Raw genomic sequence first — 70,998 nt, forward strand, 5'->3', positions numbered from 1 at the left:
ATTAAGAGGATGCACAACCCTCAAATCCTGAAATCCCCACCCAGCTCCCTGAATTCCCAAAGGAGCAACAGAGGAGGAGTTTTACAGCTCTCATTTTTCGAAATTGTTGGAAAGCTAAAGGGCATTCCTGGGGAAAAAAAAAACCATTAGGATTTAATTGCTACATGGATTATTTGGGAAGAGTTTTCCCAACTTTTCCAGGACCTCAAGACATGCGGAGAGACAAGAGGGATGGGCTGAGCTGTTTTTCCTGCTCAGGGTTTGGAAGATCCTTGTCCATGGGCATTCCAGAGTTTCCTGAGAAGGGTGAGCAGGGAAAGGGAGGCTCCAGCTCTCCCTCCGTGGGCTCCCAGATCCCTTCCCCCAGAGCTGAGTCACTCGGATCATAAATTCCAACCTCACTTCCCAGTTACTATAACAACTTCATGGATTTCTTCTCGTTATTAATTACACTCAGCCCTAATCTGCTGCTCCAGGATCAGGCACTCCAGGAGAGCTTCCCCTCTCCCCTCTCCCTTCTCCCTTCTTCCTTCCAAAGGTTTTTCATTCCCAGCTCGCTCCCACATTCAGGTGCTCTCCTCATGAATCTGCTTCCACTGAGATAAGGAAATGCTGATATTCCTCCCTTTGAAAACTCAGAATAGAAGGAAATGGGTTTTTTCCTCAAAACAAACAAGATGCCCAAAATAAAACCGCAAAATCTGGGCCCTCAGCTGTTTTCGTGCAGCAAATGTGGAGCAGGGAACAGCTTGGAATATAATCCACTCCAGCATGGAGGGAATGAGCCCTCTGGAAGCAAAGCTGGGAGCCAGAGCACGGGAGCAGCTGCAATCTGATTTATTGGGGCTGAATCCTCGGGGTCTGAACGGGAAACCTCTGCTGCTGGAAAAGGCAGGAAAAGGCAACAAACTCCGGGCCAATCCCAGGGTCCTGACGTGTTGGAGTGAGCACAATGAGCCCCTTTTATTTTCCTCTGGATCAGCTTTGGGCTGGAGAGCTGAAGGGACAACTCTACCCTAGAGAACAGAGGGATTCCCTTTCCCTTTCCCTTTCCCTTTCCCTTTCCCTTTCCCTTTCCCCTTTTTCCTTCACTTTCCTTTTTCCTTCCCTTCCTCTTTTCCTTTCTTTCCCTTTTTCCTTCCCTTCCCTTTTTCCTTCCCTTCCCTCATGGGATGGGGAAAATGGAAACATTTCCTCAGCCTGAAGAGCAGGAAGTGGAGCAAGGAAGAGGAGCAGAGAGCAGGGAAAGAGGGCATTTCCTGCTCCATTCCCACAGGGATCCACCCTTTTTCCTTTCTTTCCCTTTTTCCTTCCCTTCCCTTTTTCCTTCCCTTCCCTCATGGGATGGGGAAAATGGAAACATTTCCTCAGCCTGAAGAGCAGGAAGTGGAGCAAGGAAGAGGAGCAGAAAGCAGGGAAAGAGGGCATTTCCTGCTCCATTCCCACAGGGATCCAACAGCACCGACCCCACGGAATCACAGAATTCCAGACTGGTTTGGGTTGGGAAGGACCTTAAATCCCATCCCACCCCTGCCATGGCAGGGACACCTTCCACTGTCCCAGGCAGCTCCAAGCCCTGTCCAACCTGGCCTTGGGCACTTCCAGGGATCCAGGGGCAGCCAAAGATTCTCTGGAAAACCTCATCTTTACCTTCAGTAAGGAATTTCTTCCCCCTCACCACATCCCTCCCTCCCACCTGAATTCCCTCGGCTTGGGAACAGCCTGTGCTTCCTCCCAAATGACTGCAGGTCTCTGATGGAAGTTTTGGCAGATCCCCAGAGAATGTATATATGAAAATTCCAATATCACTTGATCCGTTTATTTTTAGGAATGTGTCTCCTTCTCGCTGAAAGAAAAAAGTCCCACTTCAACTACCAGCCCAGAAATATGGAAACCACTGGGTGCAGTGGAGAACCTGCACTTCCTGCAGCTGGAATGGCTCAGGAATGAGGCATTCCTGCTCTTTTCCGCACTGAATCCCCCAGGCTCAGGCGTGGAATGCAGAACTGAACTCCTCTGCAGAGCCATCAAAACACAGGATCATTTTAAGCCCCCAGGCAGATGGAGAACACTCCTTTCCCCTCCTCTGCAGGAAAAGGGAAGAAGATCCGAGCCCACAGAATCCCAAGTGGGAAAGAAGCCCTCTCCAGATATTTTCTACTTTAAAAAATCATGGAAATGATGGTTTGATTCTATTTCCAGTGTGAAAACCCGTGCTGCTTTAGTCACCAAGTCACAGATAAACACAGGGGGAACATTTTTGTGCTGCCTTCAGTTTTTTCCATCTCAAATGACAAATTTCCATGAATTCCATCCCTCTGATTAAAGGGCAGTTGTTACACACCTACAGATACCCTTTAAAAACCCATCAGTGCAACCACAATTCCTAAAAAAACTGGTGGAAGGGTGGATCTGAAATCCAAACCAAAGCAGCTGCAGGGTTCCCAGCATCAATCCAGCCTTGCTCCCAAGGGCACAATATCAATAATAAAACCCAAAATAGCTTTGTTTTCCTGCAAAGTTAAAGAAAATCTGGTTTATCCAACTAAAATTGGAGGAATTGCTATACTGGGAAGCTGATCCATGAGACAGCACAGGATGGACCAAAAAAAGAAATAATTCAACAACTCTGATGAGTAAAATGGGAAAAGGAATAGTCAGGAATAGCCAAGAATATTCCAACTTGATCATACAGTGAATTATGGGAAGGAAAAAGGGAATTCTGGGGGATTGGCTGCCATTCCATGACAGGATTTTTCCTGCTTGCTCCTGTTTTATGAACAAACATCCCCAAAAATGCTGCCTCAATTTCTCCAGCAAAATCCACACCAGGAACACCTCAGGTCATGGAAAAAATCCAGTATTTCATCCAGGAAAACTCACCAAAGCTTCTTAAAAGTCAGGAAGAGTCTGCTCAGAACTAAATCATTATTTTTAAATCATAAAGCTTCTCTAGTTTTCCACGAGTCTAAATAAATCCCTTATCCTGCACTCAGAAAATTCTTCCTGAATTTTCCTACACAGTCCTGACTTGAGGAATTCATTACAATTATTTTACATTACAAGAGTCTTGCACTAAATATTTTTATCTTGAGAGTGGGTGATTAAAAAACAAGGAAAGATGACAAAAACATATTTTTCTACTTCTTTTCAGTGCCTGTGACTGGATTATTTTTCCCTTTTTTAAAACTAACTGGATTTCTGGGAATACAGCTCCAGAAGGAATTGAAGAATGAGGTGAAAGAAATGTTTATTTTTATAGTTCTTCTGCCTGACTTCACTTGAACACTGCCTTGTTCTTGCTTTTCTGGGAAAAAGGCATGGAAATCTTTCCATTTTTTAATGGAAATTGATTCATCAGTGACCCACAAGCTGGGAAAAACCCCACAATGTTCTCATGGTTCCTGCAGGAATAAGGAAAATGGGAAAACCATGGCCCCAGTTCTCCCCCAGAACTGGACACACACAAACAACACCTCAAACAATGGAAGTAGAGGCAGAGATTTCATGGACTCCTCAGGAAAGTGCAGGGAAAGGGCCTTGGAATAGCAATTATGGGATGAATTCCAGAAAGGAAATGCAGAATTGAGAATTGAATGCAGAGGAAAGAAAGAAGGCAAAGAAAAAGCCACACAAAACCAACTGAGGAATATTCCCTTCTCCCAGCCTGGGAGGAACCAGTGGGAAAGGGCATCCCAACAATTCTTCTGGATGAACAATAACAGTTATGGCAGGGGGAGACACTTCTCCTGGAATTCCAATTGGGAAAGAAGCCCTCTCCAGATATTTTATCCTTTAAAAAATCATGGAAATGATGATTTGATTGTGTTTGTGTGAAAACCCTGCTGCTTTAGTCACCAAGTCACAGGCGGAACATTTTTTGCCATGGGAAGCCTCTTTTGGAATCGTTTCAGACCAGAGCCTGCCATGGAATCCTTGGGATCAGTGGGATGCAGGAACCCCAGAGCTGCTGCTCCTGCCCTGAACCCCCTCCTGGAGAGGCCTCTCTCCAAGGATCATCTGGGACAGGCTCCCTGCTTTCCTCTGAGGATCCCAAAAGCTCCACACAGAGTTCTCCAGCAGGAAGAGCAGCACCTCTGAAAGGAGCAGTGCTGGGAATCCAAGCTCTCCAAAGAATATCCCACATCCTGCTCTGCTCCTGCCCAAGCTCACTTCTCCTGCAGCCCACAGGACAATGGGAATGCTGTGATGTTCCTTGGCTAACCAACAGGAAACCACAGCAGGTTTTAATGGAAAACTGGGTGTGAACTCCAGCTCGTCTCCAATCCAAAGGGCTTTTGCCCACTTGGCTCCAGCCCCCACAACCCCCAGCAGCCATTCCGAGCTGGAACATGGGGAATGCTGTGCTGTCCCGGTGACACTTTTCCAACGTTAAATGGGATATTTTTCCTTCCAGACAGGAGTGGGTTTAGCCCCGGCACCACGGGCCCCGGGAGGTTCCTGAGCAGTATTCCTGAGCACGCTGGGCACGCCGAGGATCTGCTGCTCCTTGGGCAGAATCCCATCAGACAGAGCAGGCTGGCCCTGAAGATTTCCATGTGTCTCCCACTGATTTTCTCCTCAAGAGCTCTTGTGCTGCTGGATCATTTTCTGCTTCTCGTTTGAGCTGCTGCTTTCAGAAACGGTGACTCCCGAGGATTCCTCCTTTTGGATTCCTCTCTTCCCCAAGTTCCTGCTCCCACTATTTATAAGCACCCTTGCAAGTGTCCCTGCTGCAAGGAGCTCCTCTCCAGATTTATCTCCCACATTTCCCAGGAGCTCTGGCAATCCCAGATTTTCTGTGCTGTTTATTCCAGTGGGATCCTGTCTGTGCCCTCCTCGAGCAATTGCTGAATTACAAAAGCGTGAACGGGACAAAAATCAATGGCAAGAATTTATTTTTCCATCTGAGCACAGTCCTAATCCTTCCCCAAAGCTCAGGAGGGATTTATCCCTCGGTGCCCATCCTGCAGGCAGCAAATATTCAACCCAGATCCATGGGGGTGACTCAGAAGCTGAGCTTTGTTTAGCAACAACAAGGTTAGAGAAGGTTCTCCTCCATCAGGGGAAATTTCTCTCTTTTTTTCTTTAAATTTCAGATTTCAGACACCAAAGCCAATTCCTGCACATCAGTGAGAAAACTCCAAGTCTGATTCCTTCTAAGCTCCAGGCAGTGCCTTTATTTGCCTTAGCTCCCAGAAGAAACACAATTCCTTAGATGTGCCAGAGGCACCTGAGCTCACAGAGGAACCCAGGCAGAAACAAAACTAAAAACCTGGTGCTTATTTACCCAAGCAAAGGGTCAACTTCTTGTTTCCAGGTTCAGAACCACTGACATAAAAGCACAGCATCCAAAAGAATCCTGAGGAGCAAATCCTCTGGCAGCCCCACTGAGCTTCCCTGTGCCAAAAACACCCAGGGATTGTTGTCCCTACAGCAGGCAGAGATTCCCTCTGCATTTAGGAGAGCTCAGGGAAATTCTCTGGCTTATAAACCCCCCGGAATCAGTTTATTCGCTGTTCCCTCTCCGCTGTGCTTCCCTGGCTCTCTGGAGTCACCAAGGCTGGATTGTTTCCTTGGATTTATTTTAGCTGACCTCTCTTTCCCCTCGTCTCTCTTCCCACACCTTCGCTTGCAGCACAGCGAGCTCTGCCCGTTGTTCCACAAGATCTGCCCTGAACAGTGAAAAAAAAATAAATCCTTTTATTGCCAACACTCCGTGTCCTACTTCCTCCAGGCCAGGAGGGCTTGGATGAGGAAGGGAGCAGCACCTGCAGCAGAGTTTTGTGTGTTCACCGTGTCCCCTGGTCCTGAGCTGCTCCCCAACACCTCCTGCACGGAGGCAAAGCCTGCGCCAGGATCAGCAGCTGCTCCCACCAAATCTGCTGCCAAAATCAGGTCAGACGTGGGGTATTATCCCCCAGCAAATTAATTAGAGAGCAAACGAGGCTGAGTTAACTCTTTAACAGCTCAGTGGAACGTTCTCAACAGCTGTCTGCAAAGGAATATTCCAAATGTTCCTCAGAAATGCCACCTCATCCATCACAGAGCCGCTGGGGAGGTTTTTCACCCTGAGACATGGGGGCAGAAGAATCTATAGAGGCTTTTTCCACACATCAATTCCCTTTCAGGACACTCCAAAAAATGAGGGGACATCAGTGCCCTCAACTGCTCTGACACGGAGATCTTGGGACTTCTGCTGCTTTTCTGTCACCAGAAATCAACCTCATTTATCTCCTGAAATACTGGCATTTCCCCACTTCCCCTGCAGCCCACAGGACAACGGGAATGCTGTGATGTTCCTTGGGTAACCAACAGGGAAAGCTGAGGGGAAAATCCCCACGGGGAATCCCAGAAGCACGGCAGGCTTTAATGGAAAACTGGGTCTGACCTCCAGCCCAAAGGGGTTTTGCCCACTTGGCTCCAGCCCCCACAGTTTAAAGACCTTAATTCAGCATTTTTCCTGTGTTCAGGCCTGAACACTTTTTATAATTTTGCTCTATAAAACATCTCACTCTGTGCAATATCTTTGCTCCACGCTGTCCCAATTCCCAGCCTGTATTTTCAGCACCACCGAGATTGTCCTTAACTTCTCCCAGGCCCTGGATCTGCCTTGGTTCCACTTCATTCCCATGGGTAAAAATATCCACAACCCTCTTGGCTTCCAGAGAGGAGAGAAATTCAGGAAAGAAAATGGATGGAGGAAAGGAAAAAATCCCACGATCCACGCACAAAACCCCACATGGACAGACAGAAAAGGGAGAAACAAAGACCAGAAAAAAAGGGAATTTTCTGGATTTTCCTCCCCTGAGTTCTTTATAAACAAAGTGTATCCTTAAGTGGCCAAACACGAGGAAAAGCCGAACTCAGAGTGCACAAAATGACATTTTTTAAGCACCTGAATAAGCACGGATTTAACCCAGCCTCATCCTCTAATCTATTTTCTCATCACTGCCAGCAGTGCCAGATGCTGCAGCAGAAAGTGCAGGAATTCCACTGGAGGCAGACAGGGAATAATCTGCTCTCCCAGGAAGTTCCCTCTTATCTCTCAGCCTGGTTTAAAATACAAAGGATAAACCATTTTCCCTTTTCTTTATTGTTCTCATAAATTGTCTTTTTTTCCATTTGCAAAGTTTCTCAGACTTCTGGAGGCTTCTGTGATTGGCAGGAATTACTTTGCCATGTTTTGTGCTCCAAGGACACTCTGGCAAATGGACCCTTGGTCCAATTAGACATCTAATGAAAGATTAAGTTAAAAATTAAATTAAAAGGCTTGGATTTTTCGATTTTGCTGCATAACCAAGAGGAAAGTTCTTAATTTACTTTCTCTGTACCATTCATCAAACTCTTTCTAAGATTTTAACCTGAATAATGGATAGATCCTTGAATTATTTGGGATACGAAGGGCTCACAGATGAGTGGAACAGTCAGAGATGTACCAGGAAGCACAGCCAGGTTTTCCCTGCGTGTTTTAGCACAAGAGGATGGTATCAGTTTGTTCATTTTTTGTAAAAACAAGCTTGAAGCTGAGAGCTGTTTTCATAATTAAAGAAATTCAGCTGAAATTCACCTACCCCAGCTCAAGCATCCCCCTGCATCGCCTGAAACCAAAACACTGCAGCAGCAAGGAGCCCAAAGTGAAACTGTCAAATTATTTTCATTCTCTAAACTGAGGGAAAATGGAAAAAAAAAAACCCACAGCGTGAGTTATAACAGGTTAAAATTCTTTTCCTTCAAAGCAATATTTCATATAAATATGCACTCATCTGTTTGCAACAGGCATCAAGTTTAAGGGGCTTTTTTCACCTCATTATTTGTCCTACACCTTCCCAGTGTTTTCTTTTTGGGTTTTTTTTTCCCATCTGCCAAGGCTGTATTTATCCCACTGCCATAATTATCCCATTTTATTTGCTGAGGGAACCATATAAAGACTGAAAATTGGAAAGACAGGCACTTAATTTAAAGGAATAAAGGTGTTTCCAAGCACTGTTTTGTCACTATTGTTCCCAAATGTTTAAAATCTCCCCCATTGCTCCAGGGACAGCTCCACGTGGATCATTCCAAGGAAAGGATTTTTGAACAAAACAAACCATTCCAATTAAAAGCTGCCATTTTAGGCAGGATTTTCCAGCTCTATCCGTGGCTATCCATTTCAAAGATGGAAATTCCAGGGATTTGGTTGGAATGACTCTCTAAAGGAGCCCTGTGTTCCCAGAGACGATTACTCAGCTAATCTGGGTTAAGCTTCCTGATGGATAAATCAGGATTTGAATGCTGAATAAGGAGAGGTTTCCATGTGACGTGGGAAGAGCTGGGAAGTAAATACAGAAGTGGTGGAGAAAAAACCTGAATATGTTTTTGGAAAAACAGCCAAAAAGGCTCAATATCGTCCTTTACTTCAGCTTCACATTAAGCACTGAAAATTATTTCCTGGAATCTAAAATGCCCAAAAACGAGAATAAAGTAGGATACAGCTGTACCTGGAGCACCTCAGCAGGCACTAGAAAACATTAAAATAGATGAGATGACAAGAGAAACAGAGAATTCCAATGAATAATCTGCCAGGAAAAGCACTTGTTGTGCTAACAAGCGTTTATTCCAGATGATTTATAGATCACAGATTTGTTCAGAACCTTTTCAACCATCAGCTCCCTCTCTGGAGCTGATAATGAGGGACACTACAAACAAGCATCTCTCTCACAGTGGCCTAAAAAAGTTCCCTGTTCCACTGGATTTATGACCTGCAAATGCAATTATTCAGCTTATTCGCTGCTGCTTCTTATGGACACCTGGATTCCAGAGGAAAAAAACAAAAGGCGTTGTATGGATTCTGCTGGAAAGAGTCTCACACAAGAGAGATCTACCGGGAATTCTCTCTTCAGTGGAGGATCTCTTGGGATGTTTCCTGTGGCAGCGGATGCTGAGCATCACACAAAACAACTCGGTGCCCTTGTGGCTCCATCCGAGCCCCGGAGATCACAGCAAACACCTCGCTCCTCAGCAGAACTGATCTATAACTCACCGACCTCCACCTGAGGAGGGCAAAGAGCTCACCACACCAAGGGAACAACTCCCAGACCCTCTCTGAACTCTCAACCCCCACCAGGCTCCGAACTGGGAAAAGGAGGCTCAGGAAAAACAAACCGGCTGAAAGCACATGGCAGGGAAATGATGCAGAGGAAATGTCTCCGGCAGAGGAGCACCGGGAGGGCTCATCCCGCTCGGAGTGCCGAGGATCCGGGCTGCAGACCGCCGCCGAGGCTTCGGCACGGGGCTGGGCTGGGCGGCAAGGGCAGCCCCATGCCACGGGGCCGGGAAGGCGCAAATCCCGGGAATGCGGTTCTAGGGAACACCATGGCCAGCATAAAATGAGCGACTCCAACAGCAATTCGAGGCGGAATGAATATAGGGAGAAATAGAAGGGAAATAAACATACGCATGGAATACCTACAAGGTGCAGAGGGAGCAGAAATAAAGTAATTAAAAAAAAAACAATTAAAGTGTACATCTGCTCTCTGGCAAACCGCAACCCTTGTTTGTTGGGGTTTTTCTTCTCTTAAAGCCATGTGATTCCCCACGACAAAACTTAACAGGGGCCACGCAAACACCCCACAAGCGACTCGGTCCTTGGGCTCCATCGGGCACGGAGCGGGACCCCCGGGGTCCCCTCACGGCAGGGCCGGGCCGGGCCGGGCAGGGTCCCCTCACAGCCCCGGCCCCGGGCGGCGGCCGCGGCCCCACGGGCGGGCAGCGCTTACCTTCGGCAGCGGCGGCGGCTCCGGTTCTCCTCCGGTTCTCCTCCGGTTCTCCTCAGGCTCCCCTCAGGTTTCCGCCCTCAGCGCTCCATGGCCCCGGCGCTGGCGGCGGAGCGGCGGCCGCGCTTCCCCAGCGCTGCGGAGCGAGCGGGGCCGGCCCCGCGGGGAGCGCCGGCGGCTCGGCTCGGCTCGGCTCGGCTCGGCTCCTCGCCTGCCTTCCCTTCGCTCCCCGCTCCTCTCCTTCCCTTCCTTTCCCTCTCCTTCCCTGCCTTTGCCTTTCCTTCCCTTCCTTTGCCTTTCCGCCCCTTCCTTTCCCTCTGCTTCCCCGCCTGCTCCTCTCCGCTCTGCTCCTTCCTTCCCGTTCCCTCAGCGCTCGGCTCCGCTCTCCCCTCCCGGTTCCGTCCGTCCCGCCCCGCTCCGTCCGTCCCTCCCCCGCCGCAGCCCCGGCCCCGGGTCCTCCCCGGCCGGGTCTGGGCCAAGGCGAGCCCCGGGAGCGGCTCTGCAGCAAATCCAGCCGAATTCCAGCCTGGATGGGGCTGGGAGCAGCCTGGGCTGGTGCGTGGCATCGCTCGCCCGTGGCGGGGTGGGATGAGGGGAGCGCTGAGGTCCCTCCCAACCCAAACCAGCCCGGGATTCCGAGGAATCAAACACAAATTCATCGATATCATTGCATCCATAGGGGCAGAGCGGGAGAGAGGAAGCAGGTGCTGGTGGTGGTGGTTCGAGGAGTGTCCCTAGGGAATGTCGCCTGGAGCAGAGGACGCTCCACAGCCGGGGGAAGCAGCAGGTACAAACCCCGGGCACGGCTGGGCTGGGATTCTGGGCAGGAATTCTTCCCTGCGAGGCCCTGGCAAACAGGAGCTGCTCACCTCGAGGATTTCATGTCACATGTCACACCTGTGGGAGCTGCTGCCTGGCCACACCACCCCAAACACCCAGCACATAAAGGGTAATTCTCTCTGCATGGTTCTTCACTTCTGTTTCGTCCTAAACATGAGATCTTGGGGTGTTTGATGCCCTCATCAAAGGCCAAGTTTCTGGAGCAATAACATGAAGACTTGGCTCACGTGGTAAAAGAGGAATTTTCTGGCCTTCAGGGCCGAGGAGCAGCATTTAAAAGGCTTACAGAACCCACCCCAATTCCCCAAAATCTCAGAGTCCAGCAGGGAAAAATAAAATCTATTCATTATAGATTTTAACCTTTTAAATGAAGAGTTAAACTGGTTATTTGTGGATAACACACGGCCCCTTGATTTTTTCCAGGGATTCATGACTGCAGCCTCTGAAAAGTGAACAGAAGGCGGCTGTGTTGGGATTCCTGCTCAAGTCCCATCCCATGGCCCAAAATCCCACAGGCCCACAGGGCAGACCACAGCAGATCTTGATAAACCACTCTTTATGCAATAAAAGAACAATATTGAATGAGAGTTTTGTGCCACGTAATCCTACAGAGGAGAAAAGATTGTCTGTTCAGCTCAGTAAAATTAAGAGTTAAAAATTAATGGAGAGATTTCTATAACACACAGGAGTTTATTTTAAAATACAAAAGCAATTATCAATCGAATTTCAACATGCCAATACCTTTTACAAAACTTGGGCTGCAGCAAGGAGAACCAAGGTGAATTTTTGTCCTTCTCTGCTGCCTTGGACACAGATCAGGGAATCTGGTCCAGAGTTTGGTGTGCAAAGGTGTTAAACTTGTTAAACTCTGTGAAACTCCACAGAGAAGCCACCTCTGCAATCCTCCCCTGGATTCTAGGTGTAAACCCTGTGGTTTAGGCTCAGGCAAATCTTTGGAATATTTAGGAGTTGTCCCTTATCTGTAAGCACCGGACAACAAAAATTAGGGCAAGATACAGAATTCCCAAATGGCTGAAAGAAACTCTGCTCCTCCAGACTACAAGGCCAGGGAAATTCAAATCCTGCTCTTGGTCATTCCCAGCCTCCAGGCAGCACATCCAAGCTTTTCAGCTCCCTGGCAACAGGAGAGAGCAGCAATCCTGATCCAGACAGCAATTCAGAGCCATGGATGCAATTCCAGAGGCTGGGAACAGCAGCAGTGCTTCACCCTGCTGGGAAGGACGGGGCTGTTCCTGTCTGCAGCTGCCAGGGTTCCTCCTCTCCTCCCTGCCATCCTCCTGGCAGGCTGGATGCTGGGAGGGATGCTGAGAGCAGGAGGATGACATGAAGGCACTCCTCAGAGCTCCTGCTGCGACCGCATCCTGGGCTCGTGTTACTCGCAGCTGCCTCTGCTGAGCCTGCCAAGCCAGCTCCAAGAAGTCATTCCTGAGACATTCCAGAGGCCCTGAGCACTCCTGATCCACGCCGAAGTGGATCCTGAGAGCTGCAGCACTCCCTGCCCTGCTGCAGTTACCAAGTGCCACTCACAGGCACCAATTTTTCACTGCTGAGAAGCTCTGACCATGCCAAAGGACTCCATATCCATAAATCCAGCTGAGATCCTGGCAGCCTTGGGAAAAGGTCACTTCCCAGTGAGCAGCCCTGTCCCCTCCCTGCCCCTGTCCTTCCCACAGCCTGAGCTCTCACACACAGCAGCTCTGAGATCAGGTTTGAGGTCATCTGTAAGGTCCTTTCCAACCCAAACCCTTCCGTCATTCTGTGAAATCCTGGAGATTTTTGGTTATCCAGCTTCTCTTGCTGGCCAGACCTCCCCATTCCTGGCAGAGTCCTCGGGGAAGCTGCCCAAAGGCACCTCCGGGAGCGCCTGTGTGACAGCACACGGGGCATGAAGGAATTCTCCGGGCAGTCAGGAATGGACAGCTCCCTCAGCAGGAGCAGCCGGGAGGGAGGCACCTCCTCTCTCTTCCCCGTTTTTAGCTGGGATCCCGCTGCCTTCCACACAGCAATTCCCAGGATAGTGCACAACCAGGCTGAGGCTGCTCCTGAGGGGGGACATCCCTTTCTCCGTGTTCCTCCCCTGGCAAGGTCCCAAGACCCAGGCAGGGGATGAACATTTGTGGGTGAACACCCGTGTTCCAGAGTTCTGCCATGCCAGGACACAGAGAATGGCTTCCAGAGGGCAGGAATGGATGGGATATTGGGCAGGAATTGTTCCCTGGCAGGGTGGGCAGGCCCTGGCACAGGGTGCCCAGAGCAGCTGTGGCTGCCCCTGGATCCCTGGAATGTCCAAGGCCAGGCTGGACACTGGGGCTGGAGCAGCTGGGACAGTGTAAGGTGTTCCTGCCATGGCACAGTTTGGAATTAAATGGGTTTAAGGTCCCTCCCAATCCAAACCATTCCATGGGTTTTTTTAAATGCCAACACCATAGAGATGATGCACAGGGATCACTTTGGGCAGTAGCTCAGGAGGATTTTTGGGATTCATTGTTGACACAAAGCTCTCACCAGTCCAGGTGATGCTTTTCCTCATTTTCCTGTGACTTGTGGCCGTTTCTGTCCCATTGTGGTGCAAGATTCCCAGATTCCCAATCCTCCAGCCAAAAAGCTGCCTGGTGAGAAGAAGAGTATTCCTGATATTCCTGACCCCTTCCCTTGAGCTGGGCAGTGAAGGGATGGTCCAGCTTTGTTTCTGGAAACTAAAACTGTCTCAGGATCAAACCTGAGGATGTGGACCCTGTGGGGATTTGTTTTCTCTACTAGAAAAACTAAAACTAAAGCAATGTTTGTGGGAGAGAGGCTGGGGCAAAAGTCCAACTTCCTAAAATAGGAAAACTGTTGCACTCATTTCATTTTTTCTCCTGAGGAGACTGACAACAATGAGCTCTCAGCAGTCCAGGTGATGCTTTTCCTCATTTTCCTGACACTTGTGGCCATTTCTGTTCCATTGTGGTGCAAGATTCCCAGATTCCCAGTCCTCCAGCCAAAAAGCTGCCTGGTGAGAAGAAGAGTATTCCTGATATTCCTGACCCCTTCCCTTGAGCTGGGCAGTGAAGGGATGGTCCAGCTTTGTTTCTGGAAACTAAAACTGTCTCAGGATCAAACCTGAGGATGTGGACCCTGTGGGGATTTGTTTTTTCTACTAGAAAAACTAAAACTAAAGCAATGTTTGTGGGAGAGAGGCTGGGGCAAAAGTCCAACTTCCTAAAATAGGAAAACTGTTGCACTCATTTCATTTTTTCTCCTGAGGAGACTGAGAGGGGGAAAAAAAAATAAGCTGGCAGATGTCTGTGGTTGTGTTGAATGCACTCAGATCCTTGGGTGATAAATGTGGCAGGAGAGCTGGAACAGAGCAGGATAAATGGATTCGGTGAGGTCCTGTCAAAGGAAACATTTCCCATTAAAACAGGAAGGGAGCCACAGGAAATGAGTTTGGAATGAGAATGGTTGATATAAACAGAAGTGGGTCCTGGTTCCTGTGCCCTCCAGCACCCCCAAGGCAGCCTCAGAACCTCCACTGAGACCATTCTGGGGTATTTTCCACGATTTTCTGGTTTATTCTGGACTTGGTGCCCTCCCCCCTCCAAAATCTCTTTTCAGGGAGGATCAGGAGATCCTTGGCACTGCCCACACCAAGCAAAGCCAGCCAAGGACTCCCCACAGGATTTTTTCCCCTCTGTGCCCTCAGCTCATCAAACCCAAATATCTTTGTCATCTTCCCTCCTCTTCCATAAAGATCTTGGTGCCAGGAAAAGGGATTCAGTTGAAAACTGAGGGAGGCTGTGGATTTTTGGGAGATGAGCAGGACAGGATGGAAACAGGGAAAGGAAACAAACACCCCGGATACTGTAAGAGATCCATGAATTCATTAATTAGCTGGGCAGAATTAATGAATGTTTGTGCTCTCTTCTCTGTCCTCCCAGCTGAAGAAGCTCATGGACATCAAATAAATGGGAATTAAACAGGATGTAACAGATGCTGGGATCAGGCAATGGAATTTCCCCTCTCCATTTCACACCAGGAGTAGAAGAGTTGTTGGTTTTGTTATCAAGAGGGAGAGAGAAGCTGAGCAAGGAGGGAAGAGGTGCAGGGCAGACATTCCATCCCTCCTGCAGCTTTATTAGGGATTTATTTGGGAGAAGTGCATGGAGCAGCAGCTGTGCAGTGAAGGATGTGCTTCCTATTCCTCCAAAAATCCCTTTGTGAGGCAAAGGGATTTTTGATGAGGTTTTTCATTCTCAGGAGTGGCTGAGGAGGCTGCTGTGGATTCCCAAATCCTGCATGGAAATGGATAAACCAGCAATCCAGGCAGCTCCCCTCCAGCTGGGTGGCTTCCCTAAAAAAGACCAACCAGCTTTCCTAGGAAAAGGGCAGGAGCTTATGGAGCCACTGAAGCTTTTTATTACTTTGAAAATGCTGGGCAGTTTTTAAAGGCAAACACTTCCCTGGAGCAATGCCAAGGCTGGAATGGAACCACTGGAATTTCTCATCCATAAAGCAGCAGGCAGGTGCAGAAGATGGGAAGTGGGAAGGATTTGTCATAGTCCTAAAACAACGAGGGTAATTCCATGGATGTTTTCTCCTGAAACAAACCTAGAAATCCAAATATTTTGGTTAAAGACAGCAGCAAGGAACATTGCAGCACTTCCTGGGATGTGAGGCTGAGATCTCAGATTCCAAATTTTTTCTGTAGCCTGGGCTTTAGGAGGGAGGATGGGCTTGAGTCCTTAGCCATGGGCATTATCCCTGACAGAGCTGGGAAGTGTTGGATGCTCTGGAAAAAAAACATGGAATGGAGCAGAAAATATACCAGCAGGAAGGTGGATTAGGATTATGTTGTGCCTGCTTTGGAAAAGATGGATGTTCCCACTGCCTCAGCTTTCCTGGCAGCCCCAAAGGTGCCACCAAGGGATCAGGTGTTGGTTTAGCAGGAAGGACAGGAAAAGGTGGATTTTCCAGGCAAGGAACTGAGAAAGGAAGAAGATTCTGTCACTTTTCTCCAGTGCTGCAGCTTCCCTGGATCATCACAAGCTCCTCACTCCTCTTCCTCCCCCTCAGCACCAGCCTGGCAGACACGGAGCTGACTCATCCCACCAAGTTCTTTGGGAGCATCCCAATCCCTGAGAGGGTCCAGGAGGAGCTGTGGGTTAGGGCTGAGAGGTGCTGGGGAATGTTCTCCTCTCTGCTGCCAGCCCTGAACCCACAGCTTGTCCCCAGCCCAGTTTATCCAGCTGGAGGAGGATTTGTGTCTGGGTGTTGATGTATTCTGGGAAAAAATAGCCACTGACAAGATTATTCATCCTGCAAAACAGCCAAGGCTGGAAGGTCCTTGGATTTGATGAAGGAAGGAGCTAAAATTTTGTCTAAATAAACACAAGTTTATATGAACAGAGACAAGAAGTCCTGACATTGAAGCTTGAATTCCTCATGGAATGGGATGCTGGAATGGTTTGGGTTGGGAGGGAGCTCAGGGATTATCCAGTTCCCCCTCCATGGGCAGGGACACTTCCACTATCCCAGGGTGCTCCAGCCTGGCCTGGGAAACTGCCAGGGACAGGAAATCTGTGCCAGGGCCTGCCCACCCTCCCAGGGACAGTCTGGGAAGTGCCCAGGGAAGGGATTTTCCTCACTGTAAAGAGCTCAGCTAATTCACATCAGCTCCTTAAAACCACACCAAAGCAGTGGCCATAAAGATTTTAGCCCCTAATCCTAGGACTGGGGTTTTTGTGGAGTGGGAAAAAGAATCTCAAATTGGCAGGAAAGGTTCCACTGTCTTTTTGCCTACAAAAAACCAAAACCAAAACCACCAAAATCAAAAACACAAAAAAACCCCCAAACAAACAAAAACAAACAGAGCAGATTTTTAAACTAACAAGAAACCTTTCTGTGTTTCAGCCTGGCAGCCCTGGCTTGTATTTCTGGGTGCTGTCACCACTGAAAGGGTCTGGGCAGGTGACACAAAGCAGGACTTGCAGGGAAATAATCTTCAGATCTCCTGGATTCCCATCTGTGCAGTTTTAACCTCCCTATTTCAGTCAGAGAGGCCACAGAGCTCCGAGGGGTTCAGAGCAATCTCCCCCAGCTCCAGACAGGGAATTGGATTGGAGTCCTCACAGGGCCCCTGCTTCAACATCTATTTCCACATCCAGCTGATGGGAAAAAGAGAAAAAGGCTCCCACAGTTATAAAATCGTAGAATCCTGGAATCATTAATCTTGGAAAAGTCCTCTGAGACCATCAAGTCCAATTGTTTCCCAGCACTGCCAAGGCCAGCACTGCCCCATGTCCCCAAGGGCCACATCCACAGGGATGTTAAACCCCCAGGCATGGGGACTCAGCCCTGCCCTGGGCAGCTGTGCCAGGGCTGGAGAACCTTTCCATGAAAAAAATTTTCCATCATCTCCAAGCTGAACCTTCCCTGGGGTAACTTGAAGCCCTTTCATCCTCCTGTCCCTGTTCCTGGAGCACAGCCCGACCCCCCGGCTGTCCCCTCCTGGCAGGAGCTGTGCAGAGCCACAAGGGCCCCTGAGCCTCCTGTGCTCCAGGCTGAGCCCCTTCCCAGCTCCCTCAGGGATTCTCCAGCCCCTTCCCACTGCATTATTCCAGGAGCCACCGGGGCATGCTTCCCAGATCCATCCACTATTCCAGATCCTTCCCAGCTCCAATACAAGCAGCAACCTAAAACAATCTTTTCAAAATGCTGTAGACTGAAAACAAAAAGGAACACAAAATCCTTCACTTCAGCTGGAGCTGTTGGAAGAAATCTCTCTGGAAGCATCCCTGCTCCAGCCAGAAGTTGTCTCCAGGGAGTGTGGGATGGTTCAGGGGGCAGAAATGGGGAGCAGGGCTGAATCCATCACTGTCCCTGCTGCTCCCTGTGCTGAGGAGGGACGTGGTCCTCTCCCAGCTGGAGTTTTCCTGATGATCCTGCAAGACTTCTTCTGACCATCCAGCTGGAGTTCTCCTGATAATCCAGCTGGAGTTTTCCCTGATGATCCTGCTGGAGTTTTCCTGAAGATCCAGCTGGAGTTTTCCTGACCACCCAGCTGGAGCAGAGGGATTCCAAGCTGTTCCTGCAAACAGCAGCTGGTCTCTGACGAGCTCCTGACATTAGGCAGGCACAAGATTAAATAATTCTTTCCCTGCCAGATCTTTAATCATCGTTGGAGGCTCGAGATGGGGCTCTGAGTGCTCCTTTGCAGCCTGAGCTGAGTCTCCTGCCCACCTGTGTGTCCTGGATAGATTTGGGGGATGTAACAGAGCTGTTCCTTGGCTTTCCCATCCCATCCATTCACGGAATTATAAAATCCCATTCACAGAACTCACAGAATTCTAGAATCCCACAATGGTTTGGATTTGGATGGAGATTAAAGCCTATCTCATCCCACCCAAGGCTCGGGACACCTTCCAGCAGCCCAGGTTTCTCCTTCTTTGCCAAGTGCAGGATCCATATGGAAATTGCTTTCTTTGCTGGGAAAGCAGCAGTCCCATCCATTCACGGAATTATAAAATCCCATTCACAGAACTCACAGAATTCTAGAATCCCACAATGGTTTGGATTTGGATGGAGATTAAAGCCTATCTCATCCCACCCAAGGCTCGGGACACCTTCCAGCAGCCCAGGTTGCTCCTTCTCCTTTGCCAAGTGCAGGATCCATATGGAAATTGCTTTCTTTGCTGGGAAAGCAGCAGCAGGCAGGTTTGTGTTTGTCACCTGTCCCTAAGTCTCCTCTTGGATCTGAAGGTACAAATGGCCGCTTTTGAACGAATTTTCAGGGATAGGAAATGAGCTTCATTTGCATCCCAAAAGGGCCCACCCAGGACGATGGGAAAAGGGAGGCTGTGTGAAAGAAAGGTGATTAAAAAGGCCAGAGGAGACCCTTTAATTAGCTCTGAACTGCAGAGGTGGCACTGCCGTGACCTTTATCTCTCACGGAGCCCAGAGCTGCCCACGGCTTTCCACCAGCATCCAACCCCCCCGGGCTGTCCCTTCCTCCATCCCTCTGCATCCCTTGGTTTTCCCTTCATCCCCTCCCAGCAGGACTCTGCATTATTCCAGGAGCCACCGGGGCTGCTCTGCAGCTTCCCGGGGAGAGCTCTCAGAGCCCGGCCCTGCCCTGCTGCTGACAGCCCTGGCACAAGCAGCTCCTGATGAGGAGTCATTAATTAACGAGAGGCCCTACAAACAATTCCCGGTTTTTGTTTGGGATCATTAGCGAGCACAATGGCACCTGCCAAACCTCCCGCTTTTCCAACCACAAGGATGCTGGGGCTTCAGTTTGGCTCTTCCTGAAAGGAATTTGGGGTTTTTTTGGGTCCTTTTGGTGTGGGTGGGGCTGTGTGCCAGTGCTGCAGTGTCCTTGCCAACAGCAGGATCTGGGCACTGGGGCAGGTGCTGAAATCCCGGTGTTTTACTGGGAAAAACCTGGATGCACACCCCAAATAGATTTAATCCAAACCTCGAGACAAGCTGCTTTCCCAGCAGAGGGAAGATTGCAGGAATGGGATCCTTCCTCTTGCAGAAATCCCCACCAGGAACCTGCATTTTAATTCCCTTTTCTTCAACAGGGACCACAAAATCTGGAATGTCCATGACAAAATCACGGCCTGGGTGAGGATTTGAAGGATGTATTGGTCCTTTCTGTGTTTTCAAATCAGGGAATCATGGAATGGCCTGGGTTGGAAGGGACCTTAAGGATCATGGAGTTCCAAATCCCTGGCACTGGAAGTTTTTGCTGCTTCAAACATCAATCCCAGATTAAAAAAAAAAAAAAGAAAAAAAAAAAAAAAGGGAATTTAACTGTAGCTCCAAGTGACATGGAAAAGGGAAAATGACACATTTGATTCATTTTCTTACATAAAAGAGCTGCAGTCCTGAACGCTCTTCAAAATGAATCTGCAGGATCTTAATTTGTACTTCAGAAGCTGCACATGGTTCCTGTAATTGCTTGGTTCAAACTGAAAAAGCCTTTCCTGGTGAGTGTGAGGCCACGGCCAAAAAATCCCATTTCTCTGCAAAATGCCCACATTCCCTGGGAATTGGCTCAGGATTGTTTGTGGCACAGGAACATTTCTGGAGAAGCAGCAACATTTTCCCTGGGAAGGAAACAGGAACTGTGCTGGGTCACTCCTGTGGCTGCTCTTGGGATGCTCCCAAATGCAATTCCATAGATTTTTCCTCCCTCCCCATGCCCAGGGGCAGGTGAATCCCTTTGGGTCTGCCAGGCACCGAGCCAGGAGTGGAGGAGACCCCTCGGAGCAGAGCTGGAGGTGAAGATCATCACTTGAAACCCATTTTTGCCCTAGCACAGGTCCTGGCATGACCCTGTTCCCTACTTTCTCCCTGCTCCTGGTTCCTTTCCCAGCTCTCCTGCCAAGGAACCGGAGCCTGGGAGAGGCAGCGAGCACAGATTCCCTGCTCCAGACATTTCCAAGGACAGCTCCTGGAACAAAGCCCCTTCCAGCCCTCCCCCGGGTGACACCTGTGTCCCTTGCAGGGACAGTTCTTCTGGAACGAGTGGCAGCTTCTTGTGGCTCCAACAAAAACTTCCTTACCTTCCAAAATCCCCGGGCAGCGCACATTGCCATCCCCAGCTCAGCCAGGAATGAGCCAAGGAGATTTTGCTCCTGTGGCTGCAAGCACAGCAATCCCTCGGATCGGGAAAGGCTCATCCGTGGGAAACAAGCCGAGCTGAAGCTGAGGGGGAAAATAATGATGGAAAACAACCCAGCTCCCAGTTCTCCCCAGCTCCCAGTTCTCCCTCCCGAGGCAGCTGCTGCCCGAGGGAGCGGCCGGAGCCGTAACCCGAGCCAGAGGCAGCAGATGGAGCATTCAGGATATGCAGATTTTGGCTTTCCGTGGGAGCACGGAGAAGTGAGGAGCAGGATCGAATGTCCCTCCCATCAGGATGGAAATGCCACTTTCAGGAATTATTTATGGAGCCGCGGCCTGCCCCGTGCTGTGGGGCAGGAGCTGGATTTGCAGCATCCTCAGGAGCACTGGGATTGCGGATGTGGACAGCAACAGCCCGGGAAGGGATCCAATCCCTTGGTTCTACACTCATCACACCCCAAATCTTCCCTTTTTGCTGAAGCAGCTCAGATTTGCTGCATTTCCTGCAGGATTTTTGCGGAGGAGATCCATTGGTTTTCCTGAGGAGCACCACCTGCTCTGGCCATTAGGAAAATCATGGGATGGCAGTGGGAGGATGGGCTGGGCTCCCAAAGGAGGTGAAACCTGGGAATCTGCCAGGGTCCACTGAGGAGAGACCTCCTGCACATCTCCTAGTTCCTGAATTTGCCATGTTCCCAGGAAAGCCTTCCCTGGTCCCTCAGCTGATCATTGCCATGGTTAAGCTCCCTCTGTCTATATGGAATTACTGGGAAAGGACTGGGCAGGTCAAAATCAACATCAGCTTTTTATTTCTGGAGAAAAATGACCTTCAAACACAACCAAATAATTTTTCTGGACACTTCCATGAAAGGATCATCCCATTCTCCAGAGAACTGGGCTCTCCTGCCCTTCCCAACAGCAGGAAGTGAATCCTAAATCCAGCATCCATCACAGCTTTAGCCTGGAATGCCACAGGAGCCTGCAGTTTATCTCCAACCACAGTGACAAGTCTTGGTTCCTAACACAAAACAAGTTTGAATTCCTCACCCCACACAAGAACATGGGATCTGTATCACATCCAGCACCAAAGAGCCCCATAAGAGCCAGGCCAGCAGCTTAACAAAACCCAGCAGTGGGGTTTTGTGTTAAACTTAAATTCACAAGGGCTTCAATTCACCCTTGCTTTGGTTTTTAACATCAGTTTTGCCCTTTGGTTTTGTCTCTCTGACAGAAATATATTCTTTGGAATACACAATAAATTCATCCTTCACTCCTCAAAATAGTTCTCTAAAAAGACAGGTGTAGAAAAATATTTATGAGCTATGAAATAAAACAAAAAAAAAAAATCTTTGGCTTGCAAATAGGTGTGGCCTTGTTTTTCTGCTTCTTCCAGAAAATGCAGTCCTGATTTACTCCCACCTGAGGCTTCCTGGCAGGGTTGTAAAGGCAAAGCGACTTCTCCAAGGCCATACAGAGAGGTTGGATCCCCCAAAATCAAAAATGCAGGGTCCTTGGATCCACTTCCTGTCTTTTCTCCCATGGAATCTTAGGAAAGAGCTTGGGAAGAGATGTCAGTGTAAAACTCACCATTTGGAATCTTGTGTTCAACAATAAAATTTGGATACTTTAATACATCACTTTATCCAATGAATGGAGACACAGGAATTTGGATTCTCTTCCTCCTCTTGCAGTACCCTGAGCCTTTCACTCCTTGATTCATTCCTTGCAAGCACATCCAGGCTGACTCAATGTCACAAATCACCCTCAGGAAAATGGCCCATTCCAGCTTTTTTCCCTCAGAAATATTCCAGGCCACGGATCAGCTCCGTCACCCTTGGGGGCTCCAGGTGAAGCCTAAAACCAGAACAAGGTGGGTAAATCAAGAGAGGGGAAATGGGAGAATGCATCAACACCTGGAAAAGCTTCAGGAATGTTGAATTTTGGGGTGATTCTGTCACTTTTTCTCCGTGGCTTCCTGCCCTTTGGCTGTAGCCATCCGGAACTGCGGAACATAGGGAACGGTGCCTTTAGGCTTGAGGCTGCTTTGGATAAACTCCTTGACACTGCTTGGGATGGGCTGGAGAACCTCCCCCTCCATGAGCAGATCCATGCTCTGGGGCTGCCACGTGCCTCTGGAGCTTTCTGCCAGGAGAATGTCCCTGTGTCCTTTGTCCAGGGCTGTTATCCCGAGGTAACACAGGCTCCTCTCGGCGCTGCCTGGGAAAGCCTCGTCCAGAGGCTCCGAGAACCCCTCTGAGGACACCAGGGACAGAGCCCTGCTGGGCTGGGAGCCAGGGAGCACCAGCACTGCCCCGCTCCCAACCTCCCAAGCACCACTGGAGAAGGCCCCCAGAACGATGGAATGCTCCCCTGGGAAGCAGCTATCCAAAGAGCTCCTCGGGCTGCTTTTCCGTCGGCACAGCCCGCTGGAGGGGCAGCTGCTGATGACAGTGGAGTATCTGAGGTCACCCTGAGCCGTGCCTTCTCCATCCTGGCAGCTCCTGCAGAAGCTGCTGCTCTGGAAGTGGCTGCTGGAGCACGCCGAGTCACATTCCGAGTCCTGGGGGCTTGGAAACGTGGAGTCGATTCCTAAAAAATCCCCTGGCTCTTCTTTTCCCGAGGTTTTGGTGATGCTGATGTCTTCCAGCACCATCTCTGCCTCCAGGAGAAGGGGCTCACATGACATTGGCTCGGGGTGCTTGGCAAAGAGATGCTCCAGAGTCTCAGGCTGGAAGAAAAGAGGGATTTTAATGCTCATTTATTATGGAACAGCTTTGTTTCACTCTCCAGGTTTTATGGATCACAGCACCCAACATCAAAGGTTGTTCCCAGCAGCCTGGAATTTTGCCACATCGAGTTCACACATTGTTTTTTTAAGAATTTATAGCTGAAAATCCTCCATGACAAAATTTCCTCGACAGATTTACCATTGATGCCTCAGCTGAAGGAACTTTCCCTGCTAGGATTGGATTATCCAGGTCAAACTCAACCTTTCCATAGGATTTTTGGAATATTCCCACCTGAGTAGCAGCTGCATGTTTGAACTGAGTGAAACTCCTCTATTTGGGAGGATGCAGGATTTACTACTCCTAATAAATGCAGATGTAAATTATCCACCAGCATGAACTGACAGCAGCACGAGAGCTCCAAAGGAAAATTCCCTTGTATTTCCTAATGAATTCAGGACAAAACAGATAAACCCAGGTTTTCTGTGGATTAACAAACCATGTTTTACAGCAGGGAAGCTGCCAAAATAATGAGGAAAATGTCAAAATACTCAGAGTTGTGGGAGATCAGAGCAAAGAGTAAAACCCTTGGGCTCTACTCAGTCCAGACTCGCTGTTGGTGACACCTGGGCCCTGAATTTGGGATTTTCCCACACAAATCCATCAAATTCCCACATCAAAATGAACAGGGAGCTTTTAAACAATGAAAATAACATTTTTTTCCTCATGCATGTGGTTTATCCCTAATGGAGATGTTTGTGTCCCTTCCCCTCTCCATGGACACCACAGCAAACACAGATTAAACCCCTCCCAGCCAAGGCCAGGGCTGTTTTGGCAAAGGCCACCATCTGTCACCTATTAAAAACTGGTATTTCTCCGTTTATTATTTAACAGTTTATCATTAAAAAGCAGATATTTTTTACATCCAATGCATAATCCAGAGGCCTGGAACCTCTGGATGGAGCCAGAGGAGCGAATGGGGCTGGATTTCCACTGGAGACAGAGCTGGAACAACAGCCCTGGGTGGAGGAAGCAGCAGCCCCAGGGAAATACAAACCTGCTGGAAATTAACTCCTTGTGCCCATGAGCAGTTCTTGGGGTTGGGAACATCCTCCCAGAGCAGCTTCTTCATCCTGAAATGTCAGGGAAAAGCTGGAGTTGGTGTTGGGAAGGAATCTCTGCCATTTCATTTATCCACAGCACTATGGCCATGGAATAATCAATGGAGAGATGAGAAATGGCCCAGATTTAACCCAAACCATAAAGAAGGGACATTCCAGGTGGCAGTTTGGCAAAATATAAAGGGTGCAGTCTGTGCTGAATGACCACAAGCCACAGGGCTGAAAGGGGTCCAGGGGAGCTGGAGAGGGACTGGGGACAAGGGCTGGAGGGATAAGACACAGGGAATGGCTGTAAGCTGGAAAAGGGGGATTTAGATGGAGATTGAGAAGGAATTCCTGGCTGGGAGGGTGGGGAGGGGCTGGGAAGAGCCCCAGAGATTCCCAGAGCAGCTGTGGTTGCCCCTGGATCCCTGGCAGTGCCCAAGGCCAGGCTGGACACTGGGGCTGGAGCAGCCTGGGACAGTGGGAGGTGTCCCTGGGGGGGCCCTGGATGGGCTTTAAGGTCCCTCCCAGCCCAAACCAGTTTGGGATTCTGTGACACCAGTTCAGCAGAGTGGCCCCAGTGCAGCTGGAGTTTGGGTGGCAGGAACAAGGTACCTTTGGTGTGAAACCAGCAACGCTCCCAGCAGCAGAACTGAGGTGGAGAAAACAATGGGCAGGACCACGTGGAGGCTGCCAGTATTCCCAGGTTCAAATCCCCCTGGAAATAAAGGAGTTCAGCTATTAATGCAGCAAAGTGATTTGTCTGGGAGCAAATAGTTGGCAACAGGGAAATAACAAACAGTAGAAACAACAGCTTAGATGGGGAAATAACCTTGAGCAACAGTTTTATTGCACATGGACAAACCTTTCCCTTGGGAATAAACAGACAAAAAGGAATTATTTAAATAGGAGTTTAATCCCCCACTCAGCTCAGCCCACAGAGAGTTTTCAAATTAAAGCTGTTCACTGTTTGTAGGTACATTACAGTGACTTTATTACCACTTTTTTTTTTTTTTTTTTTTTTTTTTTTTTCCCCAAGATCACTTTTACTTCATAAAAAAACAGGGGAAAGCTCCTGTCAGTCACCTTTGGCAAACTGATCCGTGGCTCTGGCTTTGCCAACTCCTCCAGCAAACACAGGGTAGAGGCTGAACTGGTACTTCTCAATCAGGATAAAGTGATCTGCAAAGGGAAAATCAGCCTTTGGAGCCTACTATCATCCAGTTTTTAAACAATCCCCTCCACAAAGCCTCTGGGCACAGATCAGAGCTCAGATCAGCCCAGAGAGGGCAATAATGGATCCATCTTTTACAGATCCCTACTTCAAAATCCCAAGACTCAAGCTATTATTCCAGCATTATTCTGCCATGGAATGAACACCTTATGGAGCTCCTGTGATAATTTCCAGGAGTAAAGTCAAAATGCAAAGGAAATGCACATATTCATTTGAATAATTAGCTGGTGTGTTCAATATTCCAGAACTAATTTTATTGTGTTGCCACAAAATGAACTCACTCCAGAGCTTAAAGTGATTATTAATGCAACAGGCAACCCTCTAATGAGCATCAAAATTTGGTTTACTGGTCAATAAATGTGATTAGAAACACAGAAGGGAAAAAGGGCTCAGAGCTCAGAAATTCCACATTTTTCTGTTCCACACCAATTAACAGCACAAATTATATTTTCAAGCACACACTCACCATAAATGAAATATTTCCTGAGATGTGGAGGAACTTGCAGCCATTTCACCTGCTCCTCTTTGTTCAGGTTCCTCCACTCAATCACAAAGGATTTTATCCCAGGGATTTGGGGGGAGAGACTCCAAACCAGAACCACACAGGTGCTGTTCACCAGGTAAGCACTCAGGGATTGCACAGCATCCACTGGAGAAACAGGGAAAACACCTGGCATCCACATCCCATAAACTGCTAAAGTGTCACCACTTTATCACTTTAATTGCCTTTTGAATAATAAAGCCAGATAGTAATTCAGCAGAGAGGTTTTTTCTTCAAGCCACCAAAAATTTGGGTTACACTACACCAGTCCCAAGCACAAACAGATCAAGTTTCTTGCAGACATCAAAAATCCCAGTTCTTACCTGCAATTCCTTAATTATCCTTAACTGAAAAATTAAAAATTCCTGAATTCTCAGAAATAAATTAAGCAGAGTGCAGCCAAATCCAGGAATTTGCTCAGGAAGTTGAGCAGGAATTGCTGCTCAGGAAGTCTGAGGATTCTGTACCCTGGCAGCCCAAAACACGACCACATCTCATTTTGGAGACAACAAAACATTCTCCAGCAGGAACATTGGGTGTTCCCAAAACAAAGGAGATGAAAGATCAGTTCTCCAGCAGGATTTTGTTTTCCTTTGATTAATTACTTTATATTTTATTGATGAAGACAGCCCAGTGAAAACTTTTTTCCCATCCCAAAAATCACAGGGTTTTCATGAAGGAAATCTGAGTTTTCCAACAGCTCTGTTGGTGCTGAATGTATCCTCATAAAACATTCCTTATTCCAATAGAGGGAATTTTATCCCAAAGAAAGCTTTCCCCATGAACATCACCAGGACTCCTGGCATTTCCCACATCCCCCTCACTGCTGCTCTTACCTGTGCTCATTTGCTGGGAGAGAGTTAAGTCAGAATTAATTGCAGAAATTCCAACTGAGTTCATGGCTAAGATGGTGACGGTGTGGGTTGGCTCCATCCATGGGAAAGTCCAGCTGGTGCCATGATCCACAAACTCCTCCCAGGAGGTGTTCCCTGGGGTCTGGTGCTTTATGATGTATCTGCTCACGCTGCACAACGAGTCACTCTGCATCAGGGGCTGCAGCAATTCATTCATGGGCATTAATTCCTGAATTCCACCCCTGATTCCCAGAGCAAAGGTTGTTTGGGCAGCTCCAATTTTAAGAAAACAGGAGCCAATAAAGATATTCTGGCTGCTGTCTTTTTATCCAAGGATTGGAGTCCTTTTAAAGGCTGACTCTCATTCCCTCTCCTCCCAGCAAAGGGAAGTGAAGGACAAGGAGAGCCAAACTTTCAGATTCCCACAGCAATTCCCTAATTTACACATTTTTCAGGGTTCAAACCCCAGAGCAGCATATGAACAAACAGGAATGGGCACTGAGGAATTTTTTCCTGTCCTGCATTAACGTTTTAAGACAAAGAAGGCAAAACCATCTCCTATTTTATCCCAGAATTCCCACCAGGATTCACCTCTTGCCTCTAGGATGAGCCAAGCCATTATCAGGAGCACAGAAAAAGGCAAATCCCAATTCCCACAAGCCTCATGTGCCTGTCAGACTCCCTTTCTGGCAATCCCACCTGGTTTTAGGATCACAGGGAAAGCCCCAAATGCAGCTGCTCCCACCTTCCACAGGAGTGTAACATTCCTCTGCTTCCTTGCTGGATCCTCAGAAACGATCCTCCAAAATTCCGGGCCTCGCAAGGGAGCTGCAAAACAACAATTCAGGAGGGACAGTCCCAGCTGAGTGTGGCAAGTCCCAGCCCTGAGGATGTCCCTGGAAGCACAGACCTCTGATGTCCTGAAGGAGGGTTTGGGCTGCCGTGCTCCAGTCGCTCCAGTACCCGGATCCTTCCAGCTCCCTGCAGCGCACCTGCACCACGTACTCCACACAAAGCTGCTCCACCTGGATCACAGCCCAGCTGCCTGCGGGCTGTGGGACTTCATAGAGCTGGCACAGAAGGCAAAACAGTCACAGTGAGGATGAAGGGATGTTTAGGCAGCTCTTAAGAGTCAAAATTCCTGAAAATTAATCCCATGAGGAAGCGGGATTGTGAGGAAAATTCCTTTGTGGACACTGCAAATGCTTTTGCATTTTGTGATTTCCCCCACGGACAGATTCCATAAAAACCAGCTCCACACTACAGCAATGCAATGACCCCTGCTCCAGGCCAGATGGAGCAGACATACCTGACATGAACTCTCCTCCCTGCTCCCTGAATTCCAGCGGATCTGGAATGTCAGATCCCTGCTGGCAAAGACAGGCGGGGTCCAGCTCACGTTCAGCAGCCCCGCGTTCCTGGTGAGTTCAGCTCCCACATTGGAAGGGGGCAGAGGCTTCACTGGAAAATGGAAAAATTAAAAAATGACTGCAAAATCTGCACTGGCCCTTCCCAATAAATCAAAGCATGGATGGCTTCTCCTTGTCCCGAGGGTGGTGGGTAGCACAAGGCCTCTGCTATTCCAGGGAAAGCAGGACTGGAAACACAGAATCCACGGGAATGTTTCCAGGTATTTCATTTTCATTTTCATTTAAAGCACAGCAGATTATTTTGTGCTGGCACTTGCCACCTGCCCTGGGATGAAGAACAAAAGACAGAGCCTGGCAATAAATGCTGAGGTTTAGGTTGGATATTTGGGGAAGTTTCTCCATGGGAAGGGTGGTCAGGCATGGGAACAGCTGCCCAGGGCAGTGCTGGGTCCCCATTCCTGCAGGGATTTCAAAGCCCTGTGGATGTGGCACTTGGGGACATGGTCAGTGGTGGCCTTGGCACCTGGGAATGGCTGGATTCCATGCTCTCCAGGGGCTTTTCCAACCTTAGCAATTCCATGATTCCATTATTTCAATGGGGTCACCCCTGCAGAAAGCAGCAGCTCTTGTAAAGGCTGGGAACAGACATTGTGCAGTGATTGATGGAAATGTTTTTATTAATTAATTGGAAATTCCCCCCAAATCCAGATGCTCCAGAACAGGAATCCCCCAAAACCCTTGTTTGTGAATCAAGCCAAATTGAAATAAACTTACTTGGGATAATCAGATGTGAATGAGGAGAAAACAACAACAAAAAATAAATAATTTTTTCATTTTGGATAGTGCTAGAATGGGTTTGCTTTGCTGTACTACAATACAGAGCACCCTGCATCCAGGATAAATCATTCCATCCATTGTCACCACATAACAAATGTATTTTATAATTCTATAACTCGAATTTCTTTCATAACTATATAACTCTAATGAATTTCATAATTATATAAATGGAATTTATTTCATGTAGCACCTCTGGGATCCAGCTGCGTTGTTTGCTCTCACCCATGTTCACATTTGTTTCCAAAAAATACCCAGTGAATTTTCTGTCACAGAGCAGATAAAAAAAGGTGATTTGCACATTTTGGAGTTTTCAAAACACCCAAACACTGCTCCTGCCTCTTGTTTTTATCCAAATTTCAGTGCTCTGTGTGTCACAAAATGTTGCAGCAGCATGGAAGAGCAGGGACAGTCCCCATGATTTTAAATGGGTTTTTAACTGTGTAAACAACACACTGTGCAAATAATAATAATAATAATAAATAAATAAATGCATAAATTAATTAAAAAATAATAAAAACCAACTGTGCAAATAATACTGGAGTATAAACTAATTAATTGAAGACAAATCAATCTGAAAAATTAAACAACCAAAACCTTAAAAATGAGCTTCATTATATTTGCAATATAACACTTGCATTTTCTGTACAGAGAAAAACAGGCAGAAATGGATGCTTCATTTAAAATCCTGTATGGAAATAACACTTAAACCAATTTTTCTTTAAGGTAACATCAAAACTCTCATGTTTTTATTGCAAACCTGTGGAAAAATTCTTTCCCTACACCATTTAAAAATCCAGGGGCACAAAGGAAGAGAGATTCATGGATCTTGACCTACCCACATCTGCTGGGATGACACAAACTGGGGAGGATTCCAGGGTTCCCAGGAAGTGTTTAAACTCTATCCACAGGGTATATCCAGACAAGAGGAAAATGGGCTGGAATGTGCACTCGTAGGAATGGTTCCTCTGCAAAAGGCATTCTTTCACCTCTGAGTCTGGAGACGGCCTTGGAAAGTCAGAGCAGTAAATCTGGCTCCTTAAAAGAGGGGAAAAAAACAAACCACATTCACTTGATACATTGCAAGCGTAAATCTGGAGGGAATTAAAAGGAATGGAGGCGCTGCAAAGGGCCTGGGATTTTGAGGATTATTTGGATCTTGAACGTGGATCTGCACTGAAGGGATAAAAAACATTTCAGTGTCGCTCCTCAAAGCTCTGGAAAAAGCAGGACAAACAACAAAAGCAGCAGGTACAACAAGAGAAGGCAGCTCCAAATCCTCATCAATTGTGGGATTTTAGGGATTGGCAATGAACACAGCGAGGCAAATCTGCCAAGAATCTACTCCAGTCAGGAATGACTTCCAAAATCCCAGCTGGCAACCAGGAGGAAGCTGCTACAGAGACCCACTGAGGTCTCCAGGAGATGGAAATCCCATCAAAACATCAACTCTGAATTAAAAAGCCCATGTCCAGTTATCACACCTGGCAAGAGAAGGTTCTGGATTCTGGACAAAATGTAACTGGATAAATCCTTGGAGTGGGAATTTTTCAGCTTTCTCCTCAGACTTGTGAGTTCCTCAGAGGAACCACCAGAGTTACACTGGGTTGGAGTTCCCTCTTTGTGTCCCCAGGATTAAAGCAGTGCCTGATGCTTTGGAGGCTGGCATTGGAGCATTCCCTGCTCCCACAGGATGATCCCTCTGGAGCTGTTTCTCACTGCCTGCAGAGGAAGATGTAGGAACAGCCCAAGCAAAACAAAACCCCGCAGCCAGAGCATCAGCACAGCAGTGCTGCACTCCAGCTCCCAAAGGGAACAGCAGCAGGAATTTTATTGCATTTCCCTCTCTCAGGTCTTACTCTGAACAAATAACCACAAAAACCAGAACAAAAAGAAGGATCAGCAGCATCTGGGAAGGATTTGCAGGCAGTGGTAATGTCACTGTTTGATCTTGCAGGAGCATGAACAAATCTCCACATTATCACCTCCTACTAGAAAATTACATTTTTAGCTAAACCTGAACAGTGAGGAAGTGGGAATAAAAGCCACGATGAGCAGCATGGGGTTTATTCCCAGCTCCCTGCCCAGCAGTGCACTCATTAGACTCATATTTGTGAAGGCAGAGTAAACAAAAGCTAGCTCAGCATTCAGCCAGGCATTAATCCTGCCCCAAAAGGCTCCACTTGAACTTTCCAGCATTCCAGTTATTCCTTCAGTCCACAAAACCCTGGGAAATATTCACCTGGGCACCAGGATCATTCAGAACTCCACCAGAGAAGACAGGCTGCCTTTCCAAAGGATTAGGCAGGGCTGATGGAAGCTGTTTGCCAAAATTTCTGCATCTCCAGCCCAGCAGAGCAGCAAAATTATGGATTTTTTGCCTCAGGAAGAGCTGTCTGTCTGTCTGTCTGAGTGGAAACCCTCAACATATCAGGCATGGAATGGGATGAGCTTTGAGGTCCCTCCCAACCCAAACCAGAGTGGGATTCTGGGAATTGCTGCAGTCCCTGCTGCTGCCTTCACAAAGCAACATTCCCTTCACCAGCTAAGGTCTGGTTCTCCAAGCAAGACTTTTTTCCCACCTTGGAATGAGTTTGTTTCAGCCTCTATTTTAACCTGTGTGTATGTAGAAAAGAAAAAACAGATACAGAATTATAGAAAAATCAAAGACTGAGTGGAGACCTCAGGAGGACTCAAGTCCCATCTCAGACTCAGAGCAGAGTTAAATTCAGACCAGATGGAGCTGCAGGACCTGAGAGGCTCCAAGGACAGGGATTCTACAGCTCCCCCAGGCCACACATTCCCACTGGGAATGGGCTTTTCCCTTATTTCCTTACAACTTGTAGGTAGGAGCAACTAGAATAATTTTGTAACTGATCCAAGAAATCTTCTTGAAGAGAACTGGCTCCCAAAAAGGTTGAAAAATGCTGAAAACCCTCATAAATCTGTTCCACACTCAGCTATCTCTGGTTCCCTTCCTGCACACAGACTAAAGAATCTGTTAGTTCTATAATTACATTTCTCCAGAATTCTTTGATACTAAAATATTTTGAGCAGTGCTTTCCAAACATAAAAAGAGAATTAAAACCCATCCATACCTGTGATATCTTAACTGCAGAGTCCCCAGGAGCAAGGTGGTTGGGTTTGCAGACCACCTGCAAGTCATTTTAGTCAGGTACCCATCAGTCTCACAGGAGATATTAAAATCCATGTCTAATTAAAAGACATGAAAAGCTTAATTAATAAGACACAATGGTTGCTTAAAAAAAAAAACCAACAAACAAAACAAAAAGCAGTGAGGAATTTTTGATGTAATTTGAGATGGGAGTTTTGAACTGGTTTTGATGATGTGGTTTATTTTTTTTATCTTCCACATGAGTAAGAAAAGTGAGTTCAGCTCACATCCTTACAGCATAGTTTAAAAAGTCACACATCTCTTAGTTACAAAACTTTTTAAGGAGTTATTGACTAATAAAACAATACTAATAACAATATTTATGGTTTTGACTCAATCCTTAAATGTTTTTTCTCACAGACTCATGCTACAGTGTAAGCTTTCTTAACTAATCTTGTTGTAACACACAAACTTACAGTACTGCACTCTAAATTTCTTGTTCACCTTTATAACTACTTTTATTTTTTCCATATCCTAAACTCCAAAACTCTAAACCTTACTTAGCATGTCCTTAAACTATAAATCCATATCCTCGCTTCTAACACTTAAGTTTAGAATTTTTTTCCAAAGCCTCAAATCAAATCTTGTGTTTAATTCTGAGATCTGACTTATAAACCCGAAATTCTGAGAATTCCCTACATTTCAAATTCCGACACAAAATGAAACAAAAAAAAAAAAACACAAAAAAAAAAAAAAAAAAATCCAAAACCCAAAAAAAAACCAAACAAAAAACAACAAAAACCCCCCAAACAAACACCCCAAAAACAAAAAGAACAAAAAAAAAAAGGGAAAAAACCAAAAAGCCAAAGGCAATAAGTGTATTTTAAATGGGAATAGTCTCTCCTTACTATGACAACCCCCAAAGGAGAATGGGAACTGCCATGGAGCCTCACCTACTACGTAGAATTCGGCATATCGAAAACAAAAAAGAAGGAAAAACCAAAAAGCCAAGGGCAATAAGTGCCTTTTAAATGGGAATATTCCATCCTTGCTATGCCAATGCCCAAAGGAGAATGGGAAATGCCCTGGAGCCTCACCTACTACATAGAATTCGGCATATCAAAAACAAAAAAGAAGGAAAAACCAAAAAGCCAAGGATGATACGTGTATTTTAAATGGGAATAGTCTATCCTTACTATGACAACACCCAAAGGAGAATGGCAACTGCCATGGAGCCTCACCTACTACGTAGAATTCGGCATATCAAAGACAAAAAAGAAGGAAAAAACAGAAAGACAAAGGCAATAAGTGTATTTTAAATGGGAATATTCCATCCTTGCTATGCCACTGCCCAGAGGAGAACGGGAACTGCTCTGGAGCCTCAACTACTACGTAGAATTCGGCATATCAGAAACAAAAAAAAGGAAAAAACCAAAAAGCCACGGGTGATACGTGTATTTTAAATGGGAATATTCCATCCTTGCTATGCCACTGCCCAGAGGAGAACGGGAACTGCTCTGGAGCCTCAACTACTACGTAGAATTCGGCATATCAGAAACAAAAAAAAGGAAAAAACCAAAAAGCCACGGGTGATACGTGTATTTTAAATGGGAATATTCCATCCTTGCTATGCCACTGCCCAGAGGAGAACGGGAACTGCTCTGGAGCCTCAACTACTACGTAGAATTCGGCATATCAGAAACAAAAAAAAGGAAAAAACCAAAAAGCCACGGGTGATACGTGTATTTTAAATGGGAATATTCCATCCTTGCTATGCCACTGCCCAGAGGAGAACGGGAACTGCTCTGGAGCCTCAACTACTACGTAGAATTCGGCATATCAGAAACAAAAAAAAGGAAAAAACCAAAAAGCCACGGGTGATACGTGTATTTTAAATGGGAATATTCCATCCTTGCTATGCCACTGCCCAGAGGAGAACGGGAACTGCTCTGGAGCCTCAACTACTACGTAGAATTCGGCATATCAGAAACAAAAAAAAGGAAAAAACCAAAAAGCCACGGGTGATACGTGTATTTTAAATGGGAATATTCCATCCTTGCTATGCCACTGCCCAGAGGAGAACGGGAACTGCTCTGGAGCCTCAACTACTACGTAGAATTCGGCATATCAGAAACAAAAAAAAGGAAAAAACCAAAAAGCCACGGGTGATACGTGTATTTTAAATGGGAATATTCCATCCTTGCTATGCCACTGCCCAGAGGAGAACGGGAACTGCTCTGGAGCCTCAACTACTACGTAGAATTCGGCATATCAGAAACAAAAAAAAGGAAAAAACCAAAAAGCCAAGGGCAATAAGTGCCTTTTAAATTGGAATATTCCATCCTTGCTATGCCACTGCCCAGAGGAGAACGGGAACTGCTCTGGAGCCTCAACTACTACGTAGAATTCGGCATATCAGAAACAAAAAAAAGGAAAAAACCAAAAAGCCAAGGGTGATACGTGTATTTTAAATGGGAATATTCCATCCTTGCTACGACAAAGGAGAATGGGAACTGCTCTGGTGCCTCACCTACTACGTAGAATTTGGCATATCAAAGACAGAAAAAAAGGAAAAAACCAAAAAGCCACGGGTGATACGTGTATTTTAAATGGGAATATTCCATCCTTGCTATGCCAATGCCCAGTGGAGAATGGGAAATGCCCAGAGAAGAACGGGAAATGCCCTGGAGCCTCACCTACTACGTAGAATTCAGCATATCAAAGCCAAAAAAAAGGAAAAAACCAAAAAACCAAGGGTGATACGTGTATTTTAAATGGGAATATTCCATCCTTGCTATGCCAATGCCCAGAGGAGGATGGGAACTGCCCAGAGGAGAACGGGAACTGCCCTGGAGCCTCACCCACTACGTAGAACTCGGCGTAGCCGTGGTGGCACTGCCCGCCGCGGTGGCAGCAGTACAGGGCGCTGTAGAGGAAGCCCCCCCTGGGCCGGGTGGCTCCCACGTTGGGCAGGGTCACCCTGCTGACACGGCTGCCCAGCACGGAGTACTGGCTGGCGGGCACGGGCTCGGCCAGGTTCAGCCACCACACCAGCTCCCGGGCCGCCACCGCCCGCGACAGGTTCCTGAAGAGGCACAGGAAGGACGGGCTGGAGCCCGCGCGGCTCAGGCTCCGGGAGGGGAAGTACAGCACTGGAGCTGGGGGGAAAAGGGGGAAAGGTCCATTGGAAGTAGAAATTGAACCAAAAAAAATGTAAAAGCGTTTGTCAATAAAATAATAATTTACAAAAATAATTTAATGATAATGATAATCATCATCACCATCATCATCACCATTATAACAATTGTTATTGTTGTTATTATAATTATTATAATAATTTAGCATTACTAAATTAATATAATATTTTAAATATAATTATAATTATAAATATAATTATAATTATAACTATAATTATAATTATTAATTATATTATAATTATAACCACGTTGGGCAGGGTCACCCTGCTGACACGGCTGCCCAGCACGGAGTACTGGCTGGCGGGCACGGGCTCGGCCAGGTTCAGCCACCACACCAGCTCCCGGGCCGCCACCGCCCGCGACAGGTTCCTGAAGAGGCACAGGAAGGACGGGCTGGAGCCCGCGCGGCTCAGGCTCCGGGAGGGGAAGTACAGCACTGGAGCTGGGGGGAAAAGGGGGAAAGGTCCATTGGAAGTAGAAATTGAACCAAAAAAAAATGTAAAAGCGTTTGTCAATAAAATAATAATTTACAAAAATAATTTAATGATAATGATAATCATCATCACCATCATCATCATCATCATCATTATAACAATTATTGTTGTTATTATAATTATTATAATAATTTAGTATTACTAAATTAATATAATATTATAAATATAAATATAAATATAGATATAAATATAAATATAATTAATATAATATTGTAAATATAAATATAAATATAAATATAATTAATATAATTAATATAATTAATAGAATAATATAAATATAAATATAAATATAACAAATCTAATAAAAATAATTTTAAAATCCCCTAAAAATAAACTTTCTTCTCAAAATTAACTCAACTAATTAAACAGCAGACAGCAACTAATTATTTTAACTTATATTAAAAGGCAACAAAATTTATTAATTATAAATTATTTTTATTCATGATGCTCATTAATTTTTTATTCACTTGCTAATGAATTTTATTAATGATGTTAAATTAATATTTTTAATTATTTTATTATTTTTATTTTATTTTATTTTATTTTATTTCATTATTATTTTTATTATTTTTAATTATTTTTTATTATTATTTTAATATTCCTCCTATAAAATAATATAATCTTACTAATTATTTTCAAACTAATTAGTAATTATTTTAAAATAAATAATAAATAATAATAAATAAATAATAAATAAAATAAATTTTAAAATAATTTTTTATTATTATTATTATTATTACTACAGATGCAGAAATGAGCCTTGGACCGCCTCCCTCCATACCAAAAGTTTCTAAATTCTGATTAAAATAATCTTTAATATCCACAGGTTACACACAAGGAAAAAGCAGGGCGGGGAGAAATCCATTGAAATTGAAAATGGAACAAAAAACCCATAAAAACATTTGTTAGTGGAAAATAATAATAATAATAATAATAATAATAATAATAATAATATCATCATGCAGTTGTTTTTCTAACTTTCCTACTTCTTAATCACTAAGAACAGGAGCAGAAATGGGCCTTGGTCTGTTTCCCTCCACACCTGAGGTTTCTAAACTCTGATTTAAATAATCTTTAATATCCCCAGGCAAATCTGAATGAAAAGAGCAGAAAATCCCTGGAGGGTGCAGTGCAAGTAACACAAGGGGAACAAAATAAAATGAATCCATCTTTCCAGGAGCTGCTGTTCCTCCTCCTCCTGAAGCCAGCAGGAGATTGAAGCCCCAAAAACGGGTTTTACACTGAAACTAACAGCAAATTGTAGCAGTGGTCCAATGCAGGCTCAAATACACTGAATTTTCCAAGGATTTAAAGAAGTTGGAACTCAGCCCCCATCAGTCAGGGATTCAAGGAAGATACAGGTGGAGCTGCAATGGAGCTTTGCATAGCACACCCCAAAACCAGCATTAAATCCTTTAAAGGTCAGGTTTGTTTCTCCCTCTGAGGAACTAGGCAGGGATTTTTAGGATTTCCCCCAGATTTCCCTTTTGCAGGCAGTAAAGCAGCTTTAGGAAAAAAGCTCTTTCTCCAAGGTGTAGCTCTTTCTCTGGTGTAGGTGCCTATATAAAGAGTTCAGAGAATTCCTGTGGTAGCACAGACCAAAATATTCCCAGGGAATTCTGAGCAGAGCATGGAAAAATACAACAAAATAATCAGAAAGTCAGTTTTGCACCGGGCTCAGCATTACAAACCAGGCTGCACTGGTTTGTTAATAAAAAGCACATTTGATTTTGCTCTGGGCCTTCACTTCAGCTACAGAACCAAAACCAGAAGTGAGAGAAAGCATCAGGAGAAAAATCCTGAACTGAGGGGAGGTTCAGGGCTGCCAGCTGGAATTGGCAATGGAAAAGCTCTGAGGAAAAGAGCTTTTTGTGGGTCTGGGCAGGTGCTGCTGAGGGAGTGCCAGCCCCAGAGGTGGGCTCTCCAGAGTTCCTAGTGCCAGCCTGGCACAGGGAGGGAGCCGAGCCTCGGGCAGGAAAAGCTCCCACAGGATTTCTCATCCCAGCTCAATTTCCAACACAAAACCCACAATACCAGCTGGAAAATCAGCTTTATCCCCAAACCCTGCAGGTGTCCTACCTCCCAAAGTGAGGTTGTAGGGTGTGCTCCAGTCACTCCAGAAGCCTGGACCACGGAGATTCCTGCTCCTCACTTGCACTGAGGATGGAGAGTCCAGCAGGGCATTGTCCACGGCCACGGAGCTTTCCAGGGCAACCTGAAGCATCTGCTGGATTGTCCAAATCCATTATTGTTGTAAAATGAAAGAGGAAAAGAGACAGAAGGAACATAAATAAATTGTATGGAGTCAGAATTCCCTGAATTCCCTTTCCTTCCTTCTCTTTCAACTCAGTTTTTAAGAAGGATGGGAGTGCTGAGCAAATACATTTGTTCCTTAAGAGACAGGAGATAACATCCTCATATTCTACACAAGGATTTTCTATGTTTTTAGGTAGCAAGCTGGGTTAAAAATCTTTCTTCTTTAAATTTAGTGTCAATTTGAGACTGCTGGAAGTTATATAACTCTGTGGAAAACAAGCTGTTTCATTACGGGTACCTAATTAACAGCTGCTTGTTATTCCAAAGCCACCTGCGTGGTAGGGAGAGAAAAAAACCCTTATTTATAATAAAACTTATAAATATTAAACACAAATGAGTTACAGAACATATAGAATGCTGAAAGAAAATGGATTTAGACTTCACAGGATCCAAGATTTCACCCAAGGAGAAAAATGGGAGCTTGTTTGCGAGAGCCAGCAGGAGATGGAGCTTCTCTCAGTGGGGACAGATGTAAAATCCAGCTTCTCCAGGAAAAGGCAGTGTGCTAAGCCCAGCTTAACAGCAGCGAGCTAAGCCCAGCTCCACCAGATCAGGCACACTCCCAGTCCAAGGCCAAGGAGAGCTGTGGGAATGCTGGGATTTGGGAATGCCCCAGCCCGGAGGCACGGAGCTGCCTCACCTGGCTGTCCCCGTGTCCCGGAGGAGCAGAGATCCTCACTTGGTGCTGCAGAGGGAAGGGCAGCGGGGCAGGGCTGGACCAGCAGAGCTTCACCTGGCCCCTCTCAGCCAGCTCCAGGTGCAGCTTCACGGGGGCCTCAGGCTTCACTGCACACAAATTCATCCACAGGTTAGCCCCAGCTTCCCCCAGGGCTGCTGGGTTTTACTGGGTTTTCACAATCCAGGCCTTAAACTCAGTTCTCTTAAACTCAGTTTTCAAGAGCTGCTCTACTGCATGGCAGTGTTGTGTAATATCCCTGGAAAAGTCACCCTGGTACTGTTGCAGTCATCAAGAAATTGATGTGTTTGACCTCCCATTTCCCTTAAACCTGCAGGAATTTCTTCCCTCAGGCCACAGCTTTTCCCAGTAGCCAAGCCCTGGGTTACCTGCCTTGCTGGGAAGAGGGAATGAGGAGGAGAGGGATGGGAATGCTGAGAAAATCAATTTGCTCCTTACAGTGTACACAGGGATTTCCTAAATATTCCCATCCTTCCACAGGGATTGTGGCTGTGAAAGGAGGTGTCCAGGAGAGTGAAAACGGAGAGTTTGGATATTCCCATGGGGATGAAGGGAGCTCTGGGTGGGAAATCCCCAGGATTCCATTCCTTGGACAATGCCAAGGAACCAAGGCCCTGCTTTTCCCTGGTACTGAGACCTTGGCTGGCCCTGTCCTTGTTCACAGCCAAGTTCTGCCCATGGAAGAGTAAAACCCTGCTCCAAACCACTGCAGGGTGAGCACCACGTGCAGAAGGGAAAACATTCCCAAAAATCCTGGGCAGTGGGCAAATGTTCCCTTCAAATTCCATCTGCTCTGGGGTCCAGCTCTCCAAGGGTCCCATTTAAGTGCGTTACTGGAATGTCACTCACTTATATCAAATATCTTTAATTACTTTCAGTATAAATCCACCACACCAAGTCAGATTTTATTTAATTATTTATATCAAAATTCTCTTATAATTTTCAGTATAGATCTACCACACCAAGTCAGATTTTATTTAATTTCTACTTCTAGACCATCTCAAAGCAATTAACTTCAGGAAGGTCAGCAGGGAGTGATTGGGGAGGAGGCAAATAAAAGTGACTGGCTTTGCCACCACATTTCCCTGAATCAGATCCCACAGATAATGATGGTTGTGATGCCACCTGCTCCACTATCAGCAAATAAAATCCACGTGGCACAAGCACTCAAGAGTTTTACATTCAAAATAGTTTTAATTGAGCTAAATCTTGGCAGAACATATATTAATATTGTGCATTTTTAAAACATGCTTCACTAAGCAGAGCTAACTCATTGTGTCATTTTTAAATACTGGCAGACTCCAGCCTGAATTTTTAATTTTTTCCTGCAGCATCATTTCAAAGCAGCAGGATGAAAAATGCCACCTCTCATCTTCCAAACCAGCCCACCCAGAGATTTTAACTGGTTCTGTCTGCAGAGCACATCAGTTCGGAGGAAGTTCATAAAATTCCTAAGATTTTAAGTTAATAAGATGTTCATAAAACTTTAATTTTTTTCCCCTGCAGCTGTCAGCTCCTGCCTCTATGAAATCTGCCAAAATCTGTAATAACTGGGCACGCTGGATAGCAACACATATCAAATTCATCATGTCAGGAGAGTTTGAGCTTGATCAAACACACTGGAATGTTTTCCAGATTGGGGTTGCATGGCTGAGGAAGAAAACATCAGGATCAGAGAGCTGGTGGGAAAATGGGTGGGATTTCTTGCTAAGCAACTTTGGGAACAGCTTTTTTAATTTAATTGAAGCCCTCAGCAACAAGCTCCACCACTGGGCCCATCTTGTGCACAGAGAGGTTCTGATTGGAAAGGAAAAAATGAGAAATAAGCAATTTTTGAGTGCTTGGGCTGTGCTCAGTGTGGTTTGCACTGGAGCCCAGACAGGGATTAGGGAGCTTTTCCTGCCCTGTCTGTGCCCCCTTTCCCAGCAGAGCCATCCTGCTGCTGTTTTAAAGCATGGACAGATGACTCTTCAACTAATTAAAGCTGAAAAGAGGGTACATTTATTACAGTGCTGACAAGAGGGCACATTTATTACAGTGCTGACAAAAGGGTGTATTTATCACAGTGCTGAAAAGAGGTTTTATTTATCACAGTGCTGGACACCTGGGGAGTAACCTCCCAAAGACATGTGCGAGGTGTCCCAAACTCCTACTCTCTATTTATCCAAAAAGGTTTTACGTATTCGGATGGTTTCCAGGACACCTATTACATAATCATTAACCCTCTCACTTTGTATTACAATTAGCTGCATGTCCATTAGGGCTGTGCAATTGTCCTCTTTAATTGGGTTGGTGGGCTCTGAGATGGGTCAGAAGAGCCCACCATGGGCAGAGGGCTCTGAGATGGGTCAGAACCCAAAGAAATGGCTCTGAACCATTTCAGAACCGTAAGTTCTGACTCACTTCCTTTGAAGAGGAAGTAAGACCTCTTCCTCATGCTAAACTCTACACCCATGTCAAGCTGTGCTGCTCACAGTCCAAACCTCCTCTCACTCTTAGAAGCCACTTGTATTTATGGCTCTTGCCCTTTTTCAATATTCATCCATCACCTGTCATTCCCAACCTTGTTTCAGTTATCCCCACCTGGTATCAATTAATTTCCTTGTTAAGCTCTACTCAATATATGACCTTTGCTAACTACACTTCTACCTTAACCCCTTGAGTCATTGAAGCTCTTAATTAAAATACACCATTTTCCCTCTCTTAGCTGCATTCCCAGCTGGACCCCTTGGCTCAGTTTTCCATGTGCAGGGGGTTCAGCCGTGCTCACCAATGTCCGCGGGCTGCAGGGCCATCAGCGGTGTCCCCAGGGCTGTGCCAGCTGCCACCATCTCCAGCCACAGCAGGTAGGTGTGGTTGAGGCTCGGGGTGGCCACCAGGCACTGGCAGGTGGCCTGGTCCCTGCAGTCACACGGAGCCACCCTCACTGTGCCCTGCAGAGAGCTCGTGGATGCAGCCCCCAGGGACAGCTCTGACCTGCAGGGGGGAAAAACAAACCAGGAAACAAAAGAGTTTTCTGTACCTCAATAGGTGTGGCCATCTGGATTTGGTTTATTTATATAAAAAATAAATTATTAATTTAAAAAATAATACTTGTAACCAATCACTTTAACTTTGCTGCTTCTCCCTTTTGAAATGCTTTTCAAGTAATGAACACAGTTCCATTAGAGAATTCCCAGATCTTTTTAGGCACACAGTGTTGTTTTACCTTCCCTGCCCTCCCAAAAGAGATGAATTTCTAATTCCCATTTGTGAGGCACTGAAATAATACCAAAACAAGTCAATGTTCCCTCCAGCTCCTGCTACAATTGAGCATTACAGGGAATAATATAATCATGGAATGGTTTGGGCTGGGAGGGACCTTAAATCCCATCTCATGGAATGTACAATGACCTTAAATCCCATCCCACCCCCTGCCATGGACAGGGACCTTTTCCACTGTCCCAGGCTGCTCCCAGCCCCATCCTTGGACATTTCCAGGGATCCAGGGGCAGCCACAGCTTCTCTGGGAAATCCATCCCAGGCCCTCCCCACCCTCCAAGGGAACAATTCCTTCCCAGTATCCCATCGGAATCTTCAGAACCAGCAGTGCCCAAAGCATTCTTCATCCTCATCTCCACTCTTCAGGCTTTTCCAGAAACCCACATTTATGGAATTCTGCAGGCATCCAGTGTCTAAAGCCTTCCCAAGATTGGGAATTTAATAGTGCAAATAATTTGTGGCCAAATTTCTCCCAGCAGCAAAGCCAAGACAAACCCTGACAGCTCAATCACCTCGGATTCTTTCCTGCTTTTCACGTTTCATCCTTACCCAAAAAAAAAAAAAAAAAAGCTCCTATTTGGAATTGTTCCGAAGTGATTTTGGAATTATTTCTGTCCAGTTTTGTTTTACTAATTCAGAGAAAGAAATGGAAATTCATGGAATAAGAGCCTTTCAGTACATTTTTCCAATGGTTTTCTAGCTGGCATGAGTCACTGGAACACTCGGATGCAGGCAGGGCAGAGATCTCTGCATTGGAGGAGAGGGAAGGACGAGATCTGCCGCTTTATTTTTTGGGTTTAGTCCGTTTGTTATCTGCTCCATTTATCTGAGAGCAGAGCACAGGCAACCGGCCATGATTCACCAATTCCATTTCCATGTCCTGCCCTGCTTAGAGAGGAAAAGGGCAAAAAAACTGAGGAGAATTATGGAGGATGGGAAGAGCTCAGGCTGGGACTGCAGGGAACCACTCCTGGATCACCCCAGCCCCACTGCCCTCATCCCTCCCTGATCTTTCTGCATCTTGGGATGCTCTGAAGCTGGAAAACCATGGAATTTGGGCAGCCCTGCCCTCCCAGCTCCTGTGCTCTGCAGGAACAACCCCAAGCAGGTCCATGTCAAGGTGTGGTTTACATTTATTAATGCCCCAGACAGTCAATCCTGACGTTCCTACAGTAATTCTCACCAGGACTCGCAGACTTTAGGACACAGGAATTATGGAATCTGGCAGACACAGAGCTCTGAAATTACTTGGAATAATTTGGTTTTTCTAGATGTGGCTCTGCTGTTTTCTCCTGAATTTCCTTTCAAAAACTTTGCAGAATTTGCTTTGAAGCTTCTCTGCCTTCTCCTGTTGCTCACAGATTTTATTGGTCTCCAAAAGCCACAATCAATCCATGAAAACATATTTTTTTCTTCAAACCATGTCTTTGATCTGATCTATCTGGGAAGTGGTTACCACCACACCAGCTCCTCATCATTCCTAATAATTATTTCAAATTTTAACCATCCAAATGAACCTGTTTGCACCAAAAAAAAGCAGTATAAAGGAATAAAAATGTTAAAGATCTCCTCTCCTGACTTATTAACCCTCACAAGCTGAGGAGAGGTCAGTGGCTCCTCCACCCAAATCCTGTCACAGAGAGTTCTTTTAGCCAACACCTTGGAAAACTTCAGAAAAAACATGTAGGAAGTCCCAAATGTTTTATATTTATATTCAAACCCCCTTCAGAAGGTGATGCTTCTCCTGCTAAATTCATTTGTGGCCCCATGGGGAACTGGGAGACTTTCAATTAGATGCTGCAAAATGTCCTGGCTGAATTTCAATCCTGTTCTTGCAATTGAAAAGAAAAAGTAAAACTCTTTTTAGGGCAAATCACCTGAATTTTCAGGAAAGGTCCATTCCAAGCAGGTGGTTGTGAAATAGGGTCACCATTGTAACTCTGCTGTCACATTATTCCCACATCCTTTCCAAGCACTGCCTTTACTGGGAAAGGATGGAGCAAAGCTGTCTGGGGCTTCCAGGACCTTTCCCATAAATATTTTCCAACATTTTTGATCAATGGTAGCTCTAGAAAAATCCTTATTTGAAGAAGCTGCCCCATTAAGCTGCAGCAGATCTGAGGGCTGCTGAGCTCATCAATCTCTAATGAGAGGTTGATTTTCTCTGGCTGGAGAGGCTCAATGTACAACTGATTGCAGGAGTTATCCTTAAAAAACATGGGAATTTAGGCCCAGAACTGCAGGAGAGCCTCCCAGGTACTTCAAATAAGTCAAAATATGAATGCAGCCTCATGAGCTCAAAGGGCAAATTATAATCAGTGCTCAAAATTAAACCAAGGGGACCCCTGAGGCTAAAGATTCCAGCTCCTGGAATTAACCCTGGGCTTTACAGCATTCCTGGGATCAGACAGCTGGAAAGATGTTTGGTATACAATAACCCATTAATCTAATTAAGCTTTGGAATAACCTTTTCTCTTCTTTTCTATTCTTTTGGAGTAACCTTTTCAAAGCCCCATCCTCTCCCTCACTTGAGCCTCTCACAGGGCACTGCCACAGGGCAGAACAGAACATTCCCATTCCTCCTATTTCCAAGCAGGAAAACTGTGGATGTGGTAAATAAGAGGAGACTTTTTCAATGCTGGGGAAAAGGAAAAAAAAAAAAAAGCTGTGAGAGACCCAAGCTTTCTGTTGTAGATTCTCCTGTATCACTATTTTTGTGCATTGCCCTGCATGTGAGAATCCTGGCTGGATCTCCAGACTCCCAGGGAGAAACACATGCCAGGAATGCATATTTTTAAAACTGGGAATGTTTTCAAGGTATTTTGGCTCAGGAATAAAATGCTAAGGTATCAGAGAGCCAACAGGGAAAGCTGTCACCTTCCCAAAGGTTGAAATGCTTGTGCTTGCTGCTCCTCCAGAACACAGAGGCCCTAAAAGGAAAATATTAATATGGGATGTGGGGAGGGAAATGAGTTCTCCAAGGTTTTGCTTTGCTTCTCATCTTTGCAGCAAAGAGGAATCAAACAGAGACCCTGTTGAGTCCACAGGGCCTGCCCTCCTAAATTGCATGGAACTCACTGAATTCCCTTCCTAACACAAGGAATCTCTTCAGCCCAGCTGGGGCTCCAGTCTGGTGGCATCCCAAAACATTTCCATCTAGAGATTTCTGCACTGGCATCACTGGCAAAGCTTTTCCTGTGCAGCTGAGCCTGGATGGAGCAGAGCAAAGGCAGAGCTGCTTCCCCCACAAACACCCATGGAATGGTATTTCAGGAGTCAGAGTCATGAGGAGCACTGGAAATGGGAACCCACCTCACCAAGATGGGATTTAAATATTGTGTCAGCTGAACAACCATATTTATTCCTAAATAATACATTTGGTTTCAGCTCTAACTACAGGGATGATTTGTGCCAAATGAGATCTGGCTGCTCAGGAAGTCCTCCTCTATAAATTCAGCTAATTCAACTATTTCAGTTTATCCTGTTTCATCAGGAAATGAAGTCTCTGTGTGTCTCTTCAAACCTATCAATAATCCAGAAAAAAACAGGGTGGTTTCATGGTGTCAAACAGATCTCTTTGTAACCAATGTGTACCAGACCTGCCCATCCCACAGGCAGGAGGATTCCATCTCTCAGCATTCCAGGGAATATTCACCACAGTGACAATGAGAAGAGAGCAGCATTTGCCATTGGATCACATGTAAAGTACCACAGTTACTTCAAGAGAGACAATATTATGGTTAAAAAAAATACAAAGCAGAACCAAGACTTTAAAATTAAGAAATTCTAACAGCAAAGATACTTTTAGAAGTCAGTGATGATTTCATTAAAATATTTTAAGAAGCATGGGAAGGACAGAGAAGGGGGACTCTCCATTCCAACCACTTTTCATTCAAATAACCAAAAACTCTCCATCTTACCTAGGATTACTTTTAGACAGGACAAAGCAAAATCTGCAGAGCTAAAGCTCCCACCAGGCTGGAAGCTGGAATGTTGATGTTTTAGGAGATGCTTTCAGTTTTCCAGACAGATTTAACAGTAAATCCTGTACTTACTCAGAGTATAAAAGATTCACCTTCAGGTCAGCTCTCAGGTCCAGCTTCAAAAGCTGCAGGTTACAAACCAACAGGTCCAGCCTGCCTCCAATCCAACATTCTATGTTCCAGCTCCAGTCTGGACAAAAGAAAGGGATCACACATTTCTGAACCATATTAAAACAAAATAAAATACCTGGACAGAAGCTGCTTACAAAGAGAGGACAAGGAACAGATATTCCTGAAAGTAAGGCTGCACCACAGATGGGAAAATAATTATGAATAATCTGAGTTGAGCACCTTAAACACTCCCAAGGCTCACAATCCACGTGGTTGTGCACTGTCATGATTAAAGAAGGAATATTTTTTACCTGGATTTAGGTATGAGGCTGCAGGGTGAAGAAAAATGAAGCTGATGGTGGTTGCTGTGTCCTGGGAAGTGGCACAGCCTCAGCTGGGGATTTGTAAAATGAAATTCTACCCACTGAGGTCAAGGAGATTCCTGGCAGCAGGATGCCAGCTCCGTGCTCCTCAGAGACAGGAGGAGGAAAAAAAAAACCTTGAGAAAAAAAATCCTAATCCATGTACAGACATTTACTGCACATTTATTATTTAAAGCCTCATAATTCATGTAGAAATGATGCCATTTGCTCTCCATCTCCCCTGCCTGTTGATGGAGTTTAAAGCCCACATCCACCAAAAATATTTAAAATATTCCTCACAGTGTCTAAACTCCTTTGAAGACCTGGGTTTATGTCCTCTTATGCAGAGCTCCATATTTTATTCACAATTCCCGTGGAAAGACAGCCAACTTTTTTTTTCCTCTTTTGAAACTCTGCTGTACAATTCCTCCATCTTCCACTGCATTCTGAGGAAGGATTTTACCACTCTGAGGAAGGATTCTAATACTCTGAGGAAGGATTTTACCACAATGAGGAAGGATTTTACCACAATGAGGAAGGATTTTACCACAATGAGGAAGGATTTTACCACAATGAGGAAGGATTTTACCACAATGAGGAAGGATTTTACCACAATGAGGAAGGATTTTACCACAATGAGGAAGGATTTTACCACAATGAGGAAGGATTTTGCCACTCTGAGGAAGGATTTTGCCACACTGAGGAAGCATTTTACCACACTGAGGAAGCATTTACCACTCTGAGGAAGGATTTTACCCCACTGAGGAAGCATTTTACCACTCTGAGGAAGGATTTTACCACTGTGAGAAAGGATTTTACCACACTGAGGAAAGATTTCACCACAATGAGGAAGGATTTTACCATGCTGAGGAAGGATTTTACCACTCTGAGGAAGCATTTACCACTCTGAGGAAGGATTTTGCCACACTGAGGAAGGATTTTACCACTCCGAGGAAGGATTTTGCCACACTGAGGAAGCATTTTACCACACTGAGGAAGCATTTACCACTCTGAGGAAGGATTTTACCACTCTGAGGAAGCATTTTGCCACCCTAAGGAAGGATTTTGCCACACTGTGTTGCCTGCCCAGGATAAAAGTGAATCCTCATTAATCCAACCCACCCCTCTCCTCCCAAACAACAAAAAACCCTAAATATTGTTGGAATAATTAACTCCGTGTGCCCTTGAGTGCTAAACCCACCTATTTTCTGAGGAGCAGAGAGATTTATTTCTGAAGGAATAAACTTCCTTGCCTGCATGCTTGCTCTGTACAAAGAACAATCAATGTTGCTGGCACTCCAAAGGCAGCACAGAAAATTTTCTTCATTCATTAAAGGCTTGAATTTGGGTGCTCCAAGTTCTCTCCTCAAACCAGACCAGCTCCCAGCTGAGAAAGGGCTCAAAAAGGTCTCATTCAGCAGCACACAGGGCAGTGTGAAATTCCTGGGAGGAACTGGATGGACCATGCAGTGGGCAGCTGCCATCTGAAGGAAGTCTGCAAATATAAAGGGAAAAGTATTGGAAATAAAAGGAAAAGTTCATATCTTTGAACAAGTAAAAGACAGTGATACAGAAACAGGTAAAAATCAGGTTGTTGTTCCTTGAGGTAAAGACAAAATTAATAAAAATATCCCTTCTAGGTAAAGACAAAATTAATAAAAACATCCTCTCTGAATGATGTCACAGGTGACAGATTCCAGATTTTACCCCAACCTCACTGCACCTAAACTTCTGCTTTCTCAAACTCTTGAAAAAGTCAAGGCCAAGATTGAGGCAAAGCATCTCTTTGGGATAAATTGGCTTTTATTAACCAAAACTGCAGTGAATCCTAAACTGGGTGTGAGTCTCATCTCCCCATGCAGTGCTGGAACAGATCCCCTCCAGCTCTTTTAAAACAGCTCCATTTCAATAAAAATATAATGCTGTTACAAATACAAAACACAGTCCCACTGTAACTCTGAAATGAAAGAGGGCAATATTACTGTGGGTGCAACTGCACAACCCCAGGGCATTATCTGGGAAGTGAGAGGCAGGAAAATTATAATTTTTTTTTTCCATAAAACTTAAAATAAAACCACTCTGAGCACATTTGCTGATGTCATAGCTTGAATTGTGCTCACAAGGATGAGCAGGGAACAACTTCTGTAAAACACTCTGAATTTAAAGATTAAAGCTCTGCTTGCAGCAAGGCACAGGGGCATGGGTGCTCTTTGCATTCTGCTTGGGAAGGGCAGAAATTTTAAGCAGTTCATTAAATAGAAATTAATTGATGCTCTATGCCTTGCCACAGCCAAAACAAGAGATACCAGAATATCTCTGGCACTGTTTGATTAATAGAAGTTCATAATTCTCTAGCACAGAGCATGAGTTAAATAATACCAAAATATGAAATGAGAGCTCTAAAAAAAGCTGTTAAAACCAGAAGATGCAGAGTGTTACTCTGCAGAGGGTTTTGCTCTCTCTCCACACAGATTTTGTGCTGCCAGACTCCTGCAGGGCTCTCTCTTCCCTCCTCTCCCACTAAACAGAGTTTGTGCCTCTGTAAATCCCAGCTTCATTAGGCCTCCAGCAGGAGGAGTGGAGCAAACAAACTCTCAGGCCATAATCCATGATTAAAAAAAGACAAAAAAGTGACACAGAGCAGGACAGAGAAGCAGCACTGTCCCCAGCTCATCTCTTTTCCTAAGGAACTTCTCCCTTGTGTATCACAGATCATCTCAAGGGATTAATTAAACATTATAAAGTCAAAAATGTGCTCAGCCCCTTTCTTCAGAAACAGAAAAATTGAGGTTAAAATGACCCAGAGGAAGGCCTGACTTGCAGTTCTGTCCCCAGAGCAGCAGGGCCATCAGATGGTGACAAACTACTCTGAAATCCCAGGAAACCTCCCTGCAGCATCCAGGTTTTCCAATTAAAGCTACTCACTATGTTCAGATCACAAAAGGTACTTGAAAGAATTTCAGCAATGCAGTATTTGATACTGAGTGGATAACAACGCATATAGAGCAAGACAAAAAGGTGTTTATGTATATAAAAGGTACCTAAATTGAATGATTTATTCCTCTTTTTGATTCATATTTTGCAAAGATGACACAAATTTTCCAAATAACTCCACTGGATTACAGGGTCTGCTTTCTCCCTAAGCGCCACCACCAAAACCCTTTAAATAGTCCTTATTTTAACAAGAAAAATTTTAAAAAGGAAGGCAAATACCAGCTGTCCTTGCAGAGCAGATGCCAATATTGTCAGAGGCATTTCCCAGTTTATTAATGCAGCATTTGGAGCGAGCTGAGCACCCTTTGGCAGCCCTGTGGTGCCCATGGGAGCAGGAAAGGCAGCATCCCCCAGGAGCAGGGGAGCTCTCCTTGCACTTCTGGGCAACAAAACAAACTCCCCACGAGTTTTTGTATCATCAGATCTGTCCAGGGCATTTATTTGGATGTGTCCTGACGTTTCCTGATCTGAAAAATTATCCCAAGCTGCGTTTTGGGATGTTCTTTAGTGACTTACCCATCAGCACAAACATGGCTGGGATGATTTGCCAACACATCTTGTTTTGTAGAGCTGACCTGAAAAACACACAGAAAATTAATGGAGGGCTTATAATTATCAGTCTATTATTTCATTTTGGGGCACTTCAGTTCATTTGGTGCTCATACATTTGCAAGCAGAATCATGGAAAACCACAATGGTTTGGAAAGGAACTTAAAAATCATCTAATTCCAACACTGGGATGGGGAGAGACACTCCTCTCTATACCAGGAAAGGAAGAACAGGCCAGAAAGGGAGAAAAAACCAGAATTTTCCAAGTGCAGCAGACACAGAAGCACTCACCCATTCCAACAGTGAAGACTTCACTAAACCTTACAGCAACATTTCATTATTGTTCCTTCATTTCAGGTACTTTGTTCTTTTGTATTTTCATCCAATAGTTACATAAATTCTGCTAAAATCAAAATGTATTTTTATAGTTAAAGCTCCAGAGAGGAGAGTTTGGCTGCTGTTGTAGTCAAGAGCTGAGTAAAATCCACAGCTCAAGTCAGGCAGCAAATGCCAGGGTGAGAAATTCAAGTTAGGGAATCCCTCCCAAGGGTTCCATTCCTGGAATATTTCTGAGAGCAGTTTCCTTGAGAGCATCCCTGGAGCCAAAAGAGGCAGTGCCAAGGTTATGTAACGCACTTTGGGGCTGCATGTCCTGGAAAATAGATTTATTTCCATGTTCCATATCTACCTGAAGCACAGCCAGCTGCCCAGGGAAGTCACAGTTCCCAGGTCCTTGTCTCCTGCCTGTGGAGCTGGATTTCCCCAGCACTGTGCTCTGCAGGATCAGCCAATCCCATCCACTTTTCTCCCCATCCACTGGGCTTTTTCAGCTCCATTTTCAGCAATTAGAGAGGGAATCTCAGACTTTCCCAGCCCCAATTTCAGGGGACAATTTGGCTCTCAGCACAGCGGGGAGGTGGCCCACCTCACCTGTTCCTTTTCCATTAGTTTATTTCTGCTAGAGAGCCATGAGGGCCAGAGGAATTATGGAGTTATCAGGTCATTTCACAAAGATACAGACAGGAATTATTTCCAAATAACTGAAATTAGTTAGATTTTTCCTAATTTCAGAAGCAAAAAGTACCTTCTAAAGGAGTTCATTTGACATAAATGTACATTATTCACACTATTAAATGATCTAATGCACAGACAGGAATTATTTGTAAATAACTGAAATTAGTTAGATTTTCCCTAATTTCAGAAGGAAAAAGTACATTTTAAAGTTCATTTGACATAAATGTACATTATTCACACTATTAAATGATCTAATGAAAAACAGCCCATGTTCTTCTTTCAAGGGTGCAACAAAAATCCCTGTCCATCCTTCAACCATTTCCCAGCAGGAAACTGGCAGAGATCACTTCCAAGAAAACTGGACATCCATTTCCAAAATGTATAAAGTTATCCATAGGCCCTGGGTGTTAGAGTTTCTCCCATTTACATTGAGAAGAAAACAACCACAGAGTTCCAGAACCCATACAGAAGGGAAATGATAATTTCTATGTAGTTTAGTGAAGATACAGGTTTTTTTAATTTCCTGATGGAAGGGAAAAAACTTAAGGGATAATTTCTTGCTGGAAAGGGTGGTCAGGATTGGAAGGGAGGGATTGGATCCTGCCCAGGGAGGTTTGGAGTCCCCATTCCTGGAGGTGTCCAGGGAACTCCTGGAAGTGGCACTCAGGGCTGGGGACAAGGCTGGACTTGATGGCCTTGGAGGGCTTTTCCAACCTTACTGATTTTGGGATTCTGACATAAAAATGGCCAGACAGAGCAATCAGAGGTGTCAGCACTAATTTCACATTTGGAGCAGAAGGCAAAACCACTTTTGAGCCCAGCTTAGGATCTCCTGTCACATCAACCTAGGCTGGCTTTACAGAGATGTTTTTCCAACATTCCTGACCAAACCCAGTGCTGAACACGACCAAAAAGCCCTGAAAGCTGCATGGCCACAGAATCAAGCACCTCTCTGTTCAAAGTTCAGCCTTCCTTGTGTAAACTTTGGGTAAAAAGAGATAAATCCCAGGGCAGGATAAATGCACTGCTGGAGCAGACAGGATTCACCAAAATCTTTTCCAGTGAGAACAGAGAACTTGCCAGAATTCCTTACTCCACTGTGAGAAAGAATACAAGTTTTACAGGAGCATTTACAGGGAACAGGAAGTTAAATAAAGAGAATTATTACAACTTGCAAGCTCTGTCCTGGAGAGAATAAATGAACACAGCCAGGACAAATTGGTTTATTTGAGGCTGGGGAAGTGTCTGTACAAAAGGAAGGAATTTGAGTCCTTTTGAACAAATGTATCTTAAATTATTCTGGAACCACTGACTTTGCTGCTGCTGTGTACAAGAAATTTTCTGATTTCTTATATAAATACTATATTCCTCTCCATATCAACCACAGAATAGCTCAGCACCAAGAGTTGGGATTAAATCCAAAACACAACAGATATGAGAGGCAAGGAGGAGAGCAATGAAATAAGATCATTTTTATTTACAGGACAGGTGAGAAATCCTAGAATTCCCTGGCTTCTCAGCATGGGAAACAGGTTCAGCACAACCTGAAATGAGCAGGACCCACAAACACCCACACTGGGCATGGAAACCCACATAAACCATCCCTGATTTTTGCAAGCACTGCACTACAGCTGGTTTTAAATATTAAAAATCTTTAGAAAGCATAAAAATATTTTAGCTGTAATGTCTATGCACAACATCTTCTGACCTGCTCTTTAAGGGTGCCAAGGGCTTTCCAGTCCTGTCAGTCTGGGCATGGAATTCCATTTGCCAATGAGTATATTAAAAACCATTCTTAATAAAGAGTTCTGAGTAAGTGGTACACACAAAATAGAAAATGAGTACGACCCACACTGAATAATTCTGTTAATATTAAAGCTTTAATAAAGGCAACCCAAGCTGGGCAGAAGCACAGCTACAAATCCAACTCTAAACCTGCTGGTGGAGCCTCTCCCCCAAAACTCGACAGCAAAACGTCCCGAACTCTTCAGAGTTTCTCCAGACCGCCGAATTTCTCTCGTTTGTAGCGAAACCGCTCCTCATTCGTGCTGTGGATCTGTCCTTCCTTCGAGCAGAGCTCCTGGGATTCCTTGGCACTTAGAGGTTACATCCCCTTATAGGCAGGCTTGGGAGTTAAGAGCTCTCAGTGTGTTCGTTATAAAACACATTTATAAATGTTGTACCTCTCTAACTTTCCGAAGTTCTCTTCTATCACAGCTCCCGCAGCACCGGGGACTCACAGCCAGATTCACCCAAATTTATTTTTGTTTTGTTTCTGACACTGCATCTCAGGGAATATAAGGAGGGAAAGCGCTGAAACCGCCCGGATCTGCGAGCGGGATGTGGAACCGGCTGCGGGCTGTGTTCAGGGGGATGGTTCAGGAAAGAGAGTGGGGGGGGGGAAAGCGGATTTTAAAAAAGCGAATAAAAAGTAAATTCACCAACCTGCTTCTCCTTGCTCTCGGGGTTCCGACTGGCGGCTGAAGCGACGCTGCCACGGCGTGGCTCCGAGCCCCGGACGGGCGCTTCCCTCAGCCCGGCTCCCCTCGGCCCGGCTCCCCTCAGCTCCGACCCCTCGGCCCGGCTCCCCTCAGCCTGCCCCGGTTCCCTTCAGCCCCGATCCCTCCGTCCCCAACCCGGTTCTCCTCAGCTTCCCCCGGTTCCCCTCAGCTTCCCCCGGTTCCCCTCAGCCCCGACCCTTCCGCCGCCCCGCCCCGGCCCAGCGCCCCGCCCGCCCCGGCCTAAGGGGCTCAGCCTGGAGCACAGGAGGCTCAGGGGCCCTTGTGGCTCTGCACAGCTCCTGCCAGGAGGGGACAGCCGGGGGGTCGGGCTCTGCTCCCCATGTTAAATTTTTATCCTCTTTGGGATAAAAACACCGATGCTGACCAGGAGCAGGAAGGATAACAAGGCAGCAGGAAGTAAAATTCCTACAGACGCAGCAGGAGGGAGAACCTTGGAAGAGTTAAAGCCCATCTCATTCCACCCTTGCCACTTTCCACTAGAGCAGGTTGCCCAAAGCTCATCCAACCTGGCCTGGTGCCTCCTAATGATGTTAATTAATTCAAATATCTCAGGACCTGGTTGTGCTATAATGCACAGATCCATCATCTGCTGGCTCTAATTTAAGGGCAGTTGCTATAAATTACATTTTACTCCACAAGTAATGGACTAAATCACATTTTTTACCCTTTTGCATTTGAAGAGATGACAGATATAAAGCAATATCACGTATTTAACAGGAACTTGGAATTAAAAAAATAACACCCAAAAATTATCTCATGGAATTTCAAGCAAGGACTGAGCCCTGCTAGGAAAGACGGACCTTTAATTTTGCTTGTGCTCATCCTTTTGTAAAAGGCAGCAATAATTTAGAACCACTGAACAGGAGACTGGAAAGTCCCAGCCAGGCCCAGCTGAGGGTTTTATACAATGGTTTTTCTTCTCAGCAATATTATTGTAAAAGAAATGCAAACCCACTATCTCTGCTTCATGATGTATAAAGACAAATATTTTTGTTTCCCTATTGCAAGCTCTTCTCAAGTAACCAGACTGGAACTATCTTTTGGGTGGTGTAAACACTTCTCCCATGAGCAAACCCACTGATTGGCTTTAATTTATTTATTGACTTTCTGTAATTCACAACGCATTTCCTCAAAGCAGCATCAGCCAATTTCGCTCCTTATTAAAATAACCATCTCTTAATTGATAAATTCTATTTTTAAAATATTTTCTGATTATAGTATGGCAGTTTGGGAAACCTGACTAAATACAACTCATGTCTGAGGTTAGGAAGCCACTGAAGCTTTCGTTTCCCAGACTTTCACAGCATAAGCAAAAGCTGTCAAAAGCTGCCACTAGAAAATCCTTTTATTTAGAATATTTTGAGACAAACATTTGACAGAGTTTTCTTTCACTTTCCCATGTGCCAGGAAAAAAAAACCCCATCCCCTACAAAGCCTCTACTAGTGCAAATTTATTTCTTTTTGAAGGTTTTTTCCCCCTGTAACACCTAAACTAAAACTTCCTTGAGCTTAATCCTCTTGAGGAAGAAAGAAGACAGGTAATTCCTCCTTTCAGAGGTCTTTGACGTGTGTTACGTTGTGGTTTCATCCTTTGTGTAAACTTCAATTCCAGTTTATTCTGTCTTTCTTTATAGATCAGCTTTCCTGGAGGCCTCTAGGGCTGAGCCCTGGCAGGATTTGGGACAGGGGAACAGGGCAGGACAGGAGGCTCAGGCTGGACCAGCAGGAATTTCCCCATGGAAAGGGGATTTGTTTAGATAAATACTCGTTTTAGAGGTTGTGAGATTTTACAGGAGTAAGTATTTGGTTATAGTTTAAGATAGTTATAAGTTTTTTTGTTATAAGGTAATATACAATTTTTTAAACTAATAGATAGTTGTTATAGAATTGATTTTGTTTTTTGAATTTATTATTTTTATTTACTTTTATTGTATTGTGGATATCTTTAATAAAATAAAAATATTAAAATATTATTTCTATAGATGAAGATCTCTATTTTATATATTTATAATATATATAATATATAATATAATAATAATATATTATATATAATAACAATATATAATAATAATATATAATATATATACATATATTTGTACATATGTTTTATAATGTTTTAACATTTTTAAAATTTTTATCCTTTTAACATTTTAGTTATTTTATATATTTTATATTATATTTGTAATTATTTTACTTATATAGGTTTTCATTTAAGGTATATTTCTAACTATAGAAATATAAGTTTGTTTGGGTATTGTATTTTTAGATAAGGTCAGGCCTTGGCACTGCCCAGGGAGGTTTGGAGTGCCCATCCCTGGGGGTGTCCCAGGAATTCCTGGAGGTGGCACTCAGAGCTCTGGGCTGGGGACAAGGTGGGGATCAGGTCTCACTGGCCTTGGAGGGCTTTTCCAACTCAAATGATTCTGGGATTCCACTACTTTAAATTTATTACTTATATTTATATATTATATATAATCTATATATGTCTATATATAATCTATAATCTATATATAATATATAGATTTATTTTTATATATTGTCATCATTATTAATATTTATTATTTATTTTATATTCTATATTTATTATACATTTTTATTGTTGTTGTTATTGTTATCAATAATAATAATAATAATAAATTAATATTTTATTCTTGACATCTTGCTGCTCCAACGTTTTCATCCCTGCTGTGCTTCTCTTCCTGTCTGAATTAGCTCAGCGAGTTTCTATTTTGACTCGTGGATTTTCAGTTTCTCTGTGCTTTATTCACCAGGATATGGAAATCCAGGATGTCCTCCAGCCTCAGCACAGCACCCCCTCTGCTCAGGCCTCCTCCCTTTGTGGAACCAGAACAACTTTTGGCTTTTGGAGAGGCTTGTATTATAAATACAAACAAGGAAATGTTTTTTTTTCCCCTCAGCCTCCACGTTTCACCTCAGATTCTCTCCCTCAAAGCACTATAAAAATAACAAGGGGCCAGAAGCCTTTCAACGAGTTTCATGTTGAAAAACATCAAAATACCATAAAATACCAAGCCCTGAGTGGTTTTGCAAAGCTCATGAGAAGATTTCAGTGACCTATGTGCATGTTTTGAATTTAAGTGTGCTCAAGAAACACAGAACTGTTCTCCAACAGAACAAAACTTCAGCCTTGAAGGTTTATTTATTTTAAATATGTGACATTAAAGCAATTCCTTCCACCAATTATGCTGGATACAGTCACAGAGCCTCTGGGTGGCACTTCATAATAATTCCCCAATCTCTTACAAAGAAAAATTCCTAATCCCCTGCTCAGCTCTCCTGAGTCAATAATCTCCTGCCTGCTTTTCCACCCGTGTAAATTCTCTGAGGAGGAGCAGAGATGCCAGGCTGGGTTTGGGTTGGGAGGGACCTTCAATCCCACCCCATGGCAGGGACACCTCCCACTGTCCCAGGATGCTCCAGCCTGGCCTTGGACACTGCCAGGGATCCAGGGGCAGCCACAGCTGCTCTGGGAATTCCATCCCAGGGCCTGCCCCCACTCCCAGCCAGGAATTTCTCTGCAATATCCAATCCAAACCTACTTTCCTTTCAATTTCCTTAAGCCATTCCCTCGTTTCCTGTCCCTCCATCCCTTGTCCAAACTATTCTCCTTTTAGGCAAAGAACACCAGGAGTTTACACCACAGCAAGAACAGGGAAGTTTCCAAAATAAAAAATAAGAGCCCAGAAGTTATAAAACCCGTGATATTCCCAAGATATGACTCTTCATTTATGCAAATCTGTAATTACTTTATAATCAAAGCCTGGTTTGAGAGGCAGAACTGACACTGGGCCAGCAGGGGCAGAGCCACAGCAGCTGCTCATGCAGAGGGAAGAAGGAAAAAAGGGAGGAAAACCAAGAGGTACCAAACACCCTTGGCTTCCCAAGGGAAGTTCAGCTGAACCTGTGGAAGAAGAAGGATGAACAGCTAAGAATTCATAATATATTCTTTATTTTTTAATAGTTTAGCTCTGTTAGGAATAAGCTTTTGAGGGAGGCAGAAGGGAATGATCTACAGCAAATTTCCATCCCTTTTTAAGCCTTCACATGGCTGCACAAGAGGTTCCAGGTAATTAGTGCTGTCACCATTAGTGCAGCTTATTTCCCAAGAGCCACGGTGTCATTTGGCAAAAAGAGGATCCTGAGTGCATTCAAGGGGGAAATTGCAGCAAAATACACAAGTTTGGCCAAAAAAAAAGTGGTCCTTGAAGCAGCAGGGTGTGCAGTTTAACTTTCATTTTGACAGGCTGGATGTGTTTGATATGTCTATTTAATGGCTTTTAAATAAAACCACTGTTACTATAGTAACATTTACATCAGAGGTTGTGCTCATGCTGCCTCTGAGGTACAGAAAACCAATCTGCTCTGCTCACCTTTGTGCTTCACGCCGATATTTTACACGGCAAAGCTGTTTTCTAATAAATAATTTCCTTTTTTCCGAGTATTTTCCTTCTCAGCTTGGAAATGAGGATATATTTGAGCTGGTTGGCTTTGCAGTGACTAAGCCTCGTGTGTGGGAACAGCACTCCTGGTGCCAGGGAGAACAAGGATTGCATAAAAAGGGAACTGCAGCCTGGGGAAATCCATGCTGGATCCCTGGAATGGTCCAAGGCCAGGCTGGACTCTTGGAGCAGCCTGGGATAGTGGGAGGTGTCCCTGCCAAGGGAATGGGATGGGTTTTGAGGTCCTTTCCAGGCCAAACCCTTCCTAGACTCTACAATTCCATAAAATAGGCCAAATTTTGCTTTTCTGCTCCTCCAGGAGGTTTCCCTGGTCCAACTCTGCTTTCACTCAACAGCACCTGAACATTCACACAGCAAAACGTGACCCTCTTTGGGTCAGGAAATGAAAGCACCCAGGGTTCTCAAATCCCCTAAAAAGACTTTTCAGTTGTGCATGTCCTCAACAGGAATTAGCAGCTGGAAAATAAAGAAGATAATGGGAAGAGTGAAGGACACCTCTCCAGCAGCTTGACTTGATCTTCCTTCTATTTTTCCTTCTATTTTTGTTCCTGATGAGCATCATTTGAAATCAGCTTGTAGTGAAAACGTGCACTGATGGGACTCTGGAACAACCCAAACCCTGCTGGCCACGTAAAGCCAGCTTTGCTGATGTCACAACCATGGAAAAACCAGGATTTGCTTTGATTCCAAAGCATTGTTTGGTCTGTTATCCCCACAGGATGACACACTCAGCTCCATCTCAGGGAGGAGAAAGTAAACACCACGACTTTTTCCCTCAGGGGGTGGTGGTGGGGATCTATTTCCAGCAGCACTTCAGAAAAGCTGGCACCAATCTGGGTTCTCAAGTGGGAGCTCACACAGAGACCAGGAATTCACAGCACCGAGCTGGCAGAGAGAGAAATGCTGCAGAAAATGGGAAGGTATTTTCAGTAAATGCCTTCATTTAAAAAAAAAAAAAAATTCTAAAAAAAAGTGGAATTTTTGGCCTCCAGTATTCCTATTACTGGGCAGCCATTCCAGGGCTTTTATTCATCTTATGACAGCCAAAACCATTTTATTTCCAACCTTAGATTATTCCTTGCTAGTTAATGGCATGTGAAGAAATGACTGAATTATCAAATATGCCAGATTGCAGACCAAAGGGAAAAAATCATTCCTAAGTAAGAGACAACCTCACACATCTTTCATTCCAAAAGGGAAAATATCATTCCTAAATAAAAGACAACCTCACACATCTTTTGTGGCTCTTTTTTGCTGCATTATTCTCAAAAATCAGATTATTTAACCTAAACATCAAAGGAAGTGCTGGAATAGTGTCCAGTTTTTAGCTCCTACTAAGCACAGGTTTGGGCACTAATTTTTGGGTAAATCCTTGGAAGATTTGGGTTTCAGTGTCCAAAATCTGGCAGCATTTCATCCTTGTTTAGTTGGAGAGTGGAATGGCTGGATCAGTCTGCTGAGATCTTGATTTTCTGCTTATTTTCTAGATAATAATAGGTGAGAAAGAATTGCATGAGGGGGGAAAACACAGGGATCTTGAGTGTGTGGTGGGAAAACAGGAAAAACTGGGCTAGGAAGGGAAGATATGGGAAGAGGCAAGAACAAGAAGCAGATGGATCCTTCTGGAGTGGGAATGATGTGTCCAGACAGTGCTGGCACAGAGCAAGTGTGAGTGAAGGGATGATCCTGGAATTGTGACAGCAGGGAAGGGGTCAGGGACACAGAGTCCCACCAACAAGGGGTGAAATCTCTGGGAGAGGCACTGGGAGGCTGTGCCCTCAGAGTTATGGGATGGTGGGAACACTTGGATGCTGGATTCTGAAGTTGTTCTCTCTTTATTTAGCAGGAAAATGGGAGCAGCACAGCCTGGGGAAAATAGAAAACCCAAAACCTGAGGCATCAGGAGCAGCCTTTGCCAGGTGCTCCTGCAGGAGCAGGGAGAGGCCAAGGCACTGCTGGGGCTGGAGGAGTGGGAACGGGCAGGGCAGGGATCAGCTCTCCCACACTTGGCAAGGAGATCCCCAAAAAGCAGAATTCCAAGGGAATCAGACAGGAATTCCATACCCAGAGCTGCTCAGACCACACCAGGCAAGACCAGAACATCCAAACCCACAACCCACTCCAGTCTCCACTAACATCCCAGGCCCTGCACATTTAAAATGTCATTTTTGGACTTTTAGAATTGCTGTAAACCTCCAAACTCTCCCTTATTTATCAGGTATTTGTGCAAAAGGTCTCCCCTTGAAAGCTGTCAAACACAAATCTGATTTGATTATTCAGTGCAGACAGGTTTTCCCTTCAGAAAGGTCACATTTATTTAATTAATTTATTTAATTCCATCCTGGAGCTGGCTGCAGGATATCCGAGCACCCTGAATCATCCCAGTTCAACATCAGTTCTTTCCCTCCACATCACCACTGCTATTTCTTTGTACTTGGGTTAATAAGAGATAAAACTGACTATTAAACTTGATTAATAACACTCATTTCAAAAGGTTTCATTTTGGGGCAGGAGTTTTGAGGTTTAAATGGGACGAAACCAGCCTAAATCCTGCTGCCACACTCAGTCTCCAAATAAAAATACAGCCCTAAGGAATGACCTATTACTGCCATTTAAAAGTTAGCTACTATTCATTTAATGAGATTACTAAAAGTGCTACAGGAAATCAGGTGTTGACTGACCCTCCAAATCAGTTTACCTCATTACCTGCCCATTACAGAGCAGAAAATACAATTATTGTAGGAACTTGGAGCACCTCACACAAAACTGAAGAGTCGTGGGCAATAAAAGCATTCAGTGTCAGGTGGCAGAAAATTGGTTTTGCCCTTTGATTTGCTTAAAATTCTGCAAAGAATGCAAAAGTTTGGGATCTATTTGGAAATTATCCCCCCCCCCCCCTCAAGTGACTTTATTTCTGTTTTAATTCTTCCCATCACTAAAGGAAAAGGGAGCAGTGCTGTCATTCAGTGACTTCCATCACTTGTCAGAAGCATCACTGCATCAACAAGAAGATGAGACTAAAATTAATTTAATTGGGCAATTTTTCACACCAAAGCAAAGGCCACACTTTAAAAATACCTCACAGCCCACAAAGCTTGAGCAACCAACTCAAACCATCACACAGTAAAACAAACACATTTCTTCTCAAAGATCAGCAGCAGTGATGAAAGGTTTGTATTTAACAAAAATTGTTCTGACATTAAAAACCTTCCCAATATGACAAATCAAGCCTGTGAAAGAGCACAGAAACAGGGATACCTGTGACCACCTTCAGGTGTCCAAAGGAAGGTGAATAATCCCAATCCTAATTGAGGAGATTGGCTGCATCCTAATTAACTTCCCACATTGCTCACCTCTGAGACTCCCACACAAAGGCTGGGCACTTGGAAATTGTGTCTAAGGACTGGCTGCTCTTAAGAGATCCATGAAAACTGATTTATTTTCTGCTGTAGACTTTAATTAAGCAGCAAAATATTTGTTAGGAATGCAGTCTTTAAAGGAATGGAAAGGAAACTCAGCATACTCTGGACTGGCTAAGTTATATTAGTTTGTATAATCTGATTTCAAAGATAAAATTGATTTCTGTATGCAGGGCAAATATTCTGCATTTCTTAATCGGTTAAAATTGAACAGAGCAGAGTTTTCTTTGGGCATTTTTTATATAGGAAATGGTTTTATTATCCTGGAGCTGTTTGAGACATCCTTTATTTGGTGATAAAAACCTGCCACACTGTGACACTCAGTAGTGTTCCTAGGAACAAGGACAAGCTGGTAAATCCTCTCCCCGTGTTTAAGGCAGGGATTTGTGGATCCAACACCCCATTCCTGGGAGGCACAGCCAGAAATCCCAGCCCTCAGCCAAGGGACAGTGACTCCCACTCACATTAAAGGGGTCACCAACCCAGCTGAGTCAGGCTTTCATCCCTCCTGATCCCAAATTCCCATCAACTTCCCAAGGGAGACTTTGGTCAGCAGCCAGAAAGTGACAACTATTGCAGCCTTTGTTTCTGGGTGGTGGAAAGGGTTTGTTTTCTCCCCTTTAAAGAGGGAGAACTGGGAACAAAGGCTCCTCTTATACTGGGAAACAGCAGAGCAGCAAAATCCCAACCCCAGATTAAACAGAGTCCCCAGTCCCAACAGAGGGTAAGCAAAACATACAAACGTCACCCTCAATCCTCTTGTTCCAAGTACTGCTTTCAAAGGCACTTCAAACACCCTTTCACTTGTCCCAAATCCCCAAAAAACCAAAAAACACCCAGGCAGCATCTGCCATTTATTGCCATGGACCAAGAAAAGGAAACAGCACAGTCAGAGTACTGGAAAATGAAGCTCCAAGCAGTGATAAATCCAAATTCAAAGGTATTGATAACCTGAAATGACCCCCTGGACCTACCAGAGACACCAACATTGCTGTGGGTACCTCAGGATTATTCTCCTTTTAAGAGTTTCAAATAACATAAACTCCAGCCTGAATATGATTTCTGCTTTGGTTTTTTTTTAACTCCACAACAGTGAGCAATTCATTTTCTCAGCATTCCCCAAGAAAATGTACAACTGAAAATATGTAACAGTGTAACACAGGCAGTTTCCACCAGTCTGGCTGTGGGCAAGCAAAGAGCTAAAAAATATTAGGGGTTCAGATCCCAACACCTGGGCTGATTTGAAATTCCCCCTATATTCACTTCACAGAAGTTTTCCCTGAATGCAAAACTGCAAAAGGAAGGCTTATTATCATGTATAATGTGTGTTTGTTATTAACATGATGTGCATTTATTATTAATATTATATGCCATTTTGCACAGTTACGTTCAATCTAAATTACTGTATTAAAGAAAGCCATGGGTTGAATATCACTTGGAAAACAATGTTCCACCTGTTCCCTAGGAATTTCCTGAGGGAAAAGAGGGATGTTTTATAACCCCTGTTGTGTCCCCAGCAGGATTTCCCCCAGAGGTGGCCAGAAGGAACTCCAAGTGTGGAATCCCCTGCACAGGCAGACCAGGGTGGGAGAGGAAGCAGGGACCAAGCAGTCCATTGGAAAGATGAATATCCAGAATATTTATTACAGTCTAGAACTATTCTATAGGAAGCAGTAATTCCATTAAAAAAAAGAAGTACTGGTCATAGGGAATAAACACCTGTGACCCATTTTTAATATAACCCAGAAACAGCTGAACCATACCTCAAAATAAAGGGCAAAAGCAAAGCAATAAAACAAGATAAATACAGAACAGGCCTTTGGAGAAAATGTCTCCAGCTGATCTTTAAAATCTGATCCCAATTCAGCAGCCAATGCTTCCTCACCCATTTTATCAGATTTTCCCTGGAAAGCCCTGCAGTAGGAACTGGTCCTGTGTTTGCAGGGGCCACTTAAACAAATCAATGGCTCATTAGTACCTGGTGAGCATCCAGCTTAATGAGAGAGCCTGTCCATCCTTTATCAGAGCCCAAACAATCCCTGCAGAGCAGACAGAGGAGGATCTGAAAAGTCTTGCTGTGTTAAGGACTGAGGTCAGGGCTTAAAACTCATTTTAGAGCTCTCCACCACTTGCAGTTGGAACCACAATTTGAAATGTGTTTTAGCAGGACATTCTGTTTGGTATGACCCCAGTGTTAATGAGCTTACACTCCTTTTGTGGGATTAAAGGCTGTTCAAAGGTTTTAGGAAACTGCCCAAGGTCATAACAGCTGCTCAGGAAGGTTACCAGCTTCTGAGAGATTGAAGAAGCCACAAAACCAGTGCCAGACTGGGACCAGCACCCCCTGTGCTGGCTTTTTAATCCAACCCAGTGGATGGGATAGGGAAAAACTGAAGAAAAACAGCAGAACGAGGGTGGGAGATAGGAAATCCAAGTTACCCCACACAGACAACACCCCCAAATCCAGCAGCAGGTTAAAAAAGGGAGCTCAGCACCAAGCCTGGAGCTGAAGTGAGCCTGCCAAAGGTGAGCAGCATTCCCAACACTCCCTGACCCACACTCATCTCCTCCAAAGCCTGCACTCAGGGCACTGCTGGCAGCAGAAAGCTCCAGCTCTCCCCAACAGACACCACAAACTCCTCCCCACCATGGGAGCTTTCAGAACTCCATTTTCCCAAGCTCTGGGAATCCAATAACTCCATTTTCCCAAGCTCTGGGAGCTCAGCACCAAGCCTGGAGCTGAAGTGAGCCTGCCAAAGGTGAGCAGCATTCCCCAACACTCCACTCACCTCCTCCAAAGCCTGCACTCAGGGCACTGCTGTGAAAATGAAGCCCCAGCTCTTCCACACTCCTCCTCGTGAGCCTGCCAAAGGTGAGCAGCATTCCCAACACTCCCTGACCCACACTCACCTCCTCCAAAGCCTGCACTCAGGGCACTGCTGGCAGCAGAAAGCTCCAGCTCTCCCCAACAGACACCACAAACTCCTCCCCACCATGGGGGCTTTCAGAAATGGATTCAATAACTCCCATTTTCCCAAGCTCTGGGAATTCAATAACTCCATTTTCCCAAGCTCTGGGAGCTCAGCACCAAGCCTGGAGCTGAAGTGAGCCTGCCAAAGGTGAGCAGCATTCCCCAACACTCCACTCACCTCCTCCAAAGCCTGCACTCAGGGCACTGCTGTGAAAATGAAGCCCCAGCTCTTCCACACTCCTCCTCATGGTGGGGGATTTAATAACTCAATTTCCCAAGCTCTGGGGAGATCAGATTTCCCCACTTGAATATTTTCATCACCTTAATACCAGGAGAAGTGACCTGGAAGAGAAGGAGAGCTCTGATGCCCTCTGCATCCCTGCTGACAAGAGAATGGATTTTATCCAGGCTCCCTGAAGAAAGGGAAAAGCTCAAACCCTACCCTACACCCCATCTTTTTTATGGAATGCTTTAAAAACCTCCCAAATTCACCACGCACACAAGAGATAAGTGATGATCCTTTACCTTTCCAACACATTCTACATTAATTCCACTTCCATGGCTCCTGGAATTGCCCATTCCACATCAGGAAAGCAGCACTGGACATATTTCACCTTGCCCCTCACACTTGTCTGCTGTCATCTCTTGAAATTTAAGACAGACAAATCTTTAAGCATCAGGTATGTTTATTAGACAATTCCAAAAGTCAGTTTTAGTAAGCAACTTGGAAAGAAAAGTAGAATGTATTTGAATGTCCATGTTTTAATATTTGATGATCTCAGGGATATGGCAATCATAAAAAACTGTTTACAAAAGGTACAAAAGCTGCACTGCATTCCCAACAACAGGAACAGGATTAGCTGCAAAGGAAGCTTTGGGAAATGCAGCCACAGATTTCCAGCTGATTATGGAACACTGATCTTGCCATGGAGGTACAGTCACAAAAATCAGCCTTGTGTGGAAATTAAGGCACTTTGGATACACAGTATTCACTTCCACACAGGAAAACCATTCCAGAGAAACCACAATAAATTCCCACTGGAGGGATGGGACAGAATTCCCAGTACAGACCCTCAGAGCTCAGTGGGAGTGAAGCTCTGGAGAAAAACAACCCACTGAAATATTATTTTATACAATATTTGATAACGAAGTAAATTTACAGAGGTTAAGGGAGATCTCCATGATTTCAACACAATTTTAAACATTAAATGTAAAGCCCATGTGAAAACTGCAAGAAATTCACATTAGGGATTAGTGCACGTAGCTACTTCCAAATAATAACACAAATAATAAAAACAATAATAAAAAAAGCACTGACCTTCTCCACTCAGCACCCATGAGGTACCCACCAACCACAGCCCAAAGGGGATACAGTACAATGGAATAATTTGGCAAAAAAGCAATTTAAAACAGCATTTTCTGGTCCTCCTGGTCCCTTTAGATTGTCCTTGTTCACTGTTCCTGTCACACACTACAGAATGATTTATTTTCAGGAAAAATTCAGTCTCAGCTGGTTTTCCACCCCAAAACTCCAGCAGTACTTGAGCAGTTTTGTAGCTTTTTATCTCAGCCTTTGGTACATAAATGGAGTAAAAGCTTTCCAGAATCCAGCCCTAATCCAAGAGGAGTTAAATGGAATTTTTAGCAATAGCATTAAGAATTTATCACCAGGCACTGACTGGGTTTTATTTCACTGTTTTACTCATTATTGTGTGAAAAATGCCACTGCATAGGGGAAAAAAAGGCATCTTTTTAAAAGTCAAAGTAGGATTTACACATGGAAATGAGGTTTCATCTGAAAATTTTGGTTTATCATTAAAACAAAGAATATTCCCAGTTCCAACAGATTTCGTCAGAAGCAGGAAGAAGACACTCAGATAATTTGTTATTCCCAGGATTTTTAAGTTTATCCTGCTATATCTTGGATGGAGCATTAACATCCAGAAATAAACTGCCCTTTAATGTTAATTCCTCTTCTGACAGTAATTAATTACTGACCCTTCCCTCTATTCTTACACGACTAAAGTCATAAAATTATATTTTCTTAAGTGTGATTATGTGAATGTTTACTAGGATAATGCTATTTGAAAATATAGTGTTTTAATGCAATAACAAACTTCTTCCAGACAAAAAAAAAACAAAAAAAAAACAACAGAGGAGTTGAAGAAGGTTGTTTTAAAAGCAAGGAGGAAGTAAGAAATCCTACCCAGCAGAACACTCAATTCCCTGCAATTCACACCCACAAAAATATGGAGTTGAACACTAAACTGTGATTTTAAGTGTTCTTAGGGTAGTTTCTCCTTTTGTGAGCCTTCATAGAAGTCATGTCAGCTTTAAGATGCATTAAAATATGTTATCCCCCAAATACAATCACAATTTTTAATTAAATAGGGACAGAAAACATCTTTGTGGGGAGAAAATGATCTTTAAACAAACATAAGTGGAAGGGTTTTTAACCAGGGTTATTTTCTTTTGCTTTCCTCAGGCAGTAAGAGTTGACATCATTTATGTTTGGCTTTATTATCATTAAGAAAAATTACAATTTTTCTCAAATTGCAATTAACGAGATGTAAATGAAATAGTAACTGATCCTAATTAAAGCAGAAAGATTGATCAAGTTGAACAATCCCAATTAGGATAATCTTCATATTATTCTTTGATTGATTACATGGTTAAAAACCCAACAGGAGTAGTGACCAATGGTTCAAAGACATTGCAATAAACCAAAAATTAATGCAAATACAGTGAAAAAATGGGTAAAACTGCTTCTGTTTTGTAAACTTCTTCAAGGATAAATTCACAATAATTCCCCATTTTAGTGACTGCTTCAAGCCAACTGTCAGCACTGTCCCTTTGGCTGAAGTGCATTTAAAAAAGCAATTTATTACATGATCATGTAAAGCCAGGAGAATGTTATAACATACCACACACATTAGAATATCTATACAAACACACAGAACAGGAGAAAAAAAAAAAAGCTGTAAAATATTGAAAATTACCAGCACCACAGAGAGCTCTTACCACTGCTCCCAGCTAAAGTCATCTCCTCTGCCAAACACAAGGAAAAAGCCTAAAATGGTAAGGAAAATGACTGCATTGCCAGCCAGCACCAGGCCACAGGCTCCCCATTTGATCTGAAATGCAAGAAATGGAACAGTCAAAGCAGCTCTTGGAAAAGATGCTCATCAGGGCAGTTATTTCTAGGCATTAGGTCAGCTAAAACACTAAAAAAAAAAAAATCAAAATACTACAGAAAGGTGCTAAAAGCAGAACAGGCAAACAATAAAGAATTCCATTTGTGTGACTAATTATTCAATTAGCAGCCACTTGTATCACTAATAAACACTTCAGCCAAGCTACTGCTAGGATTTAGAAGAAAATGATGACTTGCCTTCCAAATCATTAAAACACACCTAAATCAGAGAGAAAGCTGGTGAAATTAGTGCTCTCCTTTCATTGCCAAGCAACAAAATCAAAAGATCTCCTTTTAAAGAAGTCACAGGCACGGAAAACACGGATTTAAAAGTAAACAGTTTTGGTTTTTTTTATGCATGAGCTGCATTTAAGTAATTTACTTAAACAAGGAACATTTATAACACACGACTAAAGGTGCTAAAAGCAGAACAGGCAAACAATAAAGAATTCCATTTGTGTGACTAATTATTCAATTAGCAGCCACTTGTATCACTAATAAACACTTCAGCCAAGCTACTGCTAGGATTTAGAAGAAAATGATGACTTGCCTTCCAAATCATTAAAACACACCTAAATCAGAGAGAAAGCTGGTGAAATTAGTGCTCTCCTTTCATTGCCAAGCAACAAAATCAAAAGATCTCCTTTTAAAGAAGTCACAGGCACGGAAAACACGGATTTAAAAGTAAACAGTTTTGGTTTTTTTTATGCATGAGCTGCATTTAAGTAATTTACTTAAACAAGGAACATTTATAACACACGACTGAGAGTTCCCCCTCGTGGTCATTCTGCTGCTGCCAGGCCCCAAGCCCAAAATGAAAAAATCAGGCATTGCAAATAAATTCAGAGCAAGTACACAAAGTTTAAAGCAGTGAGAGTGAAGGGGAAAACCAACAGCACTCAGCAAATCACTGGGACTGGGGGAATTCTTTGCCTTTCAGACAAACGTGACCAAAATCCCACCACTGGAGAGAAGTTCAGAAAGGAAAGAGGAAAGAATTTAGGCAGAGTTTCCTCAGGCTTTGAGAGGCCAAACTTGGGAAATGCCCTGAGAGCCACAAGGGCAGCTCTGGAAGCTTGGCCTTTTATCTTTTAATTCCCAACACTCTCCAGGCCCCAAGTTTGCAGCATCCTCAATGGAGAAAGCAGAAATTCCAAGAGAAAAATCAGGAAGTTGGAGCAAGAAGTGATGCAAAGGGTCATGAGAGAGAAGCATGAGGTGCAGGAGGAGATATTATCTTGTGTTGGGCCAAAACAAGGCTGGAGGGGGAAAAAAAACAGATAAAAAAACTTTCCAGTCATGTGAGTTCTTTTTTCCAGCTCAAAAGGGCAAATTTCAGTGGATTATTTCCACCTGGAGACAGCAGAGTAATGAAATGAAAGCAGGATTGAAGATGCCACCCAGCAAAGTGGGGCCTGAGAAGAAAAATTAGCAAGGACTTACTGCTTCCACCCGTGCAAGGATGATAGGAAATCCGAAGGCAGAGACAACAATTCCCGTGGTGAAGAAATAGGCCAGCTCCCTGCAGGCACTGCTGGCTGCATCGCTGTCATCACCCACTCTCCTGGCTATGAAGTGGGGAATGGGGCAGAGGAAGTAAAAGATCAGCACAAACAGGGGCCAGTACACACTGGGGAGGGGAAAAGAGAAACGTGCCATCAGTTAAAAGAGGTACTTCGATCAGAAAGCCGCTGCAACACTCCTAACAAAACTGCTAATGCTGCTTTTTGGCTTGAAAAGCGGATTGATCAGAAGGTTGCACCCAAAATGGGGCAATCCCACCTCGTTTGCCCTGCAGTGACAGAGCAGCGAGCAGCCTCTCGCACGAGCAGGGGTCAATTTATTCGACTTTTGAATCGTTTTGCTGATTCAGCTCTGAGCACAGAGGGAGCAGGAAACGCACAGGAGCAGCTTTCCCAAATTACAGGGATGAAGCAGGCACACCCTCACGGCTCCTCTCCGCGTCAGAGCTCTCACGAGCCTCCTGCCAATTTACAAAGTGTTTCACAGGCACACAATCACGGAATTACAGACCCAAAGGGAACCCAAAGCTCACCCAGTTCCAGCCCCGCCATGGGTGGGGACATCCCAAATGGAAACTCGCGGGAGGAGGATCGCTCAAACAAACAGGAAACGAAGGAAAACGTTTGCGAGATTAAAAAGCAAGGTGGCACCGCTTTCCCTGAGGCGGCACAGAGCTGTTCGCAGCCTTTTTATTTTAATGCAAATGCAAATACCGCCTTAGGAAGTGATGTTTAATCACAACAAAGTGCCACGTGCCAAGCGCCTGGGAGCGGGGGGCTGCGGGAGGAGCCACAGAGCCCCATTAAACAACAAACGCCTTAATTAACGGCTCTGAACCGGGACAAGCTTTGCCAAGGGCGCCGGCCCGCTCACCCGTAGTACTCCAGGGCGCAGCCCAGCATGAGGAACGTCAGCCCGATGGCTCCGCTGAAGGACAGGGCCACGAGAGCTGCAACGGCACAGGGCGGGCGGTGAGGCACCGGCCACCGCCCCACCGGGGCCAGGCATCCCTCGGCGGGGGCCTGGTACCGCCTCCCCCGGTGAGCGGGCATCCCTCCCCGCCACTCCCGGCCGCCCGCCCCCGCGCTGAGGCGCTGCCCGGGGCGCGCTCCCTCATGAGGGAGCCCCCGGTACCTTTCACGCCCGCCATGTCCGGGCTCCGCTGGCACCGCGCGACTTCCGCCCTCTGGGCCCGCCCCTTTTGCGCGCGTCACGTGACCGAGCCTTTAAAAGGGCGGGCGGCGAGCGGGCGCGCCTTTTGCCGCCACGCCCGCGCTCGCGACGGGGGGCGGGGCGTCCTGAGGGGACGGCCCTGGGTGGGGTTTAAGGCGCGTAAACCTCGCGAAAAAGCGCCTTTGTTTTCGTATATCATCCCTGTATGAAGGTAAGGAATGTGTATGTGTGTGCGTTAAATTCGAATCTGTGCGTAGGAAAAGTATATTTGTGCGCAAATGTATATTTGTGCGGATTTGAATCCATAAACACCGCTTTGAAGAGCCCCTACCCCTCAGGCGCTGCCGTTTTGTGGGTGCTCCTGAAAACCTCTGTTTTCACCCCAAAAAATGGAGCCGGCCGCCCGTTTGCTTCAAGCAGGGCCACCTCAGGGCCTACATGATCCACCCTTCCTCTAAGCCACTCGAAGAAAGACAGCTTTTTTCAAAGCCGTGTTTTTCAAGCCTTGGATTTTTGAGAGCACACTTCGCAGCTCCCATTTTTTGACCCAGGAGAAGCCTTTTTGCCCCAACGATGGCCTTTTTACCCAAAGCCAGCCTAATTAATTAAGCGATGGCCTTATTGTCCAAGAAGAACCTTTTTGCCCCAAGAACAGCATTTTTGCCCCAAAACTAACCTTTTTTGACCCAGTAACAGCATTTTTGTCCCAAGAAAAAGCCTTTTAGAGGGAGATTT

General features: G+C 45.0%; 3 protein-coding genes across 3 annotated transcripts in view; all 3 read right to left on the minus strand.

Annotated features, from left to right (window-relative positions):
• The window catches only part of LOC121345103 (cAMP-specific 3',5'-cyclic phosphodiesterase 4B-like), a 20,072-nt gene extending 10,209 nt beyond the window's left edge, over positions 1-9,863 (minus strand). The window contains exon 1 of the mRNA XM_041421661.1: positions 9,759-9,863. The gene's annotated coding sequence lies outside the window, so the exon portion shown is untranslated. The remainder of the gene's footprint in view (positions 1-9,758) is intronic.
• Positions 9,864-22,036: 12,173 nt separating this feature from the next.
• Positions 22,037-50,802, minus strand: LEPR (leptin receptor). The gene is made up of 19 exons (XM_041421596.1): positions 50,789-50,802; positions 49,934-49,992; positions 47,625-47,918; positions 46,023-46,140; positions 41,477-41,682; positions 38,650-38,795; positions 37,773-37,917; positions 34,864-35,160; positions 31,986-32,100; positions 29,726-29,925; positions 27,993-28,144; positions 27,594-27,753; positions 27,429-27,511; positions 26,666-26,882; positions 25,755-25,937; positions 25,141-25,236; positions 24,670-24,772; positions 24,009-24,084; positions 22,037-22,953 (listed from the first exon to the last, which is right to left on the minus strand). Exons 1-19 carry the CDS (start codon positions 50,800-50,802, stop codon positions 22,180-22,182), a joined length of 3,438 nt encoding a protein of 1,145 aa, XP_041277530.1. The 3' UTR covers positions 22,037-22,179.
• A 14,239-nt stretch (positions 50,803-65,041) lies between these two features.
• Positions 65,042-70,284, minus strand: LEPROT. The gene is made up of 4 exons (XM_041421761.1): positions 70,225-70,284; positions 69,964-70,039; positions 69,010-69,196; positions 65,042-67,507 (listed from the first exon to the last, which is right to left on the minus strand). The coding sequence occupies exons 1-4, from the start codon at positions 70,238-70,240 to the stop codon at positions 67,391-67,393; spliced, it is 396 nt and encodes a 131-aa protein (XP_041277695.1). The 5' UTR covers positions 70,241-70,284; the 3' UTR covers positions 65,042-67,390.
• Positions 70,285-70,998: the final 714 nt, after the last annotated feature.

This window comes from Onychostruthus taczanowskii, unplaced genomic scaffold (genome assembly GCF_017590055.1).
Source record: "Onychostruthus taczanowskii isolate IOZ18803 unplaced genomic scaffold, ASM1759005v1 scaffold7, whole genome shotgun sequence".
NCBI lineage: Eukaryota > Metazoa > Chordata > Aves > Passeriformes > Passeridae > Onychostruthus > Onychostruthus taczanowskii.

What these genes read in the sequence shown, in the direction of transcription:
- LEPR (XM_041421596.1), bottom strand. An exon ending in CTCCCAGCAAATGAGCACAG is followed by an intron (nt 25,938 to 26,665) that starts GTAAGAGCAGCA and finishes CTGTTTCTCCAG; the next exon opens with TGGATGCTGTGCAATCCCTG. An exon ending in CACGGATCAGTTTGCCAAAG is followed by an intron (nt 24,773 to 25,140) that starts GTGACTGACAGG and finishes CTTTATTTCCAG; the next exon opens with GGGGATTTGAACCTGGGAAT.
- LEPROT (XM_041421761.1), bottom strand. An exon ending in TGCGCCCTGGAGTACTACGG is followed by an intron (nt 69,197 to 69,963) that starts GTGAGCGGGCCG and finishes TCCCCTCCCCAG; the next exon opens with TGTGTACTGGCCCCTGTTTG. An exon ending in TCCTTGCACGGGTGGAAGCA is followed by an intron (nt 67,508 to 69,009) that starts GTAAGTCCTTGC and finishes CTTGCATTTCAG; the next exon opens with ATCAAATGGGGAGCCTGTGG.